At 49.4% G+C, this 65,437-nt stretch overlaps 2 protein-coding genes and 1 long non-coding RNA gene across 6 annotated transcripts; 2 read left to right on the top strand and 1 right to left on the bottom strand.

Annotated features, from left to right (window-relative positions):
- Window positions 1-7,182: 7,182 nt before the first annotated feature.
- Window positions 7,183-28,468, bottom strand: PATZ1 (POZ/BTB and AT hook containing zinc finger 1). Of its 4 annotated transcripts, none has more exon segments than NM_001374467.1 (5): window positions 7,183-8,686; window positions 10,165-10,302; window positions 17,001-17,172; window positions 24,807-24,870; window positions 26,248-28,468. In NM_001374467.1, coding segments are annotated over 5 exon segments (2,064 nt in total). In that variant the 5' UTR covers window positions 27,519-28,468; the 3' UTR covers window positions 7,183-8,267.
- LOC108580717 lies at window positions 8,682-19,953 on the top strand. Its single transcript, XR_002515362.2, has 2 exons — window positions 8,682-9,587; window positions 19,596-19,953. It is a non-coding gene; the product is annotated as an uncharacterized LOC108580717 (long non-coding RNA).
- Window positions 28,469-28,570: 102 nt separating the features above from the next.
- LOC103888308 lies at window positions 28,571-30,100 on the top strand. Its single transcript, XM_009217137.4, is given in 2 exon segments — window positions 28,571-29,364; window positions 29,366-30,100. Coding segments are annotated over 2 exon segments (840 nt in total). The 5' UTR covers window positions 28,571-28,807; the 3' UTR covers window positions 29,649-30,100.
- Window positions 30,101-65,437: the final 35,337 nt, after the last annotated feature.

Below are 65,437 nucleotides of genomic sequence, written 5' to 3'. Positions count from 1 at the left end.
TGGAGACTGTTCTAATTCCTGAAAGCAGCTAAGTCTTTAGCACCCATCATTAAGCTACCCACTGGGAAAGAGGAACTTGACATAGTGTCACTGAGGATGGCTAGTGAAAATCATTAAAAATGCTTACATTTATGTAGGATGAGACACCTCAATAAACCTGTTGCAACTGCATTTCCTTCCAGTCTTTTTTCCATGAGTCTTTTTATTTGATTGATTGATTGATTGATTGAGACGGGGTCTCACTCTCTTACCCAGGCTGGAATGCAGAGGCACAATCTTGGCTCGCTGCAATCTCCACCTCCCAGGCTCCTGAGTAGCTGGGACTACAGGTGCGCACCACCATGCCAGGCTAATTTTTGTATTTTTGTAGAGATGGGGTTTTGCCATGTTGCCCGGGCTGGTCTTGAACTCCTGGACTCAAGTGATCCGCCCACCTTGGCCTCCCAAAGTGCTGGGATTTACAGGTGTGAGCCACCGTGCCTGGCCTTCCATGCATTTTTTTAAACATTGTTCAGGTCTTACCACCTAAGCAATTTTGTTCTTTAAAATCTGCTGTTTTCTCATAACCACTTTTTTTTTATTGAGGCAAGATCTCACTCTGTCGCCCAGGCTGTAGTGCAGTGGCATGATCACAGCTCACTGCAGCTTTAACCTCCTGGGCTCAAGCAATCCTCCCACCTCAGCCTTCCAAGTAGCTGGGACTACAAGTGCATGCCACCACACCTGGCTAGTTTTTTGTTTATTTTTTGTAGAGATGAGGTCTCACTATGTTGCCCAGGCTGAACCTCATTTCTTATCTATGAAGTGGAGATGACTCTACCTTTCATGGTCATTAAGTATTAGAAGTGTGCTCAATAAATGGTAGTTATTAATATCATGAGAAGACAAAGATTGCTATCTAAAGAGCTGGCTGCAGTATTCCTCTTAGGAAATGGTCTTTTTTCAGGAAATACCCTAATAATCTGTTTGGACATGAAAAGAAAGGTGAATTCCTGTTCCTCCTTGTCCTGACTCCACATAGTTCATAATTAGAAAAAGACAGATCTTGACTGGGTGCAGTGGCCCACACCTGTAATCCCAGCACTTTGGGAAGCCAAGGTGGGCAGGTCACTTGAGCTCAGCAGTTCAAGACCAGCCTGGGCAACATGGCGAAACCCTGTCTCTACCCAAAATGAAAGAAATTAGAAATTAGCCAGGTGTGACAGTGCACACTCGTGGTCGTCCCAGCTATTTGGGGGGCTGAAGTGGGAGGATCACTTGAGCCCAGGACGTTGAGGCTGCAGTGACTTGAGATCACACCACGCAGCTCCAGCATGGGTAACAGACTGAGATCCTGTCTCAAAAAAAAAAAAAAAAAGGAAAAAGAAAAAGTACTCTGCAAAATACAGTGAGAATTGTGTGTCTCTGGAGGGGATGGGGATAAGCCCAGGATGAAGGAATTGAGGGGGCCAAGTAGGTGGGGAAACTGAGAATAACCAGCCACCTGAGAGCAGCTGAGGGCACTGAGGAACAGCCTCACCAGGGAGATATTCCCTGTGGCAGGTACATGAAGGGACTGGACTGTCAGTGTGTCTTATGTGCTGGCTATGACTTAACCTCTGTTGTCCCCACATCAGGGTGAACATCAGAGCACCTACTGACTTTGAAAGAAAATGAAGGAAAAGCCCTAGGTTCCATGTCTGGGCTGATGCCAGTGGAGAGAGGGACCATTAAAAAAAAAATCTTTTTAGAAACAGGGACTTGGTATGTCGCCCAGGCTGGACTGGGCTTAAGCCATCCTCCTGCCTCAGCCTCCTGAGTAGCTGGGACTACAGTCATGTGCCACTGCACCTGGCTTGAGAAGGGACTTTTTTTTTTTTTTTTTTTTTTTGAGACAGAGTCTCACTCTGTTGCCCAGAACGGAGTGCAATAGCACAATCCCAGCTCACTGTAACCTCCACCTCCCAGGTTCAAGTGATTCCCCTGCCTCAGCCTCCCGAGTAGGTGGGATTACAGGTGTGTGCCACCACACCACACCTGGCTAATTTTGTATTTTTAGTAGAGACAGGGTTTCACCATGTTTGGAGATGTTGGAGGAGATGCCTCCCACCCTTTATGTAATGGGGCCAAAGCCATTCTAACTTCAGTATTAATGAGAAGGATGATCCCATATAGCAGGAGGTGTGGAGGGCAGATGCTCAGGCTGACATTTTTTTTTTTTTTTTTTTTTTTTGTGGGGGGGGGCTCCCCCCTTTCGCCTGGGTTGGGGTGCAGTGGCCGGATCTCAGCTCACTGCAAGCTCCGCCTCCTGGGTTCACGCCATTCTCCTGCCTCAGCCTCCCGAGTAGCTGGGACTACAGGCGCTCGCCACCTCGCCCGGCTAGTTTTTTGTATTTTTAGTAGAGACGGGGTTTCACCATGTTAGTCAGGATGGTCTCGATCTCCTGACCTCGTGATCCGCCCGTCTCGGCCTCCCAAAGTGCTGGGATTACAGGCTTGAGCCACCGCGCCCGGCCTCAGGCTGACATTAAACAACAATCCGAGGAAATGTGAATGTGGCTTCCATAGGCATGGCCTATTTGGGGTTCTCAGGTGCCTCTTGTTTGTTTAGACAGTTGAAAGCATTTTAAAATATTCTCAGGACCTGGAGTGGGGCGAGCCCTGGGAAGGGGCCCCATGTAATGGGGATGTCCACCTCTCCTGAGTTTCAACCCAATGATCTGGCTTGGCCTTTCCTCCTGAGCTCTGGCCCTGGGCTTGCAAGAGGGTTGTGAGGTATGGGGCTGTGTTATTGGAAAAGGCAGCCTTGAGTGAGGGCAGGTAACATCATTTTATCCTGTGTTCATCCTGGTGTCCAGCCTCAGTATGCTTCCCACCAAACTGGCCTCCACATTAGAACATGGTCTATCTTGCCCCTGGGGCTCTTCACAGTCCGATGGCTGGCCAGCATTTTCCAGCAGCTTCTACACAGTCTGAAAGGGCCCTTTGTCTCCCTTGGTGACATGAAGAGGTTTGTCACTTCAAATGTCAGCTGTTATTTGGACTTTAAGGGCAAGTTTGCCCATGTCCGCCTGTGAGCACCCTGCCCCACTCCCTACATGTCCCAGTCCTAGTATGCTCCAGGGTCCTACTCTAATGCCACCTGGCCAGCATCTTAGACCGGGCCGGCATCTCATCTTTCTCCACAGCACCAGAGCATTTATTTTCCGTCACTTCCCGTGTCTCATTCTTTCTTGTGTTATGGACATTTATTTATGTGTATGTCCCATGTCCTGTGCTACTTTACTGTATGCTAAAGCTCCTTGAGGACAGGAATTAAGTCTCTCTTAGCACACAGTAGCCACTCAGAATATCTGTTGAATGATTTAGTGGCTGCCAAGTGCCAGGAAATATTCTAGGCAATGGGAATACAGAGATGAATTATCTTTGCCTGATCCCCATTACCAAAGAAATCTGGTCTCATAAGAGGAGATAGATCCCTAAAAAGATGATGCAAAAGTGGAAATACATGCAGAACAGGGAGGTGGCACAGAGTATCACATCCATCATGATGGAGTCCTGGGCTCCCTGGTCAGACAGTTCCGAATTCAAGTCCTGGCTCTGCTGTTTCACAGCTATGTGACATTGGCAGTTGCTTCTCTGGGACTCCATGAGAACAAAATAGTACCTACTGCATAGGGTTGTTGATGTATGTAAGACCCCGTCATGGTGCCTGGCACATGGTAGTGATGTAATACACATAGGCTGTCTTGTGGAACGGGCAGGAAAAGCTTTGCAGGCAAGGGGCAATCTGAACTGAGCTTCTGAAAAAAAGTTCCTTAGATAGACAAGAGATAAGTATTTTAGAGGCAGAGGAAACTTCATGAATAAACAATAGTTTATCATCATCCAAAAAAAAGCTTTGAAAAAGCTTTTTTCAAAGGCCCACAGCTCATGGAGTCTGTGCTCTTTAACATGGACTCCAAAACATGCAGCAACTTCAGGGCACAGATTTTTGACTTGGAAGGAGGGAGGGAGATGTTAATAATCTCGAAGGCCCTCTTTATTGCTGCCACAGGCTCTGACCTCTGCCTGGTATGGACTGGGCATGGGATAGGATGCCAGATTTTGGAGGGTAGAAGACTCTTCCCTGAAGGAAAAATAAGTGATTTTGCTGGTGTGCCCATTCACAGCGATACAAAGAAGCTTTATTTCAGAGGCTCCTACCTCTGCACTGCCCTGTCCTTAAAGGAAACTTGTTTTGTTAGGATAGATTAGTCTCTTAGATAAATATTTGGTATTTCCTTTCACAGCAGTTTAGCAAGAGATGCAGATTCAGACATTAATCATTCTGCCCTCCTCCTACCTTCCCCGAGTGAAAATCATTTCACACCATCTACCAGTCACCCTCCACTCTTGGAGAGGTGCAGAGGAGGGTAGGCAGCCTTGGGAGAGAGACCGAGAGGTGGGGTTTGTAAGAAGTAGAATTCTGGAGACTGCTGCCAGGTGCTCAGCAGCCAGGCACAATTATGTAAACTGGAGGGAATCCTGCCAGCCTGCCTCCTCCAACAGACAGGAGTGATACTTCTGGGTAAGTTTTAGGTACCTTTAGAGTGAGTGCTGACCATTGTCACTCAAGGTAGGAGAGGGCATGGCTGTGGAATTTCCTCCTTCAAGAGGCACTTGTGAGCCAGGCACCGTGGCTCACGCCTATAATCCCAGCACTTTGGGAGGCCTGGGTGGGCAGACCACGTGAGGCCAGGAGTTGGAGAACAGCCTGACCAACATGGTGAAACCCCATCTCTACAAAAAATACAAAAAAAAAAAAAAAAATTAGCCAGGTGTGATGGCGTGTGCCTGTAATCGCAGCTACTTGGGAGGCTGGGGCAGGAGAATCCCTTGAACCCAGGAGGTGGAGGTGAGCCGAGATAGCATCACTGCAGCCTAGGTGACAGAGTGAGACTCTGTCTGAAAAAAAAAAAAAAAAAAAAAAAAACCAGAAACTATCACTGGGAGCTTAGGAGTAAAGTCTGACGACAAGGCAGACCTGAGTTTGAATCCTGACTCTTCCACTTACTATGTGACCCAGGGGAGTTCCTCCATCTCTCTGAGCCTGTTTCCTTATCTGCAAGAAAGGGATGATAATAGAATAATGAAACCAACCTTATAGGTTGTGCAGAGGATTAATTAGCTCATGATGATCGTCTCTTTTGGTCTTCACAAAGACCTCATGAGGAAACAGGCTCAGAGATTTACGGATTTCCCCAAGGTTGGCAGAAAGCAGATGGTGGAGCTGAACAGCCAAAGCTCAGGTTCTTCTTCTTCTTCTTTTTTTTTTTTTTTTAAAGAGTTAGGGTCCCACTCTATTACCCAGACTCGAATGCAGTGGCATGATCATAATGACCATAGCTCACTGTGACCTTGAACACCTGGGCTCAAGCGATTCTCTTGCCTCAGCCTCCTGAGTAGCTAGGACTACAAGCGTACACCACCATGTCCAGCTGTTCTTCATTTTGTGTAGAGATGGGGTCTCACTAAGTGGCCCAGGCTGGTCTCACACCCCTGGCCTCAAGTGATCCTCCCGCCTTGGCCTCCCAAAGCTCAGGCTGCCAAGTGAGCAGTGCTTTGGAAGATGGAACAGCCTGCTTGCTCTGTTGTTCCCCTCCTGCCACATGACAGATACTCCTTTCTAACACCTATGGTCCCTGCCTGTCCATGGACATGCTCACAGGTCTCCAGGGAGCAGAACTAAAATGAGTTCAGGAACTCAGGCTGGCCCAGTCAAGTCCTTGGTTCAAGGCCAGGTTTTCTAACACTCGGTGGGTGTGACCAGATTCTGTGGTGGTCACAAAGCTATGTGTCCACAGGGCCTCCACATTCTAGGGTCACCCTTTCCTTTGATACTCACATCTAATGGCCTAAGCCTCTATTCCACACAGTCCACAAAGCCCAGCAGCTTACCAAGGATTTTGTGTAAATGTCTTAGAACTGTTTTTTAAAAAATTCAGCTGAGAGTCTTTACCTTTACACCAGAATAATGTAATTCTAGGCGGGGTGCAGTGGCTCACATCTGTAATCCCAACACTTTGGGAGGCTGATGCAGGCAGATCACCTGAGGTCAGGAGTTCGAGACCAGCCTGGCCAATGTGGTGAAACCCCGTCTCTACTAAAAATACAAAAATTAGCCGGGCATTGTGGTGTATGCCTTTAATCCCAGTTACTCCAGTTACTCAGGAGGCTGAGGCAGGCGAATTGCTTGGACCTGGGAGGCAGAGGTTGCGGTGAGCCGAGATCACGCCACTGCACTCCAGCCTGGGCCACAAGAGCAAATCTCCGTCTGGGAAAAAAAAAAAAGAACAAAGTAATTCTGATACCAATGTGAGTCTAAAAATTTTTGTACTGTTTGTTCCCTTAGGTCTGTTTTTCTGTCCTTTACCATTGTTTTTCTTCTTGCTTGGAGGTTAAATGCTGTCTCTATCCTTTTAGGGGTTTTCCTCTTCCCTGAGATTTCTCAAGATGCCCAGGGTGCCTTAAGTCTGCCTGCCCCTCTTGTTCCTCATTCTTATTCCCATTAATTCTCCATTGTGCTTACTTCTTGCCTCCTGTTTGTTGTTTTTTCCCTCTTTTCTTCATACATTCACCATTAACGGTGCACCAACCTTTTACTTAACATCAGGTAGATAACATGGTGGGGAAGACAAGTTGCTGAGCTTAGAGCCCCTTGGCCATGAGGAGTCCCTGCCACATCCCTCCTCAGGTGCTAGCTGGGTAGGCCATGTCAGATCTCCTCTATAAGTCTTCCCTCCCAGAGCCCCAACCCCACTTCATACCTCCCTGGTCCACCCTACTCACCCTCCTGCTGTCACTGTCCCCTCACCTTGCCCAGTTTTTCTCCTGGTGTTTCTCATTATCTGAACTCATATTTAAGTTGTCTGTCTCTCCCATTAAGCCTCACAGTGGTGTCTTGTTCACCACCATACCCCAAGAGCATGAAACCATGCCTGGCACACAAGTAGTAAAGACAAGCAATGGATATTTGTTGAACAAATGAGTGAATTCTGGCATTCTAAGTCTTCAGTGGGACCATCCACCTGTCAATCCCAGTGGAACTGGTACAATGAAGTAGAAAAGGGGTCTCCTGGGATCCCACTCCCACCCCAGGTGCTGCCCACCTCTGGGTCCCAAAGACTCCCACAGCTGAAAAACTGGACTCAAGGGAGCAGATAGAGTAATGTACTAACATTTTTAATACAGTCTGATCAGATCAATTCACATCACAAGGTCAACCTGGGCTTGCTCACATGTGACACAACTGAGGTACACAATGTCCCTACCTGCTGGCTGTCCCACCTTCCTGGCTCCCAATTGCATTGAAACCCCCTACTTCCCTGACCAGACTGGCATTTTTTAAAATTTTGCATAAAACTATTTCTTCCATAGACTTCAAACAATCAACTAGCCAAGTTAATTATGGTACATCTAAACAAAGTTTAATACTAACCCTAATGTGTGACTGCGGTTTACAAAGAGCTCTGTATCACCTGGGATAGCTTTCAGTAGCAATTCACTACAACTGGTCCTAAAAAATAATAACAATAATAATAATAATTAGAGAATTAAAACCCAACAGCATGTTGAATGGTTAAAATCACATAAGAACTGAAATTTGGGGTGGGGGTGTCCTCAATAGCTGAGCTTGTCCTAGCAGTGAAAATGCTCGCCTCCAAGCAGGGCTCAGGAGTCTGGAGCCCTCCAGACAGAGGGCGGAGCTCAGGGGGGCTCTTGGAGGACACTCACCCCATGTTCCATGGGATGCTTCTGGCTTCCTTAAAAACAGTTGGGCATCCGCATTGTATAAGTGGGTGGAGACCCTAGTGTGGTTCTTTTGAAGGATATGGGAAGGGAGGATGAGGAACTACAGAAGTGGGAGGGGACCAAAATCACTGAGGTCCCAGAATACCATAGATTTGGGTATAGGATTGGGGTCACTAAGAATTGAGCACCAGGAATTCCAGCTTCTTCCCATTAGAGAAACTGGGACTGGTTTTGCCTTGGAGGCCTATGTAGTGTTTTCTGCCCCTGTCCCATACCAAGTCTCATTGATATTTCTGTAGAATATCAGATGAAAATCTATTTCTAAAGACCATTGGGAGAATGGGTGATAGAGAAGGAGTTGGGTGGGGTTGGGGGGCAGTTAAAAATGAATAAAAATCTCTCAGCTACAGAACCCAAACATCACTTCCCTCCGCATTCACAGCATTTCCCAGCAGTCCCCAAATGGCTGTTGCCGTGGGGACAGAGCAGCTGCCTCATTTCCCTTCAGGCCCCATGGGCTGCTGGTCAACCTCAGGATCTACTAAAGATGACGCAAATGCCGACTGAACAATCTGAAACCCAAAGGACTCGAGGAGAGACATGTTCTGCTGAGGAGAGAAAGGTGAGCCAAGGGCAGGGCCCAGGTCCCCCAGGGGGCCCCCAAGAGCCCGGACATGCACCTTCTGGATGTGTTTGTTCAAGTAGGACTTAGAGCGGAAGAAGCTCCCACATTCGGGGCATGGGTACTTCTTCTCCCCATCAGACTCCATTTTGTTTTTGGGAACTGCCATGTCGCAGGAGAAAGAGCCATTGGCACTCTGCTTCTCCGGCGTCTTCAGGTCGCTGGCATCTGAGAGGTCACCATAGGAGTCAGAGCTCTCAATCGGATCCTGATGTGAGCATTTCTGGCCTTCTACAAAAAAACAAAATACAGGAGAGAGATGAGGCCAGGCTCTGGAGATGCCCTCTCCTGGAGGGGTCATGAGGGGCCAGCTCACAGACCTGTGGAGGGCAGCTGTTGGCCAGCCACTGTCCTGGCAGAACCCACGAAGGGTCAGCTGGTCAGTCTGGGAGACTGGAGTGCCTACAGGGGTGAAATGGCAGGGCCCTAGGGCTGCCAGCCTCCCTTGCTGTGGACTCTTCATGCAGCTGCACGTGTACTGCTCACCGTCATCTCAGCCTGCTTCAAGGAAGGGATACAGAGAGGGCAACTCTGCTACTGCTGCCCAGAACAACTCAAAGACCCCCAACTCCTAGGCACTCTTTTGGGTGCCTCTGGGGGTAAAATTGGTATTCTGATGATGCCGAGCCAGTGTGACAGTGGCTTCGCCTCCTGCACCAGACTAGCTGCACTGTAGCAAGCCAGGCAGAACCAGAGCCATCAGGTCCTTAACCTGGGTAGACCCCATCAATGGCTCAGACAGAAGCCAATCCTTTTCCTAATGCTGCAAACATGAGCCCTGTTCTTACCGCCTTCCTTCTGCCAAAACCCTTCCAGGGCCAAGCAGCCAAAGGACAGAGATTGAAAGCAACTCTGTACTTCTCAATCGGCTGGGTGTCCCCACCCTAGGCCCCAGACAAGCTGAGCCAAGAGACAACCCTGGCTGCTCTGCCTTGCCGGGCCCACACTGAGTCCTCCACCAATCAGCAGCTTCCTGCCTGGGTCCAGAGCGACGTGCCGGGAAGGGAGGTCTGTGATGGGAGCATGGAGCATGCCATCTCTGCTATTTCTACCATCTGCCAAGCCCCTGGCCTCATCCCCAAGGCAACAACAACGTGACATACAACAAAACAACCTGAATCAACAAGTGAAGGTGGGCCTGGGGAGCTCTCTGCAAACCAACTCCCAAGTCAGAGGAGTCAGATAGCTCATTATTGCCATGCATCTCACAACCATAGCCAGAGGCTCTCCAGAAAGGGCCACTCACAGTAATCAACCACCCCTATTGTGAGACAAGCCAGACATTGGCTCCCATCGGCCCACTGGGTCAAAAGAGGAGAAAGCGTTCAGCCGCAGCTCCACACCATCCTAAAGGGCAGCAGGCAGTGACAGGCCCATAGTGGCTCATCATGCGGGGCTCTTCTTCTGCCCAGGGCCCGGGGCATCCCCTGCAGGGCTCCAGACAGTGGGGGCTGGCCAGGAGGAAGGGAGAAGGGCTGGGGAAGAGGAGGCGGAGGCTGGATCTCGGCAGTGCCCTAAAGCCTCACTCACTGCCCTGGAGTGAGATACCCACTGTGACTTTTGTCCTGGAGGCCACTGCCACTCAGATCTCTGAGTCTCCTCAAGGCAGCCAGAAAGTCGGCAGCCTTCCCGCCTCCCCACGCCCAGCCCAGCGCCCCCACAACACAGTCTGCGCAGAGAAGCAAAGTGCAGAGCAAGGGGTCGCTTGCCTTTGTTGCCATAGGTCCTGGCGCAGTGGAACGCTGCTCCCCCATTCAGGATGGGCTCCTGGTGCCTGGAGACCTGGGGAAGGGGAACACCGTGGTGGGTTTTAACATGGACCTTTAAGTAGGAGGCAGAGGAGAAACCTAAACAAGACAAAAGGAGATGAGATCCCACGGCCAGCAAGAGATACCTCTCTCCTTCCCCCACTCCTCTCCTCTGGCCGCTCTGGCTAGCATTCCCAGGTCAGCTGCACCTAGAAGGGGCCCCCTCCTTGGCTCAAAAATGGCTGCAACCATATGAGCCACATGGCTCAGGATGGAGGGTGGCACTGTCCACAAATCGGCTTCTCTGCAGAGCCCACTCTGCAAGGCTGCGGTGAGGGGCCGAGGCTGGCCGCCTGGTGGGATGGCCTGAGATCCTGCTCCTGCTAGGGCCAGAGGCCAACTGCCTCTAGGGTTGCTTGGTGCCTCAGTAACAGGTGGTTTGAGTGGATGTCTCCTGTAGGAACCATGACTAGAAATGTGGTTAGACAAGAATTTGGGGCTCCAGGGAAGTCACAGGATTCTAGCCAGCAGGATGCCTGCTTAATCCTTATAAAAGGAAACTGGACAACAAACGAGATGGAGGTAAAATGAAATCCCAAAGGAATGCCTCCAAGGATCCCGTCTTCTACCTGTCAGGAGATGTTCTATTTTTCTAACTTCCCCACCTTCAGCATAACAGGATTTAGTAACTGTTTAGATCTTTTGAAGAACAAAGACAAAAATAGGAAGTTCTGTCAGAGGAGTGCAGTCATCTCTTATTCATGGTAGTGTTTTGGTTCGATTCTGGAGCATCCACCAGGTTCACATACAGGAGAAGAAACAGGGATGATCTCTGTCTTTATTTTGGGGGAGGACAATCCAGCCGTCTTGGAACTGTTCCTGCCCACCTTCCAGATGCTTCGGTCAGTCTGAGCCACAAGATATCTCAGGCTGGGAAGAGTAGATCTTGGGCCAACTTCCACAGCAGCCATGTGTCCAAGGATACAGAATCAGGCAGGCCGATAAAAGGATTTTGACTTGAGTTTCACAGGAAGGAGGTATGCCATCGAACCCCACTGTAGTCAAGGATCAGAAGGTGCTTTTAGCAGGAACTGAAGCTTTTTAGTATAAGGCCCACTTAGGGTGCCAGCACCCTGACAGTGTCGCTTTAATCCACTTCAGATCTGGTTGACTCATTATTTTTCGATTCACTTTCAAAATTACACAGTCACAGGATAACAGTGAGATCCACTGCTAAAGGGTCAGAGGCTGAAGAGTACTGTGTAATGTCTGCACGAGATTTGTTTTAAAAAAAAGTCTGAATTGGCATGGCATTTTGAATGCTGCTGGAACTGTAATAAAGATTCACCTTTAGTAAGTGCTGATGGCACACCAGGGCCCAGCACACCATATGCACTATTCTATAGAATTTGCCCAACACCTTTTGTGCTACAGATTACTATTATACCCATTTTACAGATAAAGAAATTAAGAGGCTTCGTGAGGTTAGGGAGGCCGAGGCGGGCGGATCACGAGGTCAGGAGATCAGGACCATCCTGGCTAACACGGTGAAACCCCGTCTCTACTAAAAATATAAAAAATTAGCTGGTGTGGTGGCGGGCGCCTGTAGTCCCAGCTACTTGGGAGGCTGAGGCAGGAGAATGGCGTGAACCCGGAAGGCAGATGAGATCATGCTACTGTACTCCAGCCTGGGCAATAGAGCGAGACTCCATCTCAAAAAAAAAAAAAAAATCGCCAGGTGCGGTGGTTCACACCTGTAATCTCAGCACTTTGGGAGGCCAAGGCGGGTGGATCACCAGGTCAGGAGATTGAGACCATCCTGGCTAACACGGTGAAACCCCATCTCTACTAAAAATACAAAAAATTAGCCGGGCGTGGTGGTGGGCGAGACTCTGTCTCAAAAAAAAAAAAAAAAAAAAAAAAAAAAAAAAGAGGCTTGGTGAGGTTAAGTAACCTGGTCACACATACAGCTACTAAGTGGCAGAGCCTGGACTCCAACCCCAGGATCATGTGCCACCAGAACTTGGCCCTTAGCTACTGGGCAGATGCTTTAACCCACTTATGCCTCATGTTCCATTATTGGAACGCTAACCCAGGAGTTATTTATATCCTACTGCTCAAGATCATCGCTAAAGTCTGATTTTTCACAAAAAAGTTTGTAACCTTTAGCATAAATGGGTTAATTGGTTCCTCTGTCTTAGCCCTGAGCCCTAGAAATATCCAGTGGACTTTTACAATAGGTTTCATTATCACCATTTATACTCAGGTATTTTTCTGCCATAATGGTATGTTAGAATGGAAGCTGCTGGAAAAACTGGGCTGGCCTGTGGAAACTTCATGTAACAAGTTTTTCTCTGACAGCAGCAGTTAGTGGTTCTGAAACGTGGGATTGGGCCAATTTTCCTTCCTTTCCCAATACAGCTACTTCAAAGATCTGTCTAGACCAGATGCTGGTGTCCTGCCCTGCCTGGTAGAGCAAGTTGTCCTGTGCTGTGACCGAAGTGTCTGCCTGAGGCTGATCATGCGTATAGACTGGTGTAAAAGGGTCCCATGTAGACATCCCTAAGAGGGAGGCTGTAGTCAGGTGTGAGGAGACAACGCGAATGGGAAAGAGGCTGTTAGCCCTGCCCCTGGGGGTGGTACTGTAGAGTCCCCCAAAACAAAGCAGAACCAGGAGATATTGGCTCCCACCAATCAGTACAAGATATCAGAACTTTCTGATAACTTTAGAAGGTAATTTTTTCCTTTGGTTTTTAATCCCTTGTGGGGTCTTTAAAATAGCATGAAGCTCTCTCCCCGTAATGAACCAGAGCAGGTCTGCTGCAATCAAAAGGGGACAGAAAGGAGCAGGAGAGCACCAGGAATTACGTTTACTCCTTACTGGGAGAACTATACCAAGAGAACACAGCAGATGCTCAATCAAATCTTGCTGAGTTTGGCTGGGCGCAATGGCTCATGCCTGTAATCCCAGCACTTTGGGAGGCCAAGGCGAGCAGATCACCTGAGGTCGGGAGTTCCAGACCAGCCTGACCAACATAGAGACAAACCCCGTCTCTACTAAAATACAAAATTAGCCGGACGTGGTGGTACATGTCTGTCATCAAAGCTACTACGGAGGCTGAGGAAGGAGAACTGCTTGAACCCGGGAGGCAGAGGTTGTGGTGAGCCAAGATCGCGCCATTGCACTCCAGTCTGGGCAACAAGAGTGAAACTCTGTCTTGCTGAGTTTTCCTGAAAAACAGTCTGAGAAACACATGGCTGAGTCCTCTTGACTTTACCCCAGCTGCAGACTGTACTATCTATAGCAAAACCACATGGCGAGGTGGTAGGAGTGGATCCACAGCTGCCACTTAAAGCCTAGAATTTAAACACAGAGCAACTCAGCAGCCAAGTGTTAGGATGAAACAGAAGCTAAGCTTCTGAGCAGAATACGTCTTTGAAACCAGACATATTTAGCTGGAATTCTAAACTTACCCACCCATTCACCACTGATTAACCAAGAGCCAAAGAGGCAGCTTGATCCAGCCATCCATGCAATGGAGATGCTGAGCACACATGTGACTGTCACTATAACCAGCAAGCCACTGGCCCTTTTACTCCAGAGATGATGGTCTTACTAGCAAAAGGCCACTGCTCCTCAGTTGCGTTTTCTTGCCTGGTGTGCCTGCACTTGGCACTCCAGAAGCAAATGATCCTTTGGCAGTTTCTACATCCATGCAGGGGTTGGAGACTGCTTTCTCCTTGTCCAAACCCTGAAGGGGCCATTCCCAACTGCACTGTGTTGGAGTGGGCCCACGTAGCTTGATGTGAGTCCAGGGGAACGGCAGGTTCTCTGCATCCATCCACTTGTGTGCTTACCTCTGACTGGGGAGAAGGCTTCCTCTACGTTTCAAGCAATGATGTTTGCATTCAAATGTCTCTGTCAAAGGCAGATTCCTGATAATCTATTCCTCTTCCCCATACCAGCACATAGGCATATATACAAAGATCCTGCTACAGAAACTTTAAAGGAAGAAAATCACGGTGATCAGCCAGGGCCTTCTCCCTTTTCCACTGTTCAACTCAACTGATTTCCTCAACTCAAAAATGTGGGAACAAGCTTTTCTAGCCATAATACTCCCTCCACTGCAAATGATCTTCCTCTACAAATAGTATCATACACATCCTGATATGTCTCTATGACAAAGCCAGAGTCATCTGTCTCATCAACTTCCATCTGACTCACGTGTGAGGCTGCAGGAGTCAGGCTGCCTTTCCTCTTTGCCATTCTTCACAGCCAGGAGTCGTTTTTGTGGCAAAAACTAAAAAAGACAGGTCTATAGGTAGATACTTAAGTCAACTGTTTAAGAAGTGTTGGGACTGAAGGATCTGAGGGCACCTGGAAGTTCACCTGATTCAATCTTAACTGTTCTGACATTCAGCCTTTGTTTGAATGCATGCAGAGATAAGAACATTCATTTATTTGTGCAACCTCCCTGTAGGTATAGGCTTGGTGGCAGGAGGGCAAAGGAGGACACAGAGCTCTCTACATTTTGATTCCAATGTCTCAATGTTTTTGGTGCTCAGAAACAACTTTATCCTCTTCCTTTTTTTTTTTTTTTTTTTGGTCTCTTCCTATTTCTGCCAAGGAATGAGTCCAGGAGTAGAATCCTGCTCCTTCTCTTCTGATAAACACTGCAATTGTTTTCTCTTCCTTCTGAGTACCCAGCATGGGTTGGACCAGCACCTTCTTTAGTCTTGTTGCAGGAAACGGACTTCCCACTCTGGCTCTGGGATCCAGACCCAGTCTTGGCTTTTCTGAGAAAAAGTAGACTCTGGCTTACTCTTCTGGATTCTCCATTCCAGTCATGTAGCTTATGGCTGTTGCCCAAGTTCTCTTTACCAGCCCTTGGAAAAGAAATCCTGATGTACAATAGTTGTTGGCTTTGCCACATCAGCTGCCTCCTAAGTAGGCCAACTTTCCCACTGCCACTGTCCCTGTTGCTCTCAGTTTTTCTTTCCTCCTGAGCTGGGCTCCCAAGGGCTGTGGCCCTGGGTCTCCTGTCCAGTTCCTGCCCTACTCCACCATCTGGTCTGGGCTTTCTGAGTTTTATCATGAGCACCCTTCTCCACTCAGCAGTTTTCAGCCTCTGGTCTCTGACCCCAGTTCTTGCACTGGGAACTTCCACATTGAAAACTTGACAAAATGCCTGCCTATAGCATGTTATAGCAGGTTTTGAGTTATCTGGGGGAGCTGTCAAGAAGCCAGGTTAGGATGAAGCAAGACAAGAAACAATATTATTTCTGGGGCTGGGGCAGCCCCAGTCAAGACGGTCAGCCACAGCCCGATAATTCTCCCTGCAACCTAGAGGAAGGTTAAGCCCAACACTTGCAACCTGGAGGAAGCTCCTGTCAGAAATGGGCTCTACTGACATGTCAGAAAACAGAACAGACAGCTTAAGAGATCTTCACTACTACTTCCCTGCTTTCACAGCAGGTATCCTGGTAGTACAAACCCCAGGTGTGAAGCTGCAAGGAGGGATCCAGTTCCAGGACACCAAGAACACCCAGCTACTCAGCAATCTCCTTCCACTGTGAACCTCAGGGCACGTGAACACAGCACAGGCACCCAACAATTCCACCAAGGCCTGCAGGAGTGTTGTGCCTGGTCCAACCCAGAGTGTCAACAAGCATGTCTTTCCCAGCATTGTTACAAAGTGCAAGGATAGAGTCTCCCAAGTGTGCAGCTCCTTTCACCTACCTTGTCTCTTGGGATCCTCATGATAACCCTGAGAGGTGGGAAAGGGGGCTATTCTTAACCCCATTTGAGAGATGAAGAAACTCAAGCTTAGAGATGGAATGGGAGAACTTGAGGCCACCTAGTGAGAGGCTGGGACTAAACCCTGGGTCTCTTGACTCCTGGTTCAGTGCTCAACCCACTAAGCAGCCTTTCAGAAGCATTGGGACAAGCAAGAATGCCCCAGGAGATAAGGACATCCCAGTGCTCCCCACTGGCCAAAGCAAAGCACACCATGCAGAAGCATCCTCACGTTCACAGATAGCTGCTCCGACCTCCTTTAGCACAGACACAGCGCAAGCCTCCACTGATGCTGTGCTTGCAAAACACAAATATCTAGCACTTCCAACAGCCACCTAGACCCGGCAGAACCTTGGAGACAGGCTTGACTTCACCCAACACAACACCACTGCCACAGAGTTAGACACTACCTAGGCCCACCTTGTCGTCAAGCATGCTACCCTGCTCAGAGCACCTTCCACTTTCCTCTCTCATCAAGGCCACAAACCTAAATTTGGCCTCTCTTCTGACCATTTGTGCTACAAAGTGTCTGCTCCTTGTTTATCTCCAGACTCAACCTCTTCCCTAGCTGCTGAATTTCATATGCCAGTGAATCAATCAGCAAAAGCTCTCAAGCCGGACCAACCTCTTTTTCTCCCACTTTGGGACCTACTAACTCCCCCACCAACCTCAGTGGTTCAGTGGTGTCTGCAAAATGCATCCATCCTGCCACCTGAGTAGCAGGTGAGAGTTATGGGCCCAAGCTTGGGAAGAACCTCTCTCCTTCTGTTCTGACCTGCTGGTCTCCTGGAACTTCCCATTCTAAGCACCACAAGCTTCTTGGGAAGGAGGGGGTAGCAAATAGCTAGCTGGGTGATGAAGGTGTTTATCATTCAGTGGGAAGTGGGGGGGCAGGCTGTGCAAAGAGTGGAGTCTGAGGCAGGGTGATTGAGACACCCCTAGGCCTCCCATACACGCTCAGGCCCATCCTCTGGAAGTGAGGAAACAGTGGGCACATTACCTCGGTTACAGATACTGCAGAAGTTGCTGGGCCCCTCGCTGTGCTTCTTCAGGTGGTCTGCCATGTATGCTGCCCGCAAGTACTTCCCACACACCTGGCAGGGCACCTTGTCTTCATGACAGGCCAGGTGGGAGCGCAGACGGTCTCGGGTGGCAAAAGAAGCATTGCAGGTCTGAAAGCAGAAAAGAAAATGGGATGAGGTGAAACCCAGCACGCCAGACCTGACTCCCCACCAAGTGCACCATGAAGCAAAGGCAATTTCTGGCCATCACGTGACCTCCCTTTATAAAGAGAGCTTTAGAGTTTGGCTCAGGCTCTCTACCCAGAATGCCAAGAGGCTGTTCTTATTTCCCATAGTGCCTCCTTACGGGACAGTTGAGTGGGAATCACTGGTACTAACTAAATGACTACTGGAAATGTGCCCAGGACATGGCAAGCTAAGCTCTATACCCCTCTATACAATGAAGAGTTACACATTTGCTCCTTAGACATTAAGAACTGACTTTAGGTGCATTAGCTATAATGCACAGAATTACATTTACATGAATTTACAGATGAGTTATTGGCATATAAACCAGCCTTACTGTTCTCTATCTCTGGGTTTCCCCTAGTTGTTTTATACAAAGAATTCTATTTATTCATTTTATTCAAAAGTGACATGAGTCTTGGCCAGGGAAATGGAAAGGAAAGGCAGGACAAAGCGCACAGATAAATCTTCGTAAATTTTCATGAGTCTGAATTGAAAAAGCAGCCCAGGCCAGGCGCAGTGGCTCAAGCCTGTAATCCCAGCACTTCGGGAGGCTGAGGCGGGTGGATCACGAGGTCAGGAGATCGAGACCATCCTGGCTAACACAGTGAAACCCCGTCTCTACTGAAAAATACAAAAAACTAGCCGGTTGAGGTGACGGGTGCCTGTAGTCCCAGCTACTCGGGAGGCTGAGGCAGGAGAATGGCGTAAACCCGGGAGGCGGAGCTTGCAGTGAGCTGAGATCCGGCCACTGCACTCCAGCCTGGGGGAGAGAGCCAGACTCCGTCTCAAAAAAGAAAAGAAAAGAAAAGAAAAGAAAAAGCAGCCCATAAAATGATAGTGGCAATTCTGACCACGTGAGAATTAGCAGACAGAACAAGGGCCGGAGTCTTCAAAAGTGTCTGTGGGCCGGGCGCAATGGCTCATGCTTGTAATCCCAGCACTTTGAGAGGCTGAGGTGGGCGGATCACCTGAGGTCAGGACTTCAAGACCAGCCTGACCAACATGGTGAAACCCCATCTCTACTAAAAATACAACAAATTAGCCGGGCGTGGTGGCAGACTCCTGTAATCCCAGCTACTTGGGAGGCTGAGGCAGGAGAATCACTTGAACCTGGGAGGGGAGGTTGCAGTGAGCAGAGATCCCGCCACTGCACTCCAGGAGGGGGAACAAAGCAAGACTCCCTGTGAAAAACACAATCTCAAAAAAAAAAAGCTGGGCACAGTGGCTCACACCTGTAATCCCGGCACTTTGGGAGGCCGAGACGGGCGGATCACGAGGTCAGGAGATCGAGACCATCCTGGCTAACACGGTGAAACCCCGTCTCTACTAAAAAATACGAAAAACTAACCGGGCGAGGTGGCGGGCGCCTGTAGTCCCAGCTACTCAGGAGGCTGAGGCAGGAGAATTGCGTAAACCCGGGAGGCGGAGCTTGCAGTGAGCCGAGATCGCGCCACTGCACTCCAGCCTGGGCAACAGAGCAACACTCCATCTCAAAAAAAAAAAGCTGGGCACAGTGGCTCACACCTGTAATCCCAGCACTTTCGGAGGCTGAGGCAGACGGATCACGAAGTCAGGAGATCAAGATCATCCTGGCTAACACACTGAAACCCCATCTCTACTAAAAATACAAAAAAATTAGCCGGGCGAGGTGGCGGGTGCCTGTAGTCCCAGCTACTCGGGAGGCTGAGGCGGGAGAATGGCATAAACCCGGGAGGCAGAGCTTGCAGTGAGCCGAGATTGCACCACTGCACTCTACCCTGGGCGACAGAGCGAGACTCCGTCTAAAAAAAAAAAAAAAAAAGCATTTGTGAAACGTTAGGCTGGGGAAGTGCTGGTGATAGCAAGGATGATGATACTACCCTGTATTGATTGTGAGCCAGGCAGGCACGGTGCTCACCCTTTTAGAGGCACTTATCTCATGCAACCCATCCTGATGGCAGCCCTCTGAGGCAAGCTGTGTGATTACCCTCCAAGAGAGCATGGCTTTGGAAAGCTGTGGTGTGAGCTGAGCACCAACTCACAGCCAGGCCCCCGGGTCGGATGAGTCAGGAGCTGAAAGTCAGAACCAGTACCCTGGAAGGAGGACCAGGTTGGCAGGCATTTCCTGTAATTTCCTGTACCTGAGGACCTGACTGAGTACCAGTGATCAGTCTCCTCACAACATCCCTTCCTCAGCTGGAGCTTGCAAAGGCATTCCAGCTGTGGGGGTCACAGAATATTGGGAAAGCCCTGAGAAGAGCTGAATCCGTTGGCTTTCAAGGTATTTTGGTTCCAGGGAGGTGTTTAATGGGTTCTAGTCAATTTTGACTCAGTTCTTTTTTCTGTGTGTGTGTTTACTGTTTTAGAACTGTAAGAGAAAGCAACATTCACCTTTAAATGTGTTACGGATCAAATGGTAACCCACTGAAGACCACCCCATTACCTTGTGCTAGAACGGAACTGCCTCTACCATCTCTCTTTAACAGAAGCACATCCTGAGAACCTGAGAGCTCAAGGTAAGTGTCTGAACACTGTCACCACATACAGACATCTAACTATCTCTTTACTGTACAACCATAGCAAGAAACAAACGCATGCAATGCCGTCAAGGTAGAAGACACCACTGTTTACTATCCCAGTTCCAAATATCTGTGTATGTTAGCACAGCCTACCTAGCTCTTATGTCATTATCTTTTTAAGTAAATATTATACATTTGAACTGAATTTGTAGCAATGAAATACTGCTTTTATCTGTTTTATATATTCAGTGTATTCATATCATAAATGAGGAAACTAACTTTAGAAGATGAACTTGCTTAAAACACTAGACTCAGCTATTAAAGAAAGTCTAGCACACCCACCCCCACCACACCCAGGCCAGTACTTTACCAATCCTCCTGGCCACCCCAGGGGATTCTGATCTCTCCCAGTTTACAGCTGGGCCAGTGGAGGCCCTGAGAGGATGAGACAGCTGGACTAAGAACCAGTCCCACAGCCTGTGCTCTTATCATCTCCAGATTCAGGAAAGGGAGCTTCTGCTGAGTGAAAGGTGCTCATACTTTATAACACAGTGTACAGTACTTGGCAGCCAGGACCCCCAAAAGGGAAAGGTGAAGAGATTTGTGCAAGGAAATTCCAGCATGTAGGTAAGTCAGAAAGCACCATGGATGCTTGCTCTCACGGCTACAGGTGGGCCCCACCTCAGCCATGGACCTCATGACCCAGTGACAGGCCACAGTAGGAGAAAAAAAACTCCAAACCTCTACACAGCCCAGCAGTCTCTAAACTGGGGCAGGGGCTGCATAAACACCCCCAGAAAAGAGAGGTGCACCTGTTGGTTTATTTGGGGACAAGACCCAGCTTTGCCAGGCAGCGACCCAAAGACCACCCCCTCCAACAGTGAGAGAGGGTGTGTTCTAAGCCTCAGAGCTCAAAGGAACCAACATGGATCAGGTATAAGAAAACAGGGCTGAGGCCGTGCGCAGTGGCTCACGCCTGTAATCCTAACACTTTGGGAGGCTGAGGCGGGTGGATCACAAGGTCAGAAGGTTGAGACCAGCCTGGCCAATATGGTGAAACCCTATCTCTACTAAAAATACAAAAAAATTAGCCGGGCATGGTGGTGGGTGCCTGTAGTCCCAGCTACTCGAAAGCACATTCAGGATTTTGTCTTCCACAGTCCCTAGGAGAGGGAGCCACAACATGGATAGGCAAGAGATGCCTTGTTTCTCTTACCAACCTTTTTTTAAGATCTGTCCTCTAAAGGCTTTGCCTGTCATGCTTTGCTACCTAAAGATGATGGACAGCCAAACTTCAATTATCCACAAGTCGCTTATCCATTTGGGGATTAGCTAAGCAAAATTAAAATCCCAGACTGGGCTGGCTTCCCCCGCCCTGTCCTCCATTGATTATCTCTCAAGGAATGAAAGCTAACTTTCGCCTGAGCAAACAGAATTAGGAATGTAAATCTGCTGCTGGGGGAAGAAACAAAAACATGACAAAAGCTTTCTCTGTGTTCAAAGCCAAGCTGAAGAGATTGTTGGCTTCTCTGTGCCAGGATTGACCCTCTGTGGCTGCAGTCCCCAGGTTTTCTGGGGAGCCTGTGAAACTCCAGAGTCTAGGCACAGCAGAAGTTCAGACAACACAGAACATGAAAGAGCCTGGTCACACAACCCAGGAGAGAAGGGGCGGAGGGAGACAGATCTCAAAGGGAACATCCAGAACTTCCATGCTGGGGTGTCAGGAGAAGAGCATTCTTTGTCCTAGAGACAGGGAGAAGACAGAGGGACGCTGATGGGAAGAGAGCGAGCCAGAGGCAGAATGCTGTGACTGCCTGTGGCACTCAGAAGAGCTGCCTGGCCCACAGCCCTGTGCTTAGACAGCCTGCTGTAGTTAAGGGCCATGCCTGCCAGGTCCTGGCCCAGGCACCCTGAGTGTTGGTCATCACCACTCAACGCTGAGCCCCAGTCCTGATCCCTTCCCAGACTTCCTGAAGCTTTTCTTCCTAAGGATTGAGCAGCTTGGGAATGGGGCCCAAATGGTACCAAGGGCACTAGTGCACACCCCTACCCTTGGTGGCCCTTGAACTCAGGCAGCCTCAGGGGTAGTCTCGAGCAGCCTTCTCCCACAGCACTGGAAAACCCTTAAGGGCAATGTGTGAAAGTTCAGCTCCCTGGGCTCTTTGGCCCCCTTCTTCTCAAGCATATGCCCATCTCAACGCATTCCTTCTCTAACCAGCCCCCAAGAAGTGGAGCCTGTGGAAGCTAGGGAGGTCTGAGCTGCTCCAGCCTCTCAGCTTCAGGTTGAACTCCACGTGGGGGAAATGTCCCAGCCCACTAAGCTCATAAATCCAGCAGTACTTGGGGCATCTGGGCCAGTTAAGAACACTCAGGCCAAGCCCCAAGGAGACATGCCACTGTCAAGCCTGAGGCTTCCTGTCCCTACATTCAGATGGCCTTTCTACTTAAGCTATGGCACTAGTCTCTTGTAATTGGCCTCTTTCACTCTCTCTGGCATCAGGAGGGGATGAGCAATAGGGACTGTGCCTAGCCAGTGGGGGACCCAAGGAACGAACTCCCAGAGAGCTGTCTCTTCACCTCTGATGTTTTCAGCACCCCCACACCATGCCAACAGATGCCCCTGCTGTTTAACCAAGCCCAGGCACACCTCGCTGGCCAGCCCAGAGCACGAGAGCCAGCATGTCTTCACCTGCTGGGTCCCTGTTAGGGGAGTTGTGGCTATGGGGCTGGAGGAGGGGCCAGCAGGTCTGTGAGAGTGTATGTTGGAGGGGCAGGGCAGGAGCACATTTGTACACCAAGGGACAGTGATGTCAGTGTTATGACACAGACCAAGGACAAAACACACAAAGCCTCAAATGTTAGAATGAAAAATTTTATCATCACTCCTGTTCACCCCGCAGAGTCTGCGGGGTGCTAAAGGGCACACCAATGGGATCCAAGGGAGGGGGTCTACATCTGCTTTTTCAGCCCCCAAAGCCATATACTGGGATAGCCCAATAGAAAACTACTCATTGGTTTGGTTCCTGAGCAGACCTGCTAATAAACCTCAAAAACACAAAAGTCTACTTCACTAGCCAGAAATGAAAGCAGGATCTAGATCTGAGTGGGAAGGGCAGAAGGCAGCATGGGTTGACTCTAGTTGGAACTGTGCCAGTCTTTTCTGGAGGCCGACTCACTCCCGGATTGGGGAAAGGGGTGGCCGGACCCCAGTCTAGAAACCCCAGGCCTACGGGAAGTGATGCCAGGGGAGGGGAAGCAGATAAGCTGGTGGCTAGTTCCCAGGAAGGCACCACCCTCCAAAATCACCTAGGCAAGGACAGATGCCCAGGGGTGCCATCTGTGAAAGGGGGGAAAAGGCAAGAGAGCCCAGAAAGAAACTTGGATGCTATAGGGGGTTCCAGAAAGGTGCTCCTTACTACCCCCATTTAGGGGCTCTGAGATGGAACAAGTCACCCAGGGAGGAGCTGGGCATGGTGGGCAGGAACCACCCTGCTAGTCTCTCCCAAAAGCAGGGGTCTCAGGCCAACTGCCACTCCTGTTCCCCTCCACTGGCAACCCTCTCCAGGGAGGCCCAGGCTAGCCAACAGGCCACTGGGTAAAGGCCCTGCTGCCCTCTGGGGTGGTCCAGCCCTGCCTCAGATATCCCGGCGGGGCTGGGCAGAAGAGAGCGTTGCTGGAGTGTGCTGGGCCCAGGTTTTCAAGGGCTGGGAATGATTTTTTTAGAGAAAGGGAAAAGGCGGTGTCAGGAACCGAATGGGACGACCTCCACAAAGCAGGCTGGGCAAAGTCCCATGATGGCAGGTCGCTAGGAAGAGGTTCCAGGGGCGGCAGGCCGCTGCTGCTCCCAACCCACACCTGGAAAAAGGGCAGAGAGTGCAGGTTACCCCCCCAGGCCACCGGGCTTGCCCCCACTGCCCTCTGGGCTCCTCCTACTCTGCCCGGGCTACTCAGCACACTACCTGAGTCAGAATGTGCTCTGTGATGAGAGAAACAGAGAGAGAGAAGGCAGCAAGGCAAAGACAGATCCCCACAGGCCCGCCCTGGGCCATCCTCCAGGAAACTGCCTAGCCCAGCACCTGTGAACATCGTCCACACCTGGCCCCCAGGGGCTCTGCCCTACTTACAGCATTCATCCCTCCCTGCTGGTCTCCCTGAACCCTCTCCCCTTGCCACCAACAGGATAAGGAGAAGCAGGTTATCCTATCAGAGGCTGCAATGCACACCCCACAATCATGGCTCACCCTCACTTGGTGGGAACTTGGCACGGGAGAGGGGAGATAACCAAGGAAAAGACAGAAATGTGTTCGCTATCCAGACAAGAATGCTCAGTGTCCAGGAGAGGAAACTCAGTCTTCTGGGCACCAGCAGGGACCCCAAATATTGTTCAAGCAGGTAAACCAAGGGTGAGAATCTATCTGGTTTAGCTTTCCCTACTTGCTACTTTGCAAAGAGCTCAAAGAAGAGGAGCCCACTTTGCTCTCCAGTCCTCCAGAAACCCTGGCTCAGGGTGGGTTAAACAGGAGCCAGTGTGGGGGAGAGGACCACCCACTCCCTACCTCCTACCTCCCCCACTGCCTTGTGCCCTAAGCTGAGGGGACCCGGGAGGAGCTCTAACTGAGGTCAGAAAAGGGGAAGAGTGGTTGGCTGGACCACCAGGAGCCCTTTTTAAAAAACCTGCAGTCCCTACAAACTGCTGGAAACCAACAGCCAGGCCCAGCACAGGGCTGGGTCTCCCAACACAACATCTGTGCGATCGTTCCACTATCCAAGGAGCCGGCAAACACCAGGAGAGGAAAGCCAAGCAACAGAGTGAAGGCAAAGACGGGGTGGGAACCAGGACCAAGCAACCAGGAAGGAGGAACATCAGCTGTGGGGGAAGGGGGCCTGGGGGAAGAACAAAGGAGGAGAGCAGAGGGAGGGTGGAGGAACAGAGGGGAGGTGTGCAAAGCGGTGGGCAGTCAGCCGGGCCCCCGGCACACGCAGCAGCTGGTTCATGGCTGCGACCGTGAGAACAGCAACATCTCCTTCAGCCCATCTCTGCCCTGGCCCAGCCCCTACCTGACACTTGTGAGGCCGTTCAGAAGTGTGCACCTGCTTGATATGTCCATTCAAGTGATCAGGCCTGGAAAAGAGAGAACCAAGAGGGACTTTAGAAACTTGGCCAAACCCCACCACACAGGCACACATACATACGTGTGTACACACACACATACACACACACACTGCTGGAGAGGACTCCCTCTCCTCCACCCCAGCATGACAAAGACAATGTCACCACCCAGCTCTGACTCCACAGGCCCAGGCCTCTCTGCCCTGGTTTTCTCTGGAGGGGGAAGGGAAGTGGGCATTTGTCTCTGATCTTCCCTCCCCACCCCCTCAATTCCCCCCTACCAGAAACTCAATGTTTTCTAGGACCAGAGGCGGTGGCAGTAGAATGAAACAGAGCTGCCTCACTGCAGCCTTTCCAGAGGAGGGGGTATGTGTGATTCATTGTCCAGACTAAAGCCCCTTAGAAACTCAGCAATCCCCTCCCCCAGCCTCTCCCGCCACGGGCAGCCAATGAATGCCACCCAGATGGAATTCAGTCCCCAGAGGCCAACAGTGGAGCCTTAAGTCCCCAGCTGGGCTGGTAAGCCAGATGCCCGCCTGAGCAGGTGGGCAGGGGCTGCCTGACCGGTAAGACTGGTTCCCAGTTGGGGCCCTCTGAGGGAGTTCTCCATCCCTGTGTTCACACACACAAGGTCCTCCAATCCAGGTTAAAACCAGCCTTTTAGGAGAAAAACAAAACCACCCTCTGCTCCCAGGTAAGTCCTCAGTTCCCCAACACGCTAACTGGAAAGTAAACCTACATAAAGATCCTGCCCCATTCCTTTCTGTCCTGAGAACATAAAGGGGCTCTGTGGGTTAGGCTCTAGAGCTACCAAGTCAGAGCAGATCAAAGCTTTTGGTGTTAAGCAGCAGCTCTGGGTGCCCAGCTCTGTGTCCCATGATCCCAGGGTGGTCTGAGAGGCACAGCTGGAGTCTACTGATCAGCAAGGCCAGTGTTCTGTGTTGGGGAATCTGGTGCCTCAGGAGTGTAGGGAGTCCCAGATGCACTTGTTCCAGTCCCTCCCTCGGCAGCCATTCAAGCGGGAAGTCGCTGGAGGAGCCCAGTCTCCCGCCCCCAGAGGGGGCCCCACGCCTGGTGCCGGAAACACAAAGGGAGCCCAGGGAGAAGAATGGTGAGGTCCAGTGGCTCTGGCCTGAGGAATCCCGCCCCAGGAGGAGAGACAGTAAGGCACACTTAGCGTCAAAGAACTTCCCTGAGGGAACAGAAAGCAGGTCTCAGGCATACCATCTCAAAATAAGGGCCCTTAAAACACTCTCCCAAACCTGGCATGACTCTATAAGGTCAAGTGACCCCCACAAATGCCACCGCCCCGGATCTTGGCAGGGGCCTTTTCAGGACTAAGATACGTGTGGCAGCGGAGCAGGGGAGGAAGAGGGGGCCTTTCCTCACCTGGAGAAGCCTTTCCCACAGCTCTGGCAGATGTAAGGCTTGCCCACGGACCCATCATGGGACCGCACATGGTAGGACATGCGGTCTTTTCTCTTGAACCGCAGCCCACACACAGGGCAGGAATAGGGCTTCTCCCCAGAGTGGGACAGCTTGTGCCGGTTGAGATGATACACATCACGGAAGATCTTGCCGCAGATCTCACAAGCCACCTGCTTCCTGGTCCGGCTCCTCTTTCGGGGGCCGTCGGGGTCTTCAGAGATGGGTAGCCCATTCTCACCCAGCCTCGGAGGAGGAAGGTCGATGTAGCCCAGCTGGAGGCTGGTGACACCGTGCTGGGCCTCATGCTGCCGGAGCCGGTTGGCATCAGTGAACACCTTCCCACACAGACCGCATGGAAGGATGCCGGCCTCCCTCAGGCCCCCTGGGGACCCAAACATTGAGTCCAGCAGGTTGGCCTTCCTTGGGCGGCCCCGGCCTCGCTTGCCAGTCAGGGGAGGGGCACTGGATGCCACATTGGGGAATGGGGAAGTCAGCAGTTGTGGGGATAGGGGTCCAGCCACCATGGGCAAGCGGTCCACCCCAGGTAACACAGGCAAGGAGGCTTGGCCTGCAATGGCTGCACCAGCCGCCCGAGCTGCCTCCTCCTCTGGCTGCATGCTGCCCGCGATGCCATTGCTGTTGGCTGCCAAGGCTGCCCCGTTGGTCATGTCCAAAGGGAAGCCCAAGTCCGAGGTCCCAGGGGGGCGAAAGAGCATTATATCGGCGCGGGCAGGGGGTACCAGGATCTGTACGTTGGACTGTTTGATGACTTCCTGGCAGATCTCGATAACCGACCTCATCAGCAGGAACTTGGCGGCCGTCATGAGTTCGGGAAAGCTCTCCAGTCGCACCACGATGCGGGAAGTGTAGGCGAAGTCCAGAATGTCCCCAAATACCTTGGAGCTGATAGTGTGCATCTCCAGCTCCCGGCTGCCCCCGGCCCCGCCGCCTGGGGCTGCCGTCGCGCCCCCTACATCAGCCGGACCCCCGTCCGCAGCTCCGCTGTCGCCCAACTGGGCGCTGAACACCGATTCAAAGTACTCGCTGCAGGCGGCCAGCACGGCGCGGTGCGCTGGGAAGCTCTCGTCGCCTACCCGCAGGAGCACGTCGCAGAAGCGCCCGCCGTTCTTGCGCTGCTGGTTCAGGTTGTGCAGCATCTCCGTGCTGTGTCTGCTCACCTGGTACGTGTAGCAGCCAGACGGGCCGCAGGAAGCGTCGTTCACCCGCTCCATGGCCGCCGCCCCCTCCCACTAGCCCGGCCGCCGCACCTGCCCGCCCCCTCCCTTCCCCTAGGCAGCGAGAAGCGGGGCACAACAGACGTGTCCACACTCCCCACACGTGCCGGCCCGGGGCTCTGTAGTCTCGCAGGTGCGCCAAGCGTACACGCCCCCAGCCCGGATCGGACTGTCTAGACTGCGGGGTGCACCACCATCCCCCACATAGCCAACCCCCGCCCTCGCTGGACTGCGCGCCGCTCTCTCCTCTCCGCCCGCCCGCCTCCCCTTCCCGGTCTACCTTCCGGGGGGGTGCGCGAGCGAAGAGGTGCGCCCCTCCTGCAAACGCGCCTGCCACCTCCCCTCCCGCCCGCCAGGCGGCGCCGGCGCGCAGCCAAGAGGGGCACGCGCACGCGGGGAGGAGAAGGGGGGGGTCCGCCGCGCAGGCGCGCGCGCGCGCCGCGGCTTTTCCCGGGCCCGCTGGGGGCGCGCGCTGCGTCCCCTGCAAAGCGCGAGCCGGGGCGGGGGCGCCGGAGCGGAGGAAACAAAAGGCGAAGGCGGCGGCGGCGGGGCGCGCACGGGGGCGGTGGCGCGGGCCGGGTCCCGGAGCCTGGAGGGCGGTGGCGGCGGCGGCGGCTGGAGCGGGCGGGCGGCGGCGGCGGCGGCAGAGTAGGCCCTTCCCCGGGCCGGGAGAAGGCGGCGGCGGAGCGGCGGCGTTGCGGCCCCGGGCTCCGTGTGTTCGGAGCGGAGGAAAGATGGCAGCGGCTGCACTTCCTCTTGCACTTTCACCCCTGGGGGGAGGAGAAGGAGGGGGCGATACCAACAACACCCCCCCCTCTCGCTTGCAGAAAAAAAAGAAACGGCGAGCTCAGAGTGGGGGGCCCCTGGCGCCCCCGGCCTTGCACGTGCGCGCCCGGATGCCTAGTCCGGGCCGCCTCGCGCTGCAAACTTTCCACTTTCTTTGTGCCGAGCGCCCCCCCCCCACCAAGCCGAGGATGCACGTCCCCCCCCCTCCCTATCACCCCCCCCCCCCCCCCGCAGCTCTGCTCCCCCCGCTTCCTGCCCCCCCTCCCCATTCCCCAGATCCGCCAATGCTAGAGCAGCCTGAGCCCCCGTCCGGCCCCCGCCTCCCCACCCCGCCCGCGGGGCCGGGGGCTGCAGTCTCAGCCCCCCCTGACCAATGCAAACGAAGCGCCGAGCCAGCAAACCAGCTCCCGCTGCCCCTCCCCTGCCCGCTGAGAGTGGCGGCTAGCAGGGTTGGGGGGGGCAGGAACTGAGGGGTGCGGATCCGGGCCCCCCAGCCTGCGATGCGCACTCGCAGGTCGAGCGGGCGTCGTCCACCCTTCGGAGCCCCGCTTTCATGCGCGAAATCCCCTGAAGTCGCCTGCGACCGCCTTCCTGCTTCAAACACCAGAGAGGGCCCGGGGTCCTGGCCGGAGACAGGCCGAACCTCCGGAGCTCCTTCTGCACCCGGTACATGGACCGAACTGATGGGCTGCGCGCCCGGAAGAGCTGGGGAGATGAGGCCAGCGTCCAGCTTCTCCCCCAAACCCAGCACGCAGAGCTTTGTCCCCGGGGAGCGTGAAGTCACCAGCTCCGGGAGGCGACAATATGAGGGCGATGGACGGGGCAGGGACCCCCGGAAGCCCCAGCAGTTCTTGGGGAAGTGGGGGTGCCGGAGGAGTCGGGGACACTCTCGGGCCTCTCCAAGCCGGGAGCATCCCCAGCGCCCGCAGCCCTGTGAGACGCCGGGTGTTCTGGTTATGGGCCCTGCCGCCAGGCCTCGGCGCTTTGTCCCCGGCCCGCCCGGGGATGCTACCGCGCTAGAGTTGTACACCAAGGTTTGCCTTCCCAGGAAGCGCTGGCGGCCGCCTGGCGCAGAGCCCCAGGCAGCAGGCGCCGCGTGTGCGGGCGGGAAGTTCCCACAGTTGCAAAGAGGGAGCGAAGTATGTGTTCCAAACTTTCCACGGTTCCAAACTGAGCGCTTCCATTAAGAGAAGCGGTGTGCGGGGGAAAAGCATTCTGGGTATTAGCATGCAAATGAACGGGCCCGGCTTCCAACTCCGCTCGGGATTCCCACCGCTACGCGCCGAGCTCGCGCCCAGCCACGCGCGCCCTGAGGCTTCCGGGCGTTGCCCTGGCGTTTGATCCGAGTTCAAAATCGAGACATCTACCTTCTGGTTTTGTGTCCCGGTGCTTAGTCACTTGGCCTCCCTGAGATTCAGTTAAACTGACTGTTCCTTAACCTATACACGGGGACAGCAGCACCTGTCTTGCACACCTCCGCTCTAGGGCATAGTATATGCCAAACTCTGTTGGAGAGGATGAATGAGCCTTAGAGGCTTGAAGAAAGTTCCCTGGACATGAAGCCAGGAGTTCTGTGTCCTAAGCGCAGACTCACTGTCACCTTGGGCTAGTGACTCCTTCTCTGAGCCACAGCTTTCTTGGGCGGATTTTGGGAACTGGCACGTTTTATTTTTGAGGGAGCTGCTGGGAAAGGGTCCGGGCGCGGCGGCTCACGCCTGTAATCCCAGCACTTTGGGAGGCTGAGGTGGGCGGAGCACCTGAGGTCGGGAGTTCGAGACCAGTCTGACCAACATGGAGAAACCCCGTCTCTACTAAAAATAAAAAATCAGCCGGGCGTGGTGGCACATGCCTATAATCCTAGCTACTCGGAAGGTTGAGTCAGGAGAATCACTGGAACCCGGGAGGCGGAGGTTGCGGCCAGCCGAGATCGCGTCATTGCACTCCAGTCTAGGCAACAAGAGCGAAACTGTCTTAAAAAAAAAAAAAAGAGAGATAAAGAAGGGTTTGCTCTGAGTGTCCAGTGTATACACACATCGTCTCTCCATAGTAGGTGTAGATATTCCCATTCTACCATTGGAACTGGGTAAGGAGTAACCTGCCCAAGGCCACACAGATAGTGATGGAGCCAGGATTCAAACTGGTAAAACTACCCCTTTCTCACCAGTGGCTTCGGAAACCTGTCACCCTTCCATGGCTCCACTTGAACCAGGAACTGACTCTCTGCCTGCTATACTTAGAAAACAGGGTGCCATGACTGGCCCCATCCAATGGGTTCACCCTGTGAAGGTGGGTTCATAGGGTGCTCTCAGGACCCTCATCCATGGTCCTCTAAGGAAAACAGGGAACATGCATCAGCCCTGTTTTGCAGATAGGCAGCTTGAGGGTCAAGGAGCCAGGGTGGCCCGGGATCCTACCTTGGGGAAGTGGCCAGAGACAGTCCAGATGCCATTCTGATCCCACCTGGGAGCTTTTATCCAAATGTCACCTTGGCAGTGTGATTGTGGGGGTGGGAGTAACCTCTCCACTTCATCCATTACTCTCAGTCTTGCCCATCTCTCAGGCTCCCAGGAATCCATTATGTAACTTCAGGCGAAAAGGCATGCTTGCAGAACATGTCTTTTTTTTTTTTTTTTGATGTAACATTTACATGACATAAAATTAACAATTTTAAAGTGTATAATTGACTAGCACCTAGTAGATTTACAATGTTGTGCAACCAGCACCTGTGTCGAGTTGCAAAACATTTTTATCATCCCAAAAGAAAACTCCATACACATTAATAAGTCACTTTCCATTCCCTTCTCCCTCCATCCCCTGGCAACCACAAATCTGCATTCTGTCTCTATGGATTTACCTATTCTGGATATTTTATTTATTTATTTATTTTTTATCTTTTTGAGACAAAGTCTCACTCGGTCACCCAGGCTGGAGTGCAGTGGTGCAATCTCAGCTCGCTACAACCTCTGCCTCCTGGGTTCAAGCGATTCTCCTGCCTCAGTCTCCCAGGTAGCTGGGATTACAGACTCACGCCACCATGCCCAGCTAATTTTTGTATTTTCAGTAGCAACAGGGTTTTGCCATGTTGGCCAGACTAGTCTTGAACTCCTGACCTCAGGTGATTTGCCCACCTCAGCCTCCCAAAGTGCTGGGATTATACACATAAGCCACCATGCCCCGCCTGGATATTTTATTTAGATGGAATTATACAATACTGTATGTGACCTTTTGGGTCTGGCTTCTTTCAGTTAACGTAATGTTTTCAAGGTTCATTCATGTTGTATTATGTATAAATACTTCATTCCTTTTTATGACTGGCTGAATGATACGCCATTGTATGGATATACTGCCTTTATCCATTCATCCATTGATGCCTTTTAGTTATTATGGATAGTGCAACTATGAACATTTGTGCACAAGTATTTATTTGAGTGCCTATCTTCAGTTCTCTTGGGTGTATACCTAGGAGTGGAATTGCTGGGTAATCCTGTGTATAACTTACTGAGGAACCACCAGACTCTTCCACAGTGACTCCACCATTTTACATTCCTACCACACATGTCTTTTTATAAATAATTTTAGTGCTGGTCAAACCTCATTTTATGAATGAGGCCCAGAGAGGTTAAGTAATTTGCCCAAGGTCACACCCTTAGTCAGAGTTTAGACTAAAACCAAACTTTCCTGAGTTCCTAGCCTTTCAAACACTAAGAGCCTCCCATGTCACCTTTAAAGACCTCGACTACTTGCCCGAGTTTTTCATTGATTGACTTGACAAACCTGCCTGGTGAACAACTGAGCCGTATTTATGAAGCTTTTTTTCTCTCAACATCTGTTGAAAGAACCTACTGCCATGTTCCCGATTTCTAGGCCACACCTTGAAAACATGCAGAGCTCACAATCCCTGCATCTGCCTCCTGCTGCTGGCCTGTCGGGCCCTCTTCTGTTGCCATGGAAACCGTGCACCTCAGTTTTGGCAGCAGACCAGCTGGACAGCGAACTGAGAACATCCTTGTCTCCTAGGCTAAGCAGAGCTGTCAAGGTCATGTATTCATTCACTAGATTTGTATTTACTGATTACCTACTAAGCACCAGGCTTTTGTTTTGTAAGATGCTAGGGATACAGCAGTGAACAAGCCAGACCACAGATCCTGCCCTCAAGGAACCCGTAGTCTAGAGGAGACAGACAAAAACCAAGGAACAAAAAGGCTTCACCTGGCTCCCCTCCCTAGTTCACATTCTCCCAATCTTCCAGGCTGTGCTAAATCCACTTCCCCTGGACCATCCCCCCAAGAGCCCAAATGCAGGTGATAGCTCCTCTCAGGATTTACGTTGCATTTTTTGTTGTTATTGTTTTTCCTTGATTGTAAAAGTGCTATGTGCATTGTGGAAAATGTAGAAAATACACAAAAGCACAAAGAAGAAAAATCAAATAAAGATCTGTAATTTCACCACCAAGAGTCAAGTGCTGCCAACATTTCCTTCTGGTCTTTTTCTACATATGTATATTTCTGGGGTTTTTTTGTTGTTTTTTTGTTTTTTAATTATTGGGTCTTATTTTACACACTGCTTTATAAAATTATGTCATTAAAAAGATTTTGTTTGTTTGTTTGTTTGTTTTTTGATACGGAGTTTTGCTCTTGTTGCCCAGGCTGGAGTGCAGTGGCACGATCTCGGCTCACTGCAACCTCTGCCTCCCAGGTTCAAGCGATTCTCCTGCCTTAGCCTCCCGAGTAGCTGGGATTACAGGCATACACCACCAAGCCCAGCTAATTTTGTATATTTTAGTACAGACAGGGTTTCACTATGTTAGTCAGACTGGCCTCAAACTCCTGACCTCAAGTGATCCACCCACCTCGGCCTCCCAAAGTGCTTGAGCCACCACATCTGGCAAAAGAGTATTCTTTTTCCCAACACGTTTCGCAGTTCCCCAAGGGCAGGGACAGGGCATTAATAATAATAACAAATTTGGTCAGGTGGCTCACACCTGTAATCCCTGCACTTTGGGAGGCTGAGGCGGGTGGATCACCTGAGGTCAGAGACCATCCTGGCCAATATGATGAAACTCCGTCTCCACTAAAAATACAAAAAATTAGCTGGGCGTGGTAGCACGTGCCTATAATCCCAGCTACTCAGGAGGCTGAGGCAGGAGAATCGCTTGAACCCTGGAGGCAGACGTTGCAGTGACCTGAGATCATGCTACTGTACTCCAGCCTGGGCAACAAGAGCAAGACTCCATCTCAAAAACAACAACAACAAATAATAATAATAGGGCGCAGTGGCTCACGCCTGTAATCCTGGCACTTTGGAAGGCTGAGGTGGGTGGATCACAAGGTCAGGAGTTCGAGACCAATCTGACCAACATGGTGAAACCCTGTGTTTACTAAAAACACAAAAATTAGCCGGGCGTGGTGGCACACACCTGTAATCCCAGCTACTCGGGAGACTGAGGCAGGAGAATCTCTTGAACCCAGGAGGCGGAGGTTGCAGTGAGAGGAGATCACGCCACTGCACTCCAGCCCGGGCAACAGAGTGAGACTCTGTCTCAAAATAATAATAATAACAATAACAAATTTGTTAAGCACTAACTGTGCCAGCCATGGTGCTGAGACCACTCCTTGGTTTACCCTCTGGAATCCTCACAACAACACTATGAGGCACTTACTCTGATGATTCTCATTTTCCTGCTGTGGAAACTGAGGAAAGAACAGATAGGGAAGGGAGAGGAAGGCCCAAAGCATGCTGAATAGCAGGGCTGTGTGGGTACCTCTGCCTGCTCCAAGGGCTTTCAGCACAAATCCAGGCTGCCAGGCTTTATTGAGGACCTGATGGGAGGAGGCGATGGAGGGAAACACAGGAATGAGGCACCCCAGTTTCTGCCCCACTTGCCTTTAGCCTTTATCAGTCTTGCTTAGAATGCATGTGAAGCCAACACACTTCCTTTGCTCTCTTCAATGTTGGGCTGTTGGGCTTCTTAATAACAAAAGCAACAAGACCATTCCTTGAACAATCATGATACTTCAAGCATGAACGGAGTTGGTTTGGAGCCAGACAGACACAAATTCAAGTTCAAGGTCTGCCCTTGCTGATAGTTTGGCTTTGGGAGAACAGTGCCAGAGGTTCATTTAACCCCCACAGCCTTTCTCTGAGGGTAGGATCATTGCCCCTGTCTTTTGTTTTTTCAGAGACAGGGTCTCTGTCACTAGGGTTGGCATGTACTGTCACCATAGCTCACTGCAGTCTGGAATGTCTTGGACTCAAGTAATCCTCCTGCCTCCACCTCTGGAGTAGCCGGGACTCTGCGGTATGCCACCACGCCCAGAACATTTTTACAAATGTTTGTAGATATAGAGTCTCACTGTGTTGCCCAGGCTGGTTTCAAACTCCTGGCCTCAAGCAATCCTCATGCCTCAACCTCCCACAGGGCTGGAATTACAGATGTGAGCCACTATACCCAGCCATTGCCCCCTGTTTGTAGGTGAGCCAACTGGAAAGTTAGGGGATTCATCCAAGCCTGCACTTGTAAAGGATGTGGTCCAAACTGAGCGCAGGTCTCCCTGATTCCAACAGCCAGGTTCTTTCCCCAGCACCTTGGACCTCTTTTCTTTCTCAGCAATTGGATTTCCTTCATGACTTGGAGAAGTGGGCAAATCCTCCACCTGACACGGAGGCCTAGCTCCTTCAGCTACACGAGGATCTTGCAGGAGGCAGAGGCTCAGCAGTTCCTGCCTCCCCACTCCGTCTGAGTTCTCAGCCCCTCCGTGCCGTGGTCTTCAGGGCCCGACAGGGACCCAGTGGGCCACGGTTTATCATCGGCCATGTTTCCTGCCTCTGCGTCAGTAGCAGAGACTTTAACATTCTTTTCATTAATCAGGCACAAAAAGGAAAAAAAAAGTCCTCATATGTAATTGTTTGTATTTCTATACTTTAACCTGGGAGGATTTTTTTTTTTTTTTTTTGAAACGGAGTTTAGTTCTCGTTGCCCAGGCTGGAGTGCAATGGTGCGATCTCAGCTCACTGCAACCTCTGCCTCCCATGTTCAAGCAATTCTCCTGCCTCAGCCTCCAGAGTAGCTGGGATTACAGGCGTGGGCTACCATGCCCGGCTAATTTTTGTATATTTAGTAGAGTATATTTCACCATGTTGGCCAGGCTGGTCTGGAACTCTTGACCTCAAGTGATCCCCCCGCCTCAGCCTCCCAAAGTGCTAGGATTACAGGTGTTAACCACCACGCCCACCCCCCAGGATTTTCTTTTTTGTGCCTGATTACCTGAAGGAGAGAGAGTCAAGGTATTGCTGGTGACATGGGGGCAGGAAACATGGTCACACACACACACATACACGTGAAAGCCGACTGTCTAACTGAAGAAAATCAGCTACATGTTACAGAGAAAGAGGTAATGTCCAGAAGTGCCTGAAGGTCTTCCTGATGGAGGCGCGCTGTGGACACTTGGCGGTCAGGCATTTCGGTTTAGAGACCACAAAACTATTCCTTTAGCACAATTACTACGCACAAAATTGAGATAATGCGCAAGCCGAACTGTTTCCACAAGTTAACTATGGACATGATCCAGTGTGCCTTACTTGGCACCTAAATACTCCATTAAATCTTTTTGTTTGTTTGTTTGTTGAGATAGAGTCTTGCTCTGTTGCTCAGGCTGGAGTGCAGTGGTGCCATCTTGGCTCACTGCAACCTCTGCCTCCTGGGTTGAAGCAATTCTGGTGTCTCAGCCTCCCGAGTAGCTGGGATTACAGGTGCATGCTACCCCGTCTGGCTAATTTTTTTTTTTTTTTTTAAATTTTTAGCTAGAGACAAGGTTTCGCCATGTTAACGAGGCCAGTCTCGAGCTCCTGACCTCAAGTCATCCACCCACCTCGGCCTCCCAAAATGTTGGGATTACAAGCATGAGCCACTGCGCCTGGCCAATACTCAATAAATCTTCATTTCTGCCTTGAACCCTTAGTTAGAAGAGACCTTGATAAATACAGTTTTTTAAAGACACCAATTGTCTGCTCTGATTTGATTTATGAACCTACTGCAGAGAAAGGTAGAGGTCTTCAGTCAAGGCCAGAACTACACATTTCCCCAAATTCCTGTAAGCAAATTCTGTTATTCTCACTTTTTTTTTTTTTTGGAGACAGAGTTTTGCTCTTGTTGCCCAGGCTGGCCATGGCACAATCTTGGCTCACTGCAATCTCCGTCTCCCAGGTTCAAGCAATTCTCCTGACTCAGCCTCATGAGTGGCTGGGATTACAGGCATGCGCCACCACGCCTGGCTAATTTTGTATTTCTGGTAGAGATGGGGTTTCTCCATGTTGGTCAGACTGGTCTCGAACTCCCGATCTTAGGTGATCTGCCTGCCTCAGCCTCCCAAAGTGCTGGGATTACAGGTGTCAGCCATTGCATCTAGCCCTGTTATCCCCACTTTATAGACTGAAAGACTGGAGCCTGGTGAGATGAAGAAATTTCCCTACAGTCAGGCACAGCAACTTGACCTATAATCCCAGCTACTCAGGAGGCCGAGGCAGGAGGATCACTTGAGAGTAGGATTTTAACATTGCAGTGAGCTATGATCGTGCCAGCCTGGGCAACAGAGCTAGATCCCCATCTCTTTAAAAAAAAAAAAAAATGCATATGATCAGACAGAAAGAGCCCAAGCTGGGATTTTTTTTTTTTTTTTTTTTTTTTGAGACGGAGTCTTGCTCTGTCACCCAGGCTGGAGTGCAGTGGCCAGATCTCAGCTCACTGCAAGCTCCTCCTCTCGGGTTCACACCATTCTCCTGCCTCAGCCTCCCGAGTAGCTGGGACTACAGGCACCCGCCACTTCGCCTGGCTAGTTTTTTGTATTTTTTAGTAGAGACGGGGTTTCACCGTGTTAGCCAGGATGGTCTCGATCTCCTGACCTCGTGATCCTGCCCGTCTCAGCTTCCCAAAGTGCTGGGATTACAGGCTTGAGCCACCGCGCCCAGCCCCAAGCTGGGATTTGAAGCACATTTGCAAGAGACCAGGGACCATAATGATAAAGACTGTGTAAGACTTTGTTATGCTTTGTAGCTCACCCATGTTTGTTCTATTCCTGGTTTATTTAGTAGTCAACGTTTAAAATCCTCAAAGAATGACTAAAAATTGACAAAGCTTCTTTATGGCAAATGTTAGGCAAGATCGAAAGACAATTTACAGTCTAGGAAGAAATGATTGATGAAATAGAGAAAATACAAAAAGATATTACAAAGCAATAAGAAAAAGAAACAGAAAGATTCGGACTGACTATTGCCTAGGAGTTAGCCCTGTTCTGCAATGTACAGCTAAGAAAGAAAGAGTGAGAAAGAGAGGGAGAGAGAGAAAAGGAAAGACTGGCCAAGGCCAGGTGTGATGGGTCACGTCTGTAATCCCAGCACTTTGGGAGGCCGAGGCAGGTGGATCACCTGAGGTCGAGTTTGAGACCAGCCTGTCCAACATCTTGAAACCCCATCTGTACTAAAAATACAAAAATTAGCTGAGAATGGTGCCAGGCACCAGTAATCTCAGGTACTCGGGAGGCTGAGGCAGGAGAATCTCTTGAACCCAGGAGGTGGAGGTTGCAGTGAGCTGAGGTTGCACCACTGCACTCTAGCCTGGGCGACTTAGTGAGACTTGAGATCATAGCGATCTCAGCTCACTGCAACCTCTGCCTCCTGGGTTCAAGTGATTCTCCTGCCTCAGCCTCCCGAGTATCTGGGACTACAGGCATGTGCCACCACGTCCTGCTAATTTTTGTATTTTTAGTAGAGACGGGGTTTCACCATGTTGGCCTGGATGGTCTCGATCTCTTGACCTCGTGATCTGCCCACCTTGGCTTCCCAAAGTGTTGAGATTACAGGTATGAGCCACCACGCCCGGCCTAATTAAACATTTTTAAGCATTTTGTGAATTTGAAATTTTTCAAAACAATTTAGTCAATCTGATAAAGGAACGCCTCACTGCACAACACTGTAAATACACTACATGCCACTGAACTGTATGCTTTAAAAGAGTGATGTTGTCGTTATGTGAATTTTACCTCAATTAAGAAAAAGAACACTTTGGCCGGGCGTGGTGGCTCAAGCCTGTAATCCCAGCACTTTGGGAGGCCGAGACGGGTGTATCACGAGGTCAGGAGATCGAGACCGTCCTGGCTAACACGGTGAAACCCCATCTCTACTAAAAAATACAAAAAAAACTAGCCGGGCGAAGTGGCGGGTGCCTGTAGTCCCAGCTACTCGGGAGGCTGAGGCAGGAGAATGGCATGAACCCGAGAGGAGGAGCTTGCAGTGAGCTGAGATCCGGCCACTGCACTCCAGCCTGGGTGACAGAGCAAGACTCCGTCTCAAAAAAAAAAAAAAAAAAAAAAAAAGAAAAAGAACACTTTAAAAGAAAAAATGAGGCCAGGCACGGTGGCTCACGCCTGTAATCACAGCACTTTGGGAGGCGGAAGCGGACGGATTACAAGGTCAGAAGATCAAAACCGTCCTGGTTAACACGGTGAAACCCCGTCGCTACTAAAAATACAAAAACAAAATTAGCCAGGCGTGGTGGTGGGCACCTGTAGTCGCAGCTACTCGGGAGACTGAGGCAGGAGAATGGCATGAACCCGGGAGGCGGAGCTTGCAGTGAGTCAAGATGGTGCCACTGCACTCCAGCCTGGGTGACAGAGCAAGACTCCACCTCAAAAACAAAATTAAGAAAAAAATGAGCAAAGGACACATGAGGGCAACGCACAAAAGAGGAAACACAAGTGGCCTATAATTTGCTAATTGATTCCTTTTTTTAATTATTATTATTTTTTGAGACAGAGTCTCAAAGTAGCTGGGACTACAGGCATCCACCACCACATCCAGCTGATTTTTGTACATTTAGTAGAGACGAGGTTTCACCATATTGGCCATGCTGGTCTCAAACTCCTGATCTCAAGTGATCCACCCGCCTTGGCCTCAAGTGTTGGGATTACAGGCGTGAGCCACTTCGTCCTGCCTAATCCCTGCTTAAATGCTCTTCCAGAGAGATGCTGTCCCAGATACCCTAAGTAGCTAAGTCCTTTTGTCACTTTTCCAATAGTACCCTATTACCTTTTGCCCTTCACAAGTGATCCCTAGGTCACTCCTGCTCTCCAGCCCTTGGCATAGGACACAGAGCCCCACACTGTAGGTACTTAGTACATTTCATCTTTGTTTAACTGATGTGACCTGAATGGAGAGATTCCAAGAGCTGAGCAAGGGTGACTGTATTAGTCCGTTCTTACATTGTTATATTCCTCAAAGTAATAGTTACCTCCTTTTTTTTTTTTTTTTTTTGGAGATGGAGTCTCACTCTGTTACCCAGGTTGGAGTGCAGTAGTGCAATCTCGGTTCATTGTAACCTCCACCTCACAGAGGGGTTCAAGCGAATCTCATGCCTCAGCCTCCCAAGGAGCTGAGACTACAGGCCCGTGCTACCATGCCTGGCTAATTTTGTATTTTTAGTAGACACAGGGTTTCATCATGTTGGTCTCGAACTACTTACCTCAAGTGATCTGCCTGTCTCAGCCTCTCAAAGTGCTGGGATTACAGGTTGTGAGCCACCATGCCTGGCCAATAGTTAACTCTTAAATTGCCTTCTTTTTCATTAGACAGAGGCTCTGATGACAGGGACCCCAAATATCTTGTCCCCATAACATTTCCATTGCCCAGCACAGTGCATGGCACAAAGAAGACACTCATAAATACTTCTTGAATGAATAAATGAAAAAATCATTTTTAGCTCTCAAATTGTCAGATGTTTCATTAACCACCTTTAGAGTTAACCTAACATGGGAAGGACCTAGTGTTTTCATACACTGCTGCTGGGAGGCTGAATTAGTACAATTTTCTAGAAAGTGATTTGAATATATGTTTTAAGAGACTTGGAGGCCGGGCGCGGTGGCTCAAGCCTGTAATCCCAGCACTTTGGGAGGCCGAGATGGGCGGATCACGAGGTCAGGAGATCGAGACCATGCTGGTGCCAACACGGTGAAACCCCTCGCCTCTACTAAAAAAAAATACAAAAAAATTAGCCGGGAGAGGTGGTGGGCTGTAGTCCCAGCTACCGAGGCTGAGGCAGGAGAATGCATGCTGAACTCCGAGGCTGAGCTTGCAGTGAGCTGAGATCCCGCCACTGCACCCAGCCTGGGCGACAGATGGTGACCCGCCTGCCAAAAAAAAAAAAAAAAAGAAAAAGAAAAAAAAAAAAGAAAAAAAAAGAAAAAAAGAGACTTAAATAGGCGCGTGGCTCACGCCTGTAATCCCAGCACTTTGGGAGGCTGAGGTGGGCGGATCACGAGGTCAGGAGATTGAGACCATCCTGGCTAACACGGTGAAACCCCATGTCTACAGAAAATACAAAAAATTAGCCGGGCGTGGTGGGCACCTGTAATCCCAGCTGCTTGGGAGGCTGAGGCGGGAGAATGGCGTGAACCCGGGAGGCGGAGCTTGCAGTGAGCCGAGATCGCGCCACTGCACTCCAACCTGGGCGACAGAGCGAGACTCCATCTCAAAAAAAAAAAAAAGGCTTGGAAATACACTTACCCTTTGACACAGTAATTTCATCTGTAGGAATCTGATAAGTACAGCTGTGCTCCAAGATGTAGATTTGCCAGAGCAGTGTTTTTAATAATGAAAACTGGAAACCATCTAAATGTTCAATTGTAAGGGTTGCTTGCTTGAAGAAAGGTTATGGTGCTTAGCTGGGCATGGTGACTCACACCTGTAATCCCAGCACTTTAGGAGGCCGAAGTGGGTGGATCACTTGAGGTCAGGAATTTGAAACCAGCCTGGCCAACATGGTGAAACCCTGTCTCTACTAAAAATACAAAAATTAGCCGAGCATGGTGCCGAGCACCTGTAATTCTAGCTACTTGGGAGGCTGAGGCAGGAGAATGGTGTGAACCCAGGAGGCGGAGCTTGCAGTGAGCCAAGATCACACCACTGCACTCCAGCCTGGGTGACAAAGTGAGACTCAGTCTCAAAAAAAAAAAAAAAAGAAAAAGAAAAAGAAAAGGAAAAAGAAAGGTTATAGTGCTTGTGTGAGTTAAGCTTTTAGATGAGATTCCTGAGTGACGTTTGATTCAACAACCAGTTTCCTTTGAGCACGTTGTGTCAGCATAATCAGACTGTGAGAAGCCAGAGTGGCCCCTAGGTCAACATGGTGAAACCCTGTCTCTACTAAAAACACAAAAAATTAGCCGGATGTGGTTCAAGATCAGCCTGGGCAATATGGCAAGACCATGTGTCTACAAAAAAAATTTTTTGTTAATTAGCCAGGCAGGGAGGCATGAGCTTGTGGTGCCAGCTACTCGAAAGGCTGAGCCAGGAGAACAGCTTCAGCCCAAGAGGTTGAGGCTGCAGTGCGCTGTGTTTGAACCACTGCACTGCATTCCAGCCTGGGTGACAGAGTGGAAAAAAAAAAAAAAAAGAATTATTAGCTAAATGAGCCTCAGGTCCATTCCAGCTCAGGAATTTGGAGTGTTTTATTATCATCTGTCTCAGGTCCAGGCTAGGGTGAGGGGTAGGTGGAGACACAAGCAGAAGGTTACAATCCACAGTCCACATTCACAAAAACACTTCCAAGCCCCTTGAGATTCCCTCCTAGGTTGACTCCCCAGCTCCTTCCTGTGCGGACCTGACTTTGCAAGATTAATGCAAAGAACCTGGAGAGTCAAGGTGACAGAGTCAGCCTGCATCCTCAGGGTTTGGGGCCTCACTAGTCTCCGAAAATCAATTTCTTTTCTTTTTCTTTTTTTTTTTTTTTTTTTTTTGAGACGGAGTCTCGCTCTGTCGCCCAGGCTGGATTGCAGTGGCCCAATCTCGGCTCACTGCAAGCTCCGCCTCCCGGGTTCACGCCATTCTCCTGCCTCAGCCTCCGGAGTAGCTGGGACTACAGGCGCCCGCCACCACGCCCGGCTAGTTTTTTTTTTTGTATCTTTTTTAGTAGAGACGGGGTTTCACCGTGTTAGCCAGGATGGTCTCGATCGCCTGACCTCGTGATCCACCCGTCTCGGCCTCCCAAAGTGCTGGGATTACAGGCTTGAGCCAGCGCGCCCGGCCTTCTTTTCTTTTTCTTTCTTTTATTTTTATTTTTTGCTTTTCTTTTCTTTCTTTCTTTTTTTTTTTTCTTTTTTTGAGGCAGAGTCTCGCTCTGTCGCCCAGGCTGGAGTGCTATGGAGCGATCTTGTCTCACTGCAACCTCTGCCTCCCGGGTTCAAGCAATTCTTGTGCCTCAGCCTCCTAAGTTGCTGAGATTTCAGGCATACACCATCATTCCTGGCTGAGTTTTCATTTTTAGTAGAGACGTGGTTTTGCCATGTTGTCCAGGCTCGCCTTGAACTCCTGACCTCAAGTGATCTGCACAGCTCAGCCTCCCAAAGTGTGGGAAATTACAGGCACGAGCCACCGAGTCTGGCCTGAAAACCAAATTTTATCAACTGAGGTGGAGCTTGGGTCTGAACCCACTTCCAGCTTTGTAATTTGGGGCAAATTTACTTAACAGCTCAGAACCTAAGAGGTTCTTTATTTGAGGGAGGGTCTCGCTGTGTCACCCAGGCTGGAGTGCAATGGCATGATCACAGCTCACTGCAGCCTCATCCTCCTTGGCTCAAGCAATCCTCCGCCTGAGCCTCCCAAATAACTGGGACCATAGGCATGTGCCTCTACACCCAGCTAATTTTTTTTTTTTTTTTTTTTTGTAGAGATGGAATTTCACTATGTTGCCCAGGCTGGTTTCAAATTCCTAGGCTCAACTGATCCTCCTGCCTAGGCTTCTCAAAATGTTAGGATTACAGGCATGAGCCCTCCACCAAGCCTGGTGCCTAAGGGGTTCTTACAGAAATGAATGAGAATATTATTATGCACATCGTAAATGCTTAATCAGTGACAGCTATTTGTTATTGTTGTTTGCGATTCAGTGTTAAATGCTGTGATGAAGGAAGCACAGGAATTATAAAAGTCATTTTAAATATGATAGGACCTAGCCTGGGGCTTGGGGGCAGGTTTCCTACAGGATGCCACAACAAAATTCTGACTGGTGAAGAAGAAAGGCCCTGGGGTATTTCTTTCCTGACAGCTGGATCTTTCTGGGTGAGAAGGTAACATATTCAATGCCAGGTGATTCCCAAACCTGTGTGTGTGTTACAATCCCTTGGGGTGAGGGTGGGGAGGAAGTGATGGGTTACAAAAGATTCTAGAGGCACCAGCCCAATCTGAAGTGCTATAGGAGGCACTTTGCATACAGTAGGCTCTCAACCTTCATATCAGGAACAAGGATTCCTAGTTTTCTGGTTCCTGGCATGCACTCTAAAAGAAATGCAGGGCTGTCCAGGTACGGTGGCTCATGTGTGTAATCCTAGCACTTTGGGAGGCCGAGGAGGGTGGATCACTTGAGGCCAGGAGTTCGAGACCATTCTAGCCAACATGGTGAAACCCCGTCTCTACTAAAACTACAAAAGTTAGCCGGGCGTGGTGGCATGTGCCTATAATCCCAGCTACTTAGGAGGCTGAGGCAGGAGAATTGCTTGAACCTGGGAGGTAAAAGTTGCAGTGAGCCGAGATCGAGCCACTGCACTCCAGCTTGGGAGTAAGACTCTGTCTCAGAAAAAAAAAAAAAAAAGAAAACAAAACAAAACTGCAGGACTGGGACTTGGGACACAGCTGGAGTCTTCAGTTTTTGTTTTGTTATGCTCTTACCATCTTATCAGCTCAAATAGTTTTTTATTTATTATTATTTTTTAATTATTGTAGTACGTAGTAGGTATATATATTTACAGGTACATGAGATGTTTGATACAGGCATCCAATGTGAAATTCTACATCATGAAGAATGGGGTATTCATGCCCTCAAGCATTTATCCTTTGAGATACAAACAATCCAGTTACACTCTTTAAGTTTTTTTTTTTTTTTTTTTTTTTTTTTTTTGAGACGGAGTCTCGCTGTGTCTCCCAGGCTGGAGTGCAGTGTCGTGATCTCGGCTCACTGCAAGCTCCGCCTCCCGGGTTCACGCCATTCTCCCGCCTCAGCCTCCCAAGTAGCTGGGACTACAGGCGCCCGCTACCGCGCCCGGCTAGTTTTTTGTATTTTTAGTAGAGACGGGGTTTCACCGTGTTAGCCAGGATGGTCTCGATCTCCTGACCTCGTGATCCACCCGCCTCGGCCTCCCAAAGTGCTGGGATTACAGGCTTGAGCCACCGCGCCCGGCCTAAGTTATTTTTAAAAGTACAATTAAGTTATTATTGACTATAGTCACCCTATTATGTTATCAGATAGATCTTATTCCTCTTGTTTTTTTTGTACCTTTTAACCATTGATTTTTTTTTTTTTTTTTTTTTTTTTTTTTTTTTTGGTGTTTGGTTTTTTTCCCCGGCCCAGGCTGGAGTGCAATGGCGCAATCTCAGCTTGCTGGAGCCTCAGCCTCCTGGGCTCAAGTGAGTCCCATGCCTCAGCCTCCCGAGTAGCTGGGACTACGGGCATACACCACCATGCCCAGGTAATTTTTGTATTTTTAGTGGAGACGGGGTTTCGCCATGTTGGCCAGGTTGATCTGAAACTCCTGGTCTCAAGTGATCTACTTGCCTCAGCCTCCCAAAGTGCTGGGGTTATAGGCATGAGCCACCATGCCTGACTGTATTTTTTATTTTTTATTTCTATTTTTTGTAGAGAAAGGGTCTCACCATATTGCCCAGATTGGTCTTGAACTCCTGGTCTCAAACAATCCTCCTTGCCTCATCCTCCCAAAATGTGGGAATTACAGGCGTGAACCACCATGCCCAGAAAGTCTCCAGTCTTTGTGACCCTAGTTAAGTCCCCTCCTTTCTCCAGGATTCAGTTTCCTCATCTGTAAAACAAGGAAATTGATCTAAATCAGGGCTCTCAAACTCAGGTGTTTCTAAGGGCCGGGGTAACTTGGTGAGATGTGTGGCACAAGTGGGAACTACAGGGCTGAAGAAGGCACCGCAGCAAAGGGGCAACCAGGCTGGACACAGCAGCTCAGTCCCAGCACTGTAGGAGGCCCAGGAGGGAGCCCAGGAGTTTGAGACCACCCTGGGCAACATAGTGAGCCCCTCATCACTACAAAAAAGGGGGGGAAGCCAGAGTCCAGCCTGTGAACTCAGAAGTGTCTGATTTAGATCTCAATCAATTTAGAAAGTTCATTTTGCCAAGGTTAAGGACATGCCCATGACACAGCCTCAGGAGGTCCTGAAGACATGTGCCCAAGGTGGTCGGGGCACAGTTTGCTTTTATACATTTTAGGGAGACATGATACATCAATCAATATGTGTATATGTACATTGGTTCATTCTGGAAAGGCAGGACAACTGGAAGGAGGGGCTTCCAGGTCATAGGTAGATAAGAGAGACAAAGGGTTGCATTCCTTGTTTTTTGAGACGGAGTCTCACTCTGTCACCCAGGCTAGAGTGCAGTGCCTCGCTCTCTGCTCACTACCACCTCTGCCTCCCGGGTTCAAGCGATCCCCCTGCCTCAGCCTCCCAAGTAGCTGGGACTACAGGCACGTGCCACCACGCCCGGCTAATTTTTTGTATTTTTAGTAGAGACACGGTTTCTCCATGTGGGTCAGGATGGTCTTGAACTCCCGACCTCAGGTGATTTGCCTGTACCGGCCTCCCAAAGTGCTGGGATTCCAGGTGTGAGCCACCATGCCCAGCTCCAAAGGGTTGCATTATTTTGAGTCCTTGATCAGCTTTTCCCTGAATCCACAATTTAGTTTGGCTCAGTGAATCTGCATTTTTACATAAACAATAGGGCAGAGGAAGCAATCAGATATGCATTTGTCTCAGGTGAGCAAAGGGATAGATGACTTTCTGTCTGGCACCTGTGAAGATAAGCAATCGCTTCACATTGCCAGGTGAAATTCAACAGAACCAATTTAGTTCTGTTGAACTAAAGATGTAGGGAAAGGGGCCGGGCGCTGTGGCTCACGCCTGTAATCCCAGCACTTTGGGAGGCCGAGGTGGGCGGGTCACGAGGTCAGGAGATTGAGACCATCCTGGCTAACACGGTGAAACCCCGTCTCTACTAAAAATATAGAAAATTAGCCAGGCATGGCCGGGCGCGGTGGCTGAAGCCTGTAATCCCAGCACTTTGGGAGGCCGAGACAGGTGGATCACGAGGTCAGGAGATGGAGACCATCCTGGCTAACACGGTGAAACCCCATCTCTACTAAAAAAATACAAAAAAACCTAGCCAGGCGACATGGCGGGCGCCTGTAGTCCCAGCTACTCGGGAGGCTGAGGCAGGAGAATGGCGTAAACCTGGGAGGTGGAGCTTGCAGTGAGCTGAGATCTGGCCACTGCACTCCAGCCTGGGTGACAGAGCAAGACTCCGTCTCAAAAAAAAAAAAAAAAAGAAAATTAGCCAGGCATGGTGGTGGGCGCCTGTAGTCCCAGCTGCTCGGAAGGCTGAGGCAGGAGAATGGCGTGAACGCGGGAGGCAGAGCTGGCAGTGAGCTGAGATCCGGCCACTACACTCCAGCCTGGGCAACAGAGCGAGACTCCGTCTCAAAAAAAAAAAAAAAAGATATAGGGAAAGGGAATTGCCCCAAGTGTAGCAGCAAGAATTACAGAACAGATTTATTTATCTTGAAAAAGGCCCAAAGTCAGGAGGTAAAGATCTTGAGGCTCACAAGAAATTTCCTTATGGACAAATTGTGCAGGAGGTATGTAGCTTTTTTGTATCTTTGTAGCTATCTTATTTAGGAATTACAAGAAATTTCCTTATGGGCAAATTGTGCAGGAGGTATGTAGCTTTTTATCTTTTAGAAGATTTTAGTTAGGAACTGTTGGAAGTAGGTTTGCCTTGACATAATACCCAGCTTGACTTTCTTTTTGTTTTGTTTTTGTTGTGGTTTTTTTTTTTGAGACGGAGTCTCTCATTTGTCAGCCCAGGTTGGAGGCAGTGGTCGGATCTCAATCCCCACTGTAAGCTCCTCCTGGTTCCCGCCATTCCTCCTGCCTCAGCCTCCCCGAAAGAAGCTGGGACTACAGGCGCTCACAACCGCTGCCTCAAGCACTTTTTTTGTATTTTAGTAGAGACTTAGGTTTCACTGCGGTCTCGATCTCCTGACCTTGTGATCCGCCCGTCTCGGCCTCCCAAAGTGCTGGGATTACAGGCGTGAGCCACCGCGCCCGGCCTGTTTTTTTTTTTTGAGACCGAGTTTTGCTCTTGTCACCCAGGCTGCAGTGCAATGGTGCGATCTCGGCTCACTGCAACCACCACCTCCTGGGTTCAAGCGATTCTCCTGCCTCAGCCTCCCAAATAGCTGGGATTACAGGCACCTGCCACCACGCCCGGCTAATTTTTGTATTTTTAGTAGAGACGGGGTTTCTCCGTGTTGGTCAGGTTGTTTTTGAACTCGGCCTCCCAAAGTGCTGGGATTACAGGCGTGAGCCACTGTGCCTGGCCCCAGCTTGACTTTCCTTTTGGCCTAGTGATTTTGGGGTCCCAAGATTTGTATGTTCCTTTGACAAGCCAGTCATGGGAATGTGGGCCTAGTGCCATCAGGTTTTCTGTTTTTTCATAAGAATCTGGAAATCCATTTTTAAATGTTTGGCAACTAGTCTCAAATTTCCTATAAACATTATGCTGGTCAAGTGGAGCAGGCCAGTGGGCCAGAGTGGACCGCCAGCCCCCAGTGTATCACCCCTGGAATGGCTGTACTTGAAGGAGTCCTCTGACCCACCATTTGCCATTTTATGTGCCTGAAAATTGCTCCCAGTGTTCCCGAGTGGGCCCTTCTCTGCCAATGGGATGTAATGTATGACCTTGGGCAGCAGGGTCAAATGGTTTGAGGCTGCAGGCCATACCCCCACGAGAGGAGTGCTCTGAGATGGGGCCTGGGCCTCAGCACAAGTTGCCCATAGCCTCCAGAAACTTAGAGTTCTCTTAGCGATTCCTAGAAACCTCAGCAGAGTCCCCCACCCTTGGCAGGCTCATCCTATCCAGTAGACCCAGGGTGGCTGACAAATAAATTGCAGTGAGTCAGAACTTGGATTCATAGCAAGTAATCATGGACAGAGGCTTAGGTATCATCTAGTTCAATGTCTCCATTTTACAGACCCAGAGGAGAAAGTGGCCTGCCCCAAGTCCTAGAGAACCTAGATTCCTGAAAAAGGGCCAGTGGTTACATGAGCCCCTAGGAGCTAGACAGGCCTGGGTTCAAATCCTAGCTTTGTCAATTGCCAGCTCCTGACTTTGGGCCTTTTTCAAGATAAATAAATCTATTCTGTAATTCTTGCTGCTACACCTGGGGCAATTCCCTTTCCTTTCATAGTTCTCTTCCAAAAAAAAAAAAAAAAAGTCTTGGCTGGGTGTGGTGGCTCATGTCTGTAATCCCAGTGCTTTGGGAGGCTGATCAGGGAGGATCCTTTGAGGCCAGGAGTTCCTGATCAGGCTGGGCAATATAACAAGGCTTTTTTCACTCTACCAAAAAAAAAAAAAAGTTCTGCTTATTTTTTCAACAGTGGTTTCAGATTTCAACTCCTCTCTGAAGCCTTTCATTCATCTATTCCTTTGACTAGATAATAACTTCACACATTCAAAATTCAAATGGTATGAAGTATTTATTTTCTTTTTCTTTTTTTCTTGTGACAGGGTCTCACTCTGTCACCCAGGTTGGAGTTCAGTGGCATGATCATGGCTTGCTGCAGCCTCCACCTCCTGTGCTCAGAGCAATCCTCCCTTGATTCTTGTCTGTAGGAGCAGGTACTTGGAAGGCTCAGTTGGAAGGATCCCTTGAGCCCAGGATCATGCCACTGCATTGCAGCCTGGGCAAGAGAGTGAGACCCTGTCAAAAAAAAAAAAAAAAAAAAAAGAAGGAAAGAGGAAGGAAGGAAGGAAGGGGGAAGGAAGGACGGAAAGAAGGAAGGGAGGGAGGGAGGCGGAGAACGGGAGGGAAGGGAGGGAGGTGGAGGGAGGAAGACAGAAAGTGAGAGAGAGAAAGGAAGGAAGAAAGGAGATTCACAAATTGTCAAATTAAAAGAGTGAGCTACCAGGCCAGGTGCAGTGGCTCACGCCTGTAATCCCAGAACTTTGGGAGGCCGAGGCAGGTGGATCACCTGAGGTCGGGGGTTCGAGACCAGCCTGACCAACATGGAGAAATCCTGATTCTACTAAAAATACAAAAAATCAGCCAGGTGTGATGGCAAATGCCTGTAATCGCAGCTACTCAGGAGGCTGAGGCAGAAGAATCGCTTGAACCTAGGAGGCAGAGGTTGCGGTGAGCCGAGATTGTGCCATTGCATCCAGCCTGGGCAACAAGAGCGAAACTCCATCTCAAAAAATAAAACAAATAAATAAAAGAGTGAGCTACCACTCCATACAAGTAATAGGATCTCAGTTTTGCCTCGGTAGAAGAAGACAGGCATAGAAAAAATATTTGAAGATATGTAACAAAATCTTTTTTTTTTTTTTTTTTTGTATTTTTTGTAGAGACGGGGTTTCACTGTGTTAGCCAGGATGGTCTCGATCTCCTGACCTTGTGATCCGCCCGTCTCGGCCTCCCAAAGTGCTGGGATTACAGGCTTGAGCCACCGCGCCCGGCCCAAAATCTTATATCAGTTGCTCAGTTGCGGGGCAGAATCACAGGTTAATTTTTTTCCTTATTTATTTATTATTTATTTTATTTTTTATTTTTTTGAGATAGAGTCTCGCTCTGTTGCCCAGGCTGGAAAGTAGTGGAGCAGTCTTGGCTCACTGCAACCCCCACCTCCCAGATTCAAGCTATTCTCCTGCCTCAGCCTCCTGAGTAGCTGCGACTACAGGCGCTCACAATCAAGCCCGGCTAATTTTTTATATTTTAGACAGAGACAGGTTTCACCATGTTGCCCAGGCTGGTCTGAAACTCCTGAGCTCAGGCAATCTGTCTCCCTCGACCTCCCAGAGTGCTGGGATTACAGGCATGAGCCACCATGCCGGGCCTATATTTTTCTTTATTTCCAGATTTTTTTTTTTCTTTCTTTCTTTCTTTTTTCTTTTTTTTTGAAATGGAGTTCACTCTCTCGCCCAGGCTGGGGTGCAATGGCACGATCTTGGCTCACTGCAACCTCCACCTCCCGGGTTCAGGTGATTCTCCTGCCTTGGGCTCCCAAGTCGCTGGGATTACAGGAGCCCACCACCACGCCTGGCTAATTTTTGTATTTTTAGTAGAGTCAGGGTTTCACCAGGTTGTCCAGGCTGGTCTTTAACTCCTGACCTCCAGTCTTGGACTCCCAAAGTGCTGGAATTACAGGCGTGAGCCACCACGCCTGGCCTATTTCCAGGTTTTTCTACCTAACCATGGGGATTTACCTTGTAGTCTTTAAAAATGACAATTCTTGACTGAGGGCGGTGGCTCATGTCTTTAATTCCAGCATTTTGGGAGGCCGAGCTGGGTGGATCCCTTGAGGTCAGAAGTTTGAGACCAGCCTGGCCAACATGGTGAAACCTCATCGCTACTAAAAATACAAAAATTAGCTGGGAGTGGTGGTGCATACCTGTAATCCCAGCTACTTGGGAGACTGAGGCAGGAGAATGTCTTGAACCCGGGAGGTGGAGACTTCAGTGAGCTGAGATCATACCACTGCAGTCCAGCCTGGGTGACAAAGTGAGGCTCCGTCTAATTAAAAAAAAAAAAAAAAAGTTTTAATAAATAAATAAAAATGATAGTTCTTTACTTTTTTTTTTTTTGAAAGAGATGGTCTCGCTCTTTTGCCTAGCCTGGAGTGTAGTGGCGCGATCTCGGCTCACTGCAACTTCTGCCCCCACCTTGCACTCAAGTGATTGTCCCACCTTACTCTCCTGAGTAGCTGGGACCACAGGCATACACCACCACAGCCAGCTAATTTTTTGTATTTTTAGTAGAGACGGGGTTTCACTATGTTGCCCAGACTGGTCATGAACACCCGGACCAAAGCGATCCTCCTGCCTCACCCTCCGGAGTTGCTGGGATTACAGGCGTGAGCCACTAAGCCCGGCCCTATTATTTCCACTTTAGAGATGTGCAGACTGAGGTTAAAGGAAGGTGTAGGATTTGTCCAAAGTCTGAAGCTCAGGTGTAGAGTCATGACTCTGAAACCCATATCTCCCCAAATACTGTCCTCTGCTTCCTTAGGGGAAATCCCTCAGTCGCTCCCTTCGTTCTCCTAGCCATGAACATGTGGTATCTAAATATTGTGCAAGGGGACAGAGAGGCCAGTGAGGCCAGTGGAAATAAAGACACAGAGCAGCATCTTGAATGAGGCTGGCATTCTTGGTGACAATGTTGAATTCCACATATACACAGGCATATGTTCATGCCTTCGCGGGTACAGATGTGTTGTTTTAGTCAAAGCTCTTTTGGAAACAAACAGCGAGGACCTATTCAAATTAGCTTAAGTGAACAGAAAATGAATTTACCGGAAGGACACTGTCATGTCTACAGGACCCAAAAGTAATAGAGCCTCAGCGGGGCCTGGAAGGATACATGGGAAGGAGTCAGGAGCGCTGGGAAGCAGTTAAACTCTTTCGGTTTCATGTAACAAAGTCAACTCAAGCGCCTCCATAAGTAAAAAAGAACTTTGTTTGAAAGACACAAAGGTGTCTCCTGGAACCCATAAGCAGGAATGGCAGCAAGCCTGCAAGGAGGGAGATGAGCACTTTGAAACCAAGGAAGTCCTTTCTCTCCATCATTTGTCTCTGCTTTTCTTTCTTTCTTTTTTTTTTTTTTTTGAGACAGAGTCTTGCTCTGTTGTCCAGGCTGGAGCACAGTGGCACTATCTCAGTTCACTGCAACCTCCACCTCCAGGGTTCAAGTGATTCTCCTGTCTCAGCCTCCCAAGTAGCTGGGATTACAGGTGTGCACCACCATGCCTGGTTAATTTTTGTATTTCTGGTAGAGACAGGGTTTCACCATGTTGGCCAGGCTGGTCTTGAACTCTTGGCCTCAAGTAATCCACCCACCTCAGCCTCCTAAAATGCTGGGATTACAGGCATGAGCCACCGCATCCAGCCTCTGACATGCTTTTCTCAGGGTGTAATGATCAGCTGCTCTGTTTCTCTGGTACAGATGCAGGGGAGCCAGAATATGCCTGCTCTCCAGCTCGCCAGTTTCTTTTATTTTCTTTCTTTTTTTTTTTTTTTTTTTTCAGACAGAGTTTCACTCTTATTGCCCAGGCTGGCGAGATCTCACCTCATTGCAACCTCTGTCTCCTGGCTTCAAGTGATTCTCCTGCCTCAGCCTCCTGAGTAGCTGGAATTACAGGCATGTGCCACCACGCCTGGCTAATTTTGTATTTTTAGTAGAGACGGGGTTTCTCCATGTTGGTCACACTGGTCTTGAATTCCCGACCTCAGGTGATCCACCCACATTGGCCTACCAAAGTGCTGGGATTACAGGCATGAGCCACCGTGCCTGGCGGAAAAACAATTATTTTTATTTTTTATTTTATTTTTGAGACAGAGTCTTGCTCTGTCGCCCAGGCTAGAGTGCAATGGTGCAACTTGGCTCACTGCAACCTCCACCTCCCGGATTCAAGCGATTCTCCCACCTCAACCTCCTGAGTAGCTGGGATTACAGGCTCTCGCCCTCATGCCTAGCTAATTTTTTTTTTTTTTTTGAGACGGAGTCTCGCTCTGTCGCCCAGGCTGGAGTGCAGTGGCCGGATCTCAGCTCACTGCAAGCTCCGCCTCCTGGGTTCACGCCATTCTCCCGCCTCAGCCTCCGGAGTAGCTGGGACCACAGGCGCCCGCCACCTCGCCCGGCTAATTTTTTGTATTTTTTAGTAGAGACGGGGTTTCACCGTGTTAGCCAGCATGGTCTCGATCTCCTGACCTCATGATCCGCCCGTCTCGGCCTCCCAAAGTGCTGGGATTACAGGCTTGAGCCACCGCGCCCGGCTGCCTAGCTAATTTTTATATTTGTGTAGAGACCAGGTTTCACCATGTTGGCCAGGCTGGTCTTGAACTCCTGACCTCAGGTGATCTGCCTGCCTCGGCCTACCAAGGTGCTGGGATTACAGTTGTAAGCCACCCTGCCCAGACCAATTTTTTTTTTTATTTCATAGAAGAAAATGTTCATCGTTATGAACTGGGCAGATACTTCACAACATGAGGGCTCTTGCTGATATGATTATTTTGTTTCATGGCTAATAACCTGAAAAGCATCTTCATAAATGAAGGGCGAGCTTCACTGTCTTCCACTGAAGCCCCAGAAAAACTGGCCTGTCTTTTCTTTTTCTTCCTTTCTATTTTTTTGTTTTGTTTCGTTTTGTTTTTTTGAGACGGAGTTTTGCTATTGCTGCCCATGTTGGAGTGCAATGGTGCGATCTAGGCTCACTGCAACCTCTGCCTTCCAGGTTCAAGGGATTCTCCTGCCTTAGCCTCCCTCCCTAATAGCTGGGACTACAGGCGTTTGCCACCACGTCCAGCTAATTTTTTGTATTTTTAGTAGAGACGGGGTCTCACCGTGTTGGCCAGGATGGTCTCCATCTCCTGACCTCGTGATCTGCCTGCCTCGGCCTCCCAAAGTGCTGGGATTACAGGTGTGAGCCACTGCGCCTGGCCTGCCTTTCTTTTTTTTTTTTTTTTGTTTGAGACGGAGTCTCGCTCTGTCGCCCAGGCTAGAGTGCAGTGGCCCGATCTCAGCTCACTGCAAGCTCCGCTTCCCAGGTTTACGCCATTCTCCTGCCTCAGCCTCCCGAGTAGCTGGGACTACAGACGCCCGCCACCTCGCCCGGCTAGTTTTTTGTATTTTTTAGTAGAGACGGGGTTTCACCGTGTTAGCCAGGATGGTCTCGCTGCCTTTCTTTTTAAGGGCATCAGGACTAGATGCCTTTGTGCACACTAATTCAGTCCAGTCAATATATTGAGCACCTACCTTGATCGAGCCACTGCCAGGCCTGGAAAGTCCAAAGATGATCAGATATCATCTTTTCCGAGGATGTTCTGCCCTAGTATTGTGCTTGTGTCAGTCAAATTCATTTAGAAATCTATTATTTCTGACACAGGTGGCTTTAGAATTTCCATTTGACTGCATTAGGAGGCACTAAATTGCATGAATTCATCTGAGAGTTGAGATCACAGGAACTAATAATGTACTTGATCTCTTTGCTCACAGTCATCATTTTTTAAAACAAAAATATTATGAAGGCCATTGATGGTGGTGAAATTAATATCCGGTTGGGATTTCCCACACAGCCTTGGAGGCCTGTCATTAAGGAGCTGAATCTGGGCCAGACATACTCATTATACGTGTTGTGTTGTTAATGGTTCTGCTGAATGCATGGAAGAAACATGCACCTTGCAAGGGTAGACTTATCCTAACCAGGTGCAAGTTCCATTTCTTCCATCTGCTACCTAGGTGACTGCGGACGGCTCACTTCCCCTTGCCAAGCCTCAGTTATCACCTCCCTAGACAAGGGCACAGAACCACAGACTGGCTGCTGTGACTTCTGGGAGGGGTGAGGGATTTCACTGAATAGCAAAAGGAAATTTTCACTTAGCACTTCATTAGGAATTGTTTGAATTAACTACAGAGAGCCTGTGTTTCTCTTGTGATATTTATTTATTTATTTTAAGACGGAGTCTTGCTCTGTCGCCCAGGCTGGAGTACAGTGGCATGATCTTGGGTCACTGCAACCTCCACCTCCCAGGTTCAAGCAATTCTCCTGCCTCAGCCTCCCGAGTAGCTGGGACTACAGGTGTGTGTCACCACACCTGGCTAATTTTTGTATTTTCAGTAGAAATGAGGTTTCCCTATGTTGGCCAGGCTGGTCTCGAACTTTTGACCTCAGGTGATCCGTCCACCTCAGCATCCCAAAATACTGGGATTACGGGCCTGAGCCACTGCGCCTGGCCTCTCGTATGAGTTTTAAAATAAGTTTGTTTTTTTTTTTTCTTTTTGAGATGAAGTCTTGCTCTGTCGCCCAGGCTGGAGTGCAGTGGCGTGATCTCGGCTCACTGCAAGCTCTGGTTCCCGGGTTCACACCATTCTCCTGCCTCAGCCTCCCAAGTAGCTGGGACTACAGGAGCCCACCACCAAGCCCAGCTAATTTTTTTGTATTTTTTAGTAGAGACGGGGTTTCACCATGTTAGATAGGATGGTCTCGAACTCCTGACCTCGTGATCCGCCCACCTTGGCCTCCCAAAGTGTTGGGATTACAGGCGCGAGCCACCATGCCTGGCCTAAAATAAGTTTTTAAAACTCAGACTAAGGTCGGGCGCAGTGGCTCAGGCCCATAATCCTAACGCTTTGAGAGTTCGAGGAACAAGGATTTCATGAGGCCAGGAGCTCCAGACCAGCCTGAGTAACACAGTGACACTCCCATCTCTACCAAAAAAAAAAAATTGTTTTAATTAGCTGGGCGTGGTGATGTGTGTCTGTAGTCTCAGCTACTCAGAAGGCGGAAAAGGGAGGATTGCTTACGCCTAGGAGGTCTAGGCTGCAGTGAGCTATGACCATGTTGCTGCACTCCAGTCTGGGTGAGCAAGACTGTTTCAAAAAATAAAAATAGACTGGGCGCAGTGGCTCACGCCTGTAATTCCCACACTTTGGGAGACCGAGGCAGGTGGATCATTTGATGTCAGGAGTTCGAGACTAGCCTGGCCAACATGGAGAAACCCCGTCTCTACTAAAAATATAAAAATTAGCTGGGCATGGTGGCACACACCTGTAATCCTAGCTACTCAAGAGGCTGAGGCAGGATAATCACTTGCACTGGGAGGCGGAGGTTGCAGTGAGCTGAGACTGCACTCTAGTCTGGGGGGACAGAATGAGACTCCATCTCAAAAAATAAAAATAGGCTGGGTGCGGTTGCTCACGCCTATAATCCCAGCATTTTGGGAGGCTGAGGCGTGTGGATCACCTGAGGTCAAGATCAGCCTGACCGACATGGTGAAACCCTGCCTCTACTAAAAATACAAAATTAGCAGGGCATGTTGGTGCATGCCTGTAATCTCAACTACTAGGGAGGCTGAGGCAGGAGAATTGCTGGAATCCGAGAGCCGGAGGTTGCAGTGAGCCGAGATTGTGCATTGCACTCCAACCTGGGCAACAAGAGCGAAACTCTGTCTCAAAAATAAAAATAAATAAATAAATACATACATACATAAAAAATAATAAAAATAGTAAACTCAGGATCTGGCGCTTAAAATGGGTGGTCACCTTCTGTAATTCCAGTTATCTCTTTGGGAGGTCAAGGATCACCTGAGGTCAGGAGTTCGAGACCGCACAACATGGTAAAACCCCATCTCTGAATAAAAATACAAAATGTAATGGTGGCTCGCTTCAACTTCAGCATTTTGGGACGGGAGACGGAGTGATCATTTGCGAGGTTGAGATCGAGACCATCCTGGTTAACACGGTGAAACCCTCTTCACTAAAAATACAAAAAACCAGCCGGGCTGGTGGCGGGCGCCAGTCTCAGCTGGAGGCTGAGTAGAGAATGGCGCGAACTCCGGAGGCGAGTTTCGGTGCGAGCTGAGATCCGCCATCGTATTCCCAGCCTGCGACAGAGCAAGACTCCGCCTGAAAAAAAAAAAAAAATTAAGACGGTACCGTGGTGGGCACCTGTAATCCCAGCTACTCAGGAGGCTGAGGCAAGAGAATCGCTTGAACCCAGGAGGCAGAGGTTGTAGTGAGCCGAAATCGTGCCATTGCACTCCAGCCTGGGCAACAAGAGTGAAACTCCGTCTAAAAAAAAAAAGGCTAGAAATGGACTAAAGCAAATTTTTTTAAAAACTTGAACATTGGTTTTTGGCATGACCAGGTACATGCTGCTGTTAATATCATCTTGTACTAAAGCTAGATAAACAGTACTGCTGTCCCACCTAGGTGTTTTTTTTTTCTTTTACTTCACTCAGAAGCAGAGATCCCAGGGTTTTTCTTTCTTTTGGCTGGCTGTGTAATTTTTTTTTTTTTTTTTTTTTTGAGACAGCTCACTCTGTCACCCAGGCTGGAATGCAGTGGTGTGATCTCTGCTCACTACAACCTCTGCCTCCCAGGTTCAAGCTATTCTTCTGCCTCAGCCTCCCAAGTAGCTGGAACTGCAGGTGTGCATCACCATGGCTAGCTACTTTTTGTATTTTTAATAAAGACGGGATTTCCCTATGTTGGCCAGGCTGGTCTCGAACTCCTGACCTCTGATGATCCGTCCGCCTCAGCCTCCCAAGGTGCTGAGATTATAGGCATGAGACACCACGCCTAGCCTGGCTGTGTAATTTTTGAGACTCAGTGCAAAATGAAAATGCAGGGACCTTATACAAAAGCCAGGGAGAAAAATGTGCTGGGTTTTTCGGTTTTTTTTTTTGAGACGGAGTCTCGCCCTGTCACCCAGGCTGGAGTGCAGTGCCATGATCTTCACTCACTGCAACCTCTGCCTCCCGGGTTCAAGCAATTCTCCTGCATCAGCCTCCAGAGTAGCTGGGACTACAGATGCGTGCCACCATGCCTGGCTAATTTTTTTGTATTTTTAGTAGAGACAGGGTTTCACCATGCTGGCCAGGCTGGTCTCAAACTCCTGACCTCATGATCCACCCGCTTCGCCCTCCCAAAGTGCTGGGATTATAGGCATGAGCCACTGCGCTCGGAAAAATATGTGCTGTTGAAAGTAATAACATAGGCTGGGTGCAGTGTCTCACGCCTATAATCCCAGCACTTTGGGAGGCCGAGGCGGGCAGCGGATCACAAGGTCAGGAGATTGAGACCATCCTGGCTAACATGGTGAAACCCTGTCTCTACTGAAAATACAAAAAATTAGCCAGTAGTGGTGGTGGGCGCCTGTAGTCCCAGCTACTCGGGAGGCTGAGGAGGAGAATGGCTTGAATCCGGGAGGTGGAGGTTGCAGTGAGCCAAGATTGGGCGACTGCACTCCAGCCTGGGGGACAGAGCAAGACTCCGTCTCAAAAAAAAAAAAAAAAAACAAAAAACCCACAAAGTAATAACATATAAAGATTTTTCCTTTCTTCCAAGACCTTTTTGGACTTGTCATGGCTTATTTATTTATTTATTTATTAGAGACAGAGTTTTACTATGTTGCTCAGGAGAAATTAGAACTCCTAGCCTCAAGTGGTCCTCCTGCCTCAGACTCCCAAACAGTTGGGATCATTGTGTATTTATTTATTTATATGAGACAGGGTCTTGCCCATGGTGTGTTTTCTTGTTGTTATTTTCCTTTTGAGACAGTCTCGCTCTGTGGCCCAGGCTGGAGTGCAGTGGCGCAGTCTTGGCTCCACCTCCGAGGTTCAAGTGATTCTTGTGTCTCAGCCTCCCAAGTAGCTGGGATTACAGGTGTGTACCACCATGCCTGGCTCACCATTTTTTTTTTTTTTTTTTTTTGAGACGGCGTCTCTATTGCCCAGGCTGGAGTGCGGTGGCGTGATCTCAGCTCACTGCAACTTCTGCTTCCAAGGTTCAAGTGATTCTCCTGCCTCAGCCTCCCAAGTCGCTGGAACTACAGGCACGTGTCACCACGCCTGGCTAATTTTTGTATTTTTAGTAGAGACAGGGTTTCACCATGTTGGCCAAGCTGGTTTTGAACTCCTGACTGCAGGTGATCTGCCCACCTCGGCCTCCCAAAGTCCTGGGATTATAGGCATGCACCACTGTGCCCAGCCTAAATTTATTGTTTTAATTGACAAAATTATATATATTTATGGTGTACAACATGATGTTTTGAAATATGTAGAATATGTGAAATGGTTAAATCAAACTAATTAACAAATGCCTTACTTCTCATACTTTTTTTGTGTGTGTGGTGAGAACACTTAAAAACTACTTCCTCAGCCATTTTCTTTTTTTTTTTTTTTTTTTTTTTTTTGAGACGAAGTCTCGCTCTGTAGCCCAGGCTGGAGTGCAGTGGCCGGATCTCAGCTCACTACAAGCTCTGCCTCCCGGGTTCACGCCATTCTCCGGCCTCAGCCTCCTGAGTAGCTGGGACTACAGGCGCCCGCCACCACGCCCGGCTATTTTTTGTATTTCTTAGTAGAGACGGGGTTTCACCGTGTTAGCCAGGATGGTCTCGATCTCCTGACCTCGTGATCCGCCCATCTCGGCCTCCCAAAGTGCTGGGATTACAGGCTTGAGCCACCGCGCCCGGCCTCCTCAGCCATTTTCAAGTATATATCTTTTTTTTTTTTTTTGAGACATGCTGTCGTTCAGGCTGGAGTGCAGTGGCGCGATCTTGGCTCACTGCAAGCTCTGCCTCCCGGGTTCACGCCATTCTCCTGCTTCAGCTTCCTGAGTAGCTGGGACTATAGGCGCCCGTCACCATGCCCAGCTAATTTTTTGTGTTTTTAGTAGAGATGAGATTTCACCATGTTAGCCAGGATGGTCTCGATCTCCTGACCTCGTGATCTGCCCACCCTGGCCTCCCAAAGTGCTGGGATTACAGGCGTGAGCCACTACACCTGGCCTCAAGTATATATCTTCTAATACTTGTTTGTGGCCGTTTTTTTTTTTTTGAGACAGAGTCTCGCTCTGTCACCAGGCTGGAGTGCAGTGGTGCGACCTCGGCTCACTGCAGCCTCTGCCTCCCGAGTTCAAGCAATTCTCCTTCTTCAGCCTCCTGAGTAGCTGGGACTACAGGTGCGTGCCACTGCACCCAGCTAATTTTTGTATTTTTAGTAGAGATGGGATTTCATCATGTTGGCTAGGATGGTCTTGATCTCCTGACCTCATTTGTAATCCCAAAGCCTTGGGATTACAGGCATGAGCTACTGCACCCTGCCTTAATATTGTATCATTTTATGAAAAATGTAAGACTCTCACAACAGTATGATTCCATTTACATACCCAATATTGTCTTCTGTGCTATGATAGTCTTACATTTTATGAGTGTTGTAAAATCTCACAATACAATATTTTTGTTTTTGCTTTAAACAGTTTTCCTTTAAAGAAATTTAAAATTGGGAGGCCGAGACGGGCGGATCACAAGGTCAGGAGATCGAGACCATCCTGGCTAACACAGTGAAACCCCGTCTCTACTAAAAAATACAAAAAATAGCCAGGCGAGATGGCGGGCGCCTGTAGTCCTAGCTACTCGGGAGGCTGAGGCCGGAGAATGGCGAGAACCCGGGAGGCGGAGCTTGCAGTGAGCTGAGATCCGGCCACTGCACTCCAGCCTGGGCGACAGAGCGAGACTCCGTCTCAAAAAAAAAAAAAAAAAAAAAAAAGAAAGAAATTTAAAAAATATAAAAGTTAATTTTAGACTGGGTACAGTGGATCATGCTGTAATCCCAGCACTTTGGGAAACTGAAGTTAGAGGATTGCTTGAGGCCAGGAGTTTGAGACCAGCCTCAGCAATATATCACCTCTAAAAAAAATTTAGAAATTAGCTGGGTGTGGTGGTGCATGTCTATAAACCCAGCTACTTAGAAGGCTGAAGTGGGAGGATGGTTTTAGCCCAGGACTTCAAGGCTGCTGTGAGCTATGGTTGTGCCACACAGCGAGAGACCCTTCTCTAAAGAAAAAAAGAGGAAACTTTGGCTTTTCTGTTTTCACAAGTTTTTCCACTCCATTATCTCTCCTCTCCTTGTGGACTCCTATTACAGGTGTTATAGTTTGATATTGGCCCAGGAGACACTAAGACTCTGTTCATTTTGTCCTTTCTGTTTTTCCAACTTTGATAATTTTTATTGGTCTTTCAAGTTTATTTTAGCTTTACTCTGTACTTTTTAATCTTTTGTTAACTCTCTATGGTGAATTTTTCATTTCTGATATTGTACTTTTCCATGAATCCCATTTTTTATATTTTTCATTTTTCTGCTTACATGTTATCTCATTATGACCTTTTTTTTTTGAAATGGAGTCTCACTCTGTTGCCCAGGCTGGAGTGCAGTGGTGTGATCTTGTCTTACTACAACACCCACCTCCCAGATTCTCAGTGTCCCAAGTAGCTGGGATTGGATTACAAGCTGGCACCATCATACCCAGCTAATTTTTTATATTTTTGGTAGAGACAGGGTTTCACCATGTTGGCCAGGCTGGTCTTGGAACTCCTGACCTTAAGTGATCTGCCTGCCTCGGCCTCCCAAATTGCTGAGATTACATGCATGAGCCACCACGACCAGTCTATGTTTTCCTTTTAATTCTTTTTTTTTTTTTTTTTGAGACAGAGTCTTGCTCTATTGCCCAGGCTGGAGTGCAGTGGTGCGATCTCCACTCACTGCAACCTCCGCCTCCCGGGTTTAAGCGATTCTCCTGCCTCAATCCCTGAGTAGCTGGGACTACAGGCGCCTGCCACCACACCCGGCTAATTTTTGTATTTTAAGTGGAGATGGGGTTTCACCGTGTTAGCCAAGATCGTCTCGATCTCCTGACCTCATGATCTGCCCACCTCAGCCTCCCAAAGTGCTGGGACTACAGGCATGAGCCACCATGGCCAGCTCTTCCTTTTAATTCTTTTGAAAAGAATTATTTTTATTTTTTTTTGAGACAGAGTCTCACTTCGTCACCCAGGCTGAAGTGGAATGGTGCGATCTTGGCTCACTGCAACCTCCACTCCACCTCCACTGCAAGTGATTTTCCTGCCTCAGCCTCCCAAGTAGCTGGGATTACAGGTGCCCACGACCACGCCCGGCTACTTTTTGTGTTTTTAGTAGAGATGCGGTTTCACCATGTTGGCCAGGCTGATCTTGAACTCCTGACCTCAGGTGATCCACCCATCTGGGCCTCTAAAAGTGCTAGGATTACAGGTGTGAACCACCATTCCTGGCCTCCTTTTAATTCTTGAACGTGTTTATGATAGTTGTATTAAGTCCTTTTCTGTTAATTCCAACATCTAGGTCCCTTTTTCTTCTGACCTTTTTTCTAGATTTCAAAAATTATTATTTTTAGAGTCAGGGTCTTGCTCTGTCGCCCTGGCTGGAGTGCAGTGGCACAACTGTAGCTCACTGCAACCTCAAACTCCTGGCCTCGAATGATCCTCCTGCCTTGGTCTCCCAAAGCTCTGGGATTATAGGTGTGAGCCACTTTACTTGGCCCTTTTCTCTAGATCCTGTCTCATTTTCATCCACCTTTGCAAGTCTAGTACTTCTTTATTGTATGCTAGACATTATGAATGTTACAGATTATGATATGCAGTCTGGATTTTGTTGCCTTCCTTTCAAGGGCTTTCAGTTTTTTTTGTTTTGTTTTGAAACAGGGTTTTGCTCTGTTGCCCAGGCTGGAGTGCAGTGGCACAATCTCAGCTCACTGCAACCTCCACCTCCTGGGTTCAAGTGATTCTCCTGACTCAGCCTCCTAAGTAGCTGGGATTACAGGTGCGTGCCACTGCATCTGGCTCTGGCTAATTTTTGCTTTTTTTTTTTTGTTTTAAGGAGCAGAGACTTTAACAGGCAAGAAAGAAGGCAGAAGGAAGAGGCTCCCTCATACAGAGACAGAAGGAGGGGGGCTCCAAAGCCGAAAGAGGAGATTCTCCCCGCTTTTTTTTTTTTTGAGACAGAGTCTCCCTCTGTCGCCCAGGCTGGAGTGCAGTGGTGTGATCTTGGTTCACTGCAACTTCCGCCTCCCCAGTTCAAGTGATTCTCTTGCCTCAGCCTCCTGAGTGGCTGGGAGTACAGGCACACGCCACCACGCCTGGCTCATTTTTGTATTTTTAGTAGAGATGGGATTTCTCCATGTTGGCCAGGCAGGTCTGGAACTCCTGACCTCAGGTGATCTGCCCGCCTTGGCCTCCCAAAATGCTGCAATTACATGTGTGAGCCACCACACCCGGCTGAGGGGCTTTAAGTTTTGTTCTGGTAGGTAAATTACTGGCAAATCCTCTTGTTCCTGTCAGGTTTGGTTTTAAGTTCTGTTTAGGCAGATTTATTTTGTTTTTGTCTTTGGTCCTAAGGCATGGACTTTATTCTAGCACTTAGTCCTTACTCCTGACGCATAGTCTTTTGAGGATCTCAACTGAATGCCCAAGATGTTCGGCATGTTCTTTTCACTCTGGCTGGATTTGAACTCCCGCATGTCCCACCACTGAGCAAACTCTGGTATCTCTTTTCAGCTGTCAATCCTGCAACAGTTGTTCTCTGCTGGGCCTCGCAGAGTCTCACTCTGTACATGCATAGCCTACAGCCCAGCCTTTTTTGGCCACAGATGCAAGAGGAATTCCCATGTAAACCTAACCTCCCCCTCCCCCTGTCCCCTCTCCCCACCTCGCTCCTCTCCCCTCCCCCTCTCCCTCCTCTCCCCTCCCCCTCTCCCTCCCCTCCCCTCCCGTCCAGAGTCTTATTCTGTTGCAGAACAATTTATTATATGCAATGGCACCATCTCAGCTCACTGCAACCTTTACCTCCCAGGTTCAGGTGATTCTCCTGCCTCAGCCTCCCAAGTAGTTGGGATTACAGGCACGTGCCACCATGCCCAGCTAATTTTTGTATTTTTAGTAGAGACGAGGTTTCACCATGTTGGCCAGCGTGGTGTCCAACTCTTGACCTCAAGTGCTCAGCCTTCCAAAGTGCTGAGATTACCGACTGCATGTAAACTTCTGTCTCTTCCCACTCCCTGTGGTGCTGCTCCCTTCTTTTCTGTGCCCTGTCCTGCACATTCCAGCTACTTCAGCAGCCCCAAACACTGATTTCTGCCTCTGTAGCTCAGAAAGGAAGAATACTTCTTTGCTTGGAATCCACTTTCCTCCACTGTAATTGGGAAATTGTCCCTAGGCAGAAAGCCAGGACAAACATGGGGTTCATCTTTTCTATTTCCCTTTTTCTCAAAGATCATAGTCTATTTTGCCTTTTTTTCAATAACTGAAAACATCTGCCTCTGATTTTCTCCAGTTTTATAGTTGTTTAAGATTGTTGGGCCAGGCGCGGTGGCTGACACCTGTTATCCCAGCACTTTGGGAGGCTGAGGTGAGTGGATCACTTGAGGTCAGGAGTTTGAGACCAGCCTGGCCACATGGTGAAACCCCATTATCTACTAAAATACAAAAAATTAGCTGGGCATGGTGGCACACACCTGTAATCCCAGCTACTCAGGAGGCTGAGGGAGGAGAATCTCTTGAACCTGGGAGACAGAGGTTGCAGTGAGCCGAGGTCGTGCCACTGCACTCCAGCCTGGATGACACAGCAAGACTGTGTCTCAAAAAAAAAAAAAAGGTTGTTGGATGAGTTCATCATCACTGAGAGTGGAAGTCCTGCTTTCACTTTCATTATGTAAACATCTTTTTAGAAATATAGTTGACATATAATAAATTGTTCATACTTACAGTATATAATTTGATGAGTTTTGACTTATGTGTATACCCATGGAACTATCAGCATAATGAAGAAATGAAGATAAAGCTCCTCCTGTTCTTTAAAATTGGAGACAACTGACTGTGCATGGTGGCTCACACCTGTAATCCCAGCACTTTGGGAGGCCAAGCCAGGTGGACCACTTGAGGTCAGGAGTTTGAGGGCAGCCTGGCCAACATGGTGAAACCCTGTCTCTACTAAAAAAAAAAAAAATATATATATATATATATATATATATAAAATTAGCTGGGTGTGGTGGCGGGCACCTGTAATCCCAGCTACTCAGGAGGCTGAGGCAGGAGAATCGCTTGAATCCAGGAGGTAGAGGTTGCAGTGAGTTGAGATGGTGCCATTGCACTCCAGCCTGGGCAACAAGAGTGAGACTCCATCTTCAAACAAACAAACAACAACAAAAAATAAGACTCAGCTATAAAACCATCTAAGTCTGATGCCTTTTAAAATGAACACTTACTTTTCTAATTTATTTTATTTCTATTTTATTTTATTTTATTTTATTTATTTATCTATCTATTTTTGAGATGGAGTCTAGCTCTGTCACCCAGGCTGGAGTGCAGTGGTGCCATCTTGGTTCACTGCAACCTCCACCTCCCCAATTCAAGTGATTCCTGTGCCTCAGCCTCCCGAGTAGTTGGGACTACAGGTGCAAGCCACGAGACCTGGCTAATTTTTGTCTTTTTGATAGAGACAGTGTTTTGTCATGTTGGCCAGTCTGGTCTTGAACTCCTGACCTCAGGTGATCTACCCGCCTCAGCCTCCCACAGTACTAGGATTAGACGTGTGAGACACCGTGTCTAGCTTCTAATTTCTTTTGTAGTTATTAGTGTATTTACGTCTTCTCTCTCTTCTTAGGAAAATTGTAACATTTTATTTTTTTAAAAACAAGGAAGTCATTATTTCT

This window comes from Papio anubis, chromosome 16 (assembly GCF_008728515.1).
Source record: "Papio anubis isolate 15944 chromosome 16, Panubis1.0, whole genome shotgun sequence".
Lineage (NCBI taxonomy): Eukaryota > Metazoa > Chordata > Mammalia > Primates > Cercopithecidae > Papio > Papio anubis.
This window is presented reverse-complemented; position numbering and strand designations above follow the sequence as displayed.

What these genes read in the sequence shown, in the direction of transcription:
- PATZ1 (XM_021944110.2), bottom strand. Translation starts at nt 27,518, where the DNA reads ATGGAGCGGGTGAACGACGCTTCCTGCGGCCCGTCTGGCTGCTACACG. An exon ending in AACGGCCTCACAAGTGTCAG is followed by an intron (nt 17,173 to 24,806) that starts GTAGGGGCTGGG and finishes TTCTGCTTTCAG; the next exon opens with ACCTGCAATGCTTCTTTTGC. An exon ending in CTGCAGTATCTGTAACCGAG is followed by an intron (nt 8,687 to 17,000) that starts GTAATGTGCCCA and finishes GTTTTTTTGTAG; the next exon opens with AAGGCCAGAAATGCTCACAT.